Source organism: Hevea brasiliensis, chromosome 9 (assembly GCF_030052815.1).
Source record: "Hevea brasiliensis isolate MT/VB/25A 57/8 chromosome 9, ASM3005281v1, whole genome shotgun sequence".
Taxonomy (NCBI): Eukaryota; Viridiplantae; Streptophyta; class Magnoliopsida; order Malpighiales; family Euphorbiaceae; genus Hevea; species Hevea brasiliensis.
The window spans coordinates 92,377,214-92,449,302 of NC_079501.1; the positions used below are offsets into that span (position 1 = coordinate 92,377,214).

General features: G+C 31.8%; 2 protein-coding genes and 1 non-coding gene across 6 annotated transcripts; 2 read left to right on the plus strand and 1 right to left on the minus strand.

Annotated features, from left to right (window-relative positions):
• The first annotated feature begins 21,903 nt into the window (after window positions 1-21,903).
• On the plus strand, window positions 21,904-22,515 carry LOC131182973 (uncharacterized). The gene is made up of 2 exons (XM_058152531.1): window positions 21,904-22,210; window positions 22,412-22,515. The coding sequence occupies exons 1-2, from the start codon at window positions 21,904-21,906 to the stop codon at window positions 22,513-22,515; spliced, it is 411 nt and encodes a 136-aa protein (XP_058008514.1).
• On the minus strand, window positions 22,258-22,364 carry LOC131183472 (small nucleolar RNA R71). The gene has a single exon (XR_009151529.1). It is a non-coding gene; the product is annotated as a small nucleolar RNA R71 (small nucleolar RNA).
• Window positions 22,516-52,120: 29,605 nt separating the features above from the next.
• On the plus strand, window positions 52,121-62,723 carry LOC110636760 (squamosa promoter-binding-like protein 6). 4 transcript variants are annotated; one of them, XM_058153960.1, is made up of 5 exons: window positions 52,121-52,246; window positions 53,205-53,888; window positions 54,301-54,437; window positions 55,666-56,421; window positions 62,469-62,723. In XM_058153960.1, exons 2-4 carry the CDS (start codon window positions 53,254-53,256, stop codon window positions 56,409-56,411), a joined length of 1,518 nt encoding a protein of 505 aa, XP_058009943.1. In that variant the 5' UTR covers window positions 52,121-52,246; window positions 53,205-53,253; the 3' UTR covers window positions 56,412-56,421; window positions 62,469-62,723. The 4 variants fall into 4 exon arrangements, with proteins under 4 accessions (XP_058009943.1, XP_058009941.1, XP_058009942.1 ...); XM_058153958.1 differs by lacking the exon at window positions 62,469-62,723 and adding an exon at window positions 57,809-58,204; XM_058153959.1 differs by lacking the exon at window positions 62,469-62,723 and adding an exon at window positions 56,717-56,880.
• The last annotated feature ends 9,366 nt before the right edge of the window (window positions 62,724-72,089 follow it).

Sequence of the window (72,089 nt, forward strand, 5' to 3'; positions counted from 1 at the left end):
TAACATAACAAAATAAAAAGTTGAGTGAATTTTTTTTTTAATAATTTAAGCACGTTAAATCTGTGTCACTTTCACAAAACTAAAGATGCAAAGAGCAATAACAGTGAAATAGACGCAAGGAGCCTAATAGCAACAAAAAAGTAAGAAAAGAGGTAGTGGATTTTGAGCCATAAACATCCAAATGATGAAGTCCTTTCTTGTATCATTATCATGAAGTCCTTTCTTATATCATTATCATTTTATAGCTATCAACACATATTTCTCATCAAAGGCTCAAGCTATATATATATATATATAGAGAGAGAGAGAGAGAGAGAGAGAGAGAGAGAGAGAGAGAGAGAAAGGGAGATATGGAGAGACAGATAGGGGTTTCATTTTCCAATTCAATCATGCAATGGTTATCGACCTATTTTGTACTCACCATGAATATTTGCTATCAAGTTGGGCCGCTCAAACTCCCATGGCTATGACTCACACCATATTTAAATCATGCAAAAAAAAAATTATTAATTTCAAAGAAAATAAAAATTATAATTTATTTTATTGTCTCACGTTGATTTGAAATAAGAATTTTGCGCTAAATATAAGACTAAGATAAATCACCTTTCCTAAAGCTAGCTTTTGGGGTAGAGTTAGTCCTAATCTATTTTCTCTATATGATATTAGAGCCTACCTTAATTTAATGCTAGGTTACCCGTAGATATATTTGAAGGAGCGGAAGCATGAAAATTAGTACATTGGAGCATTGAATTTCAAAATTTTTTTCTTGGGTTTCATGCATTATGCCACATCTCTTATGTGTCTAATTAATTTTAATGTTCAATAACATATTAAAACACTTTTAATATGTATTATGATCTATGTTTGCCATTCAAAATTGTGAAGTAACAAATTAATTCATTTAAACCCTAGTTTAAAAGAGGAGTTTGAGCACTAACCTCTTTGATGCACTATGGATGCAATTGGCACCTTTAGGAAGCACCTAGGACCCTAAGTGTTGTCCCTCTAGCTTGTCCACACCAAGATCACCAATGGTCAGCCCCCAACTTTGCTTCTCAAGTGTCATGACCCAACCTATGGGCCGGACCGACACTAGGACCTGGGCCAGTCTAAAGCCCCCGAGACTCGTAGTAAGCATAACTAATCCTTAACCCAACTCTAAGGCCCATTTGGGCCCAATTTTAAGAATTCAACCAAATAGAGTCTAACCATAAAATGGACCATTCAACGAGCAGTTTTTGACTCACCTGACCTGTAAACACAATATATAATAAATTGGGGAGCTCAGCTCACCCTCCACATAATCAAAATGTCATAACTCAAATAGGAGCTCAGCTCCCTCATCCAATCCCATCATGCATACAGTTAATAATTTTACAGGTCCAACATAACTTTTATAATATAGGCCCAAAATAAAAATAAGTGCTTCTAACACATGCGGAGTCTAAAATTTAACTCAATTGTACAAAATACATTAAATACTATTAATGGACCTGCGAAGAAGAAGAGCAGGTTAGCCATAACAAATAATCCTCCTGTAGCCTGGAAAAATAGATAAACAGGAGTGAGCGTTCAACTCAGAGAGTAAAATATCAATTTTAATCATAATCTCTATAATTATCTAAAGCTAATGCACCCTGTTGAGTGAAATGCAACATCGTCATAATTTTCATATCATAACAGCAAAAAGACAATTTGGAGCACTCATACACCCAACACTGTCAAAGAATACATATATGGGAGCTATAGATGAATAGGAGTGAGTGTTCAACTCAGAGAGTAAAATACCAATTTTAATCATAATCTCTATAACTATCTAAAGCTAATGCACCCTGTGGAGTGAAATGCAACATCGTCATAATTTTCATATCATAACAGCAAAAAGGTAATTTGGAGCACTCACACACCCAACACTGTCAAGCAATACATATATGGGAGCTGATCCCCTATACAGCCCTCTTAATCCAACCTTTGCCAGCGAGTGTCTCTCAAGCCGGACTTTCGCTTAATAAACCAAATGCGGGGTCCCAGCGAGTGTCTCTCGAGCCATGTCTACCCCGAAGGACCGGGTACCAGCGAGTGTCTCTCAAGCCGTGTCTACCCGTCCTGTCCATATCCAATACCATACCACATGCACGCCACGCACACACACTGCTCCAAATTACCACAAACAACATCCATGGCACTTCAACAATTATGAATGCAATATAAAATATGCCTAATATTTAACTACATAGATACATATTTATAAATGATGCATGGGCATGCTTGAACATATAATAATATTGAAATTACAATTAAAATTAATATTTTACTTACAAACTTGAACCGAGGTCATTGTGATGGCTGGGGGGAGGAGGAAGGCTGTCCCGGCTCACCTGATAATTTCATTGCAATTATTTAATATATTCGACTCAATACAAGTTTAGAAAAAACCAAAGACACCCTAAATTGTGCTGAAAATCTGGCAGTCTTTCCTATATCTATGACCTACCCAACCTGCAAAATGGTTCAAATAACACTTCTAAACTCAACCCATATCTCATCATCATTATATGGCCCCTCCTGAGCCTTCCAAATCAAGCAATAATCACAACATCAGATAACTCAATTATAAGACTTCAAAACTAATATTTTTCAAAAACTATCCAAACTAACTTTAAAAATTATATAAACCTGTCCCGCGGTCCTTAACAATATTATAAGGCTATTTCAATAGGAATCGTAATTTTCTTATCATCCATGAATATTTTATAAATTTTATTCTAACACAGTACAAGGCAAAAATTGAGTAATGTAGAGTTCGAATTTACCTATGCCAAATCTGACAACTGGAACGCGTCCAGAACGTCTGAAAATGGTGGGGGTAGCCCATAATCATGACCCGGTTTTGAAATGGTTCCAGCAGCTTATCTGCTCGGCCCGAAATTGCAGATCCGGGCGACGATCGAATTTCCACAAAATGAAAGTACATACGCGAAGTCCACAATACCAGGGTTAGAATAATATATATATATATATATATAATAATTATTTAAAAATTAGGGATATTACATCAAGCCTTGCCAACTAATTAAAATTTGGGGTTTTACTTTTAGAAAGGTTATATGTGTGTATAGGGCACTAGCAACAATTTCTAGTAATTTTAATTCAAAGGAAATGAAGTAATTCTCTTTGCATTGATGAGAAAGCAAGAAGAGGATAGGGAGAGACCTTTTTGTCATCCCACATGTGAGAGAAAGGAGAGGTGGCTGATTTTTCTCATAACTTCTCTTTATATAATTAGGTCAAATAATCACTTAAACCCTTTGCCACATGTCACCAACACATTGCATCTTATTTTTAATTGACTTAATCACATTAAGCCAAGTGTCAAAGCTAGACTTAATCTTGACTTTGATCACCTTGCATGATAGGAAGACAAATGGCAAACTTATATAATGCCATGTGTCACCATTTTATGGTGCCACATGTCACGATGAGAAATGACCAAATTACCGTTATGTTGTAATTTTGAGTTCTAAATCCAAAATCATTATTTCTCCTCTTATAATCAATTTATATCAAATATAAATTAATTAATTAATTTCATTAATTAATTTCTCACAATTAAATTCATATTTAAACACTTTAAATATAAATTTAATTTATACTATACATCCAATAACCTAGATTTGATTTTAAGCCATGCTAGGGACTTTGCAATCTTATTGCAAACCAAACCTATTTAATTAATCAATTAAACTCTTTAATTAATCAATTAAATCACTTTTAACTTGGTGATTAACTTATGTATGTGTGTAACTCACTAGGCTCATCACTAATTGGCAATGAGATATGATATCAACTCTTAATATCATCAGAACTCTTTCTTACCATGAATGATTTCTCTAAATCATTTTAGGCATCTCATAGACCATGGTTGACACCTAGCATAGCGTGCCATGGCCACTCAATCAGTAATAAGGAATACCTTAAATGAACCTTTAATCATATGTTACCATGCATTAAAATCTCTCTGTTACAAAATCCCAATTCGAGTTGGAGTCATGGTTAATGTTAAACCCCATTTGCTATGAACATTATGTTCTCTTTTAATTCTAGTTCTTGATTAATTAGTTTTTCTTGTCAGAATCACCTTTTTTACTAAATCTGTCTGTCCTGGCCAGGAACTTGAAACATCAAAAATAATTAAATGAATATAGGATTTTATCCCTATTTACTTAGGGTAACAGATTCCATCTTGATCAACATATATCTCTAGTTTAAAGTTTTGAATTTAGTTAATTGCACAATTTAAGTGAATTAAGGTTTGGAGGCTAGGTTTACGAACCAAAATTTGGAGAAATGCATAAATGGCATGTTTGACCTATTGTGAAATGAATAATGGGTCAATTATGACCAAATAAGTTGTGTGGAATTGTTGGAATGAAAACCAAATTCGTAGGTCCAATGGTCATGTGCCGATAGCATGACCAAACCCACTTTGAAGGACCAAAACTCAAATTTTACAAGTCCAATTGATATGCCACAAATTGGGGATGAAAATAGACATAAAAGAGCACAATTTTCATTTATGAACCATTCACAAAAAATTACCAAAAATGGGTGAAACTATTGAACAAAGTGAAATGAGATCAGTCTGCCACTGAACCAAACTTACCAAATGAACAGTAACTGTTCATTTGGTCATAACTTCGAGTTAGACAGGTCAAATTGACCTGAAATTTGGCCAGGGGTTAGAAGAGATATATAGATCTAAAACTTTATATAACATCACTCCAAATTATGCCATTAACCCATTCAAATTATTGAGCAAAGTTAAGTTACCAAACGCAACTCTCAGATGATTATTTCTCATTTTGTTTGGAATGTTTGGATGGTCTCTACTCGGATTTAGGGGTGAATTCTTGAACCGATGGAAACCTAGAACATAGTAGTACATTCTCTACATTGAAGATGAAGAGACCAAATTATGAACTTAACTTGACTTGACCAAACCAAAGTTGGATCAAAATCTGCTGCAACTCAAGATACCACCGATTATGAGCGATTATTGTGAAAACTTGACTTATTTTGACCACTTGAGCTGAGCTACAAACTGATGATTGAGGTGAATGAAAATGAGAATACACAATATGGGAAATGAACATTTCTATGAAGGAAGTTTTGTCAAATTCCAACACGATCGATGAATGGAGCAGCAAATTGACTGAGCAAACAAAAAAAAAATTAATTATCAAAAAAGAATGACCCACGCTTTGAAAACAAACCAAACCACAAAGTTTGGTGACCAAAATGTGTGGTGTGGTGAAAGTGAGTATACCTTCCTATTAAATTAAAAAAGTCAACAATTTGACTTAGTGAGTGATAGAATATATCTAAACACAAAAACTTTGAGATTTAACGTAATAGAAAAATAATTAAAGTAAGTTAAGTTAAATTTTTTTTATTTTGGACTATGTTATGGTTGTGAAACACTGAAGAATTATGTGTGTGTTGTTGAAAAAAAGAACTGAGGCTCGAGAGAGATCGAGTCAAGGAGGAGGCGACTCTAGTCGGGTTTGCACAATAAATTTATGTAATTGTTTTCCAATTGAAAATTTGAGTTGCTATACTTTATGAAATGTTATTTATGTGTGTACTTTGTGAACTTGAAAATTTCTAGCAATTTTAATTCAAAGGGAATGAAGTGATTCTCTTTGAATTGATGAGAAAGCAAGAAGAGGAGAGGGAGAGACCTTTGTGTCGTCCCACATGTGAGAGAAAGGAGAGGTGGCTGATTTTTCTTATAACTTCTCTTTATATACTTAGGTCAAATAATCACTTAAACCCTTTGCCACATGTCACCACCACATTGCATCTTATTTTTAATTGACTTAATCACATTAAGCTAAGTGTCAAAGCTAGACTTAATCTTGACTTTGATCACCTTGCATGATAGGAAGATAAATGGCAAACTTATATGATGCCATGTGTCACCATCTCATGGTGCCACATGTCACGATGTGAAATGACCAAATTACCGTTATGTTGTAATTTTGAGTTCTCAATCCAAAATCATTATTTCTCCTCTTCTAATCAATTTATATCAAATATAAATTAATTAATTAATTTTCATTAATTAATTTCTCACAATTAAATTCATAAATTCATAATGAAACACTTTAAATATAAATTTAACTTATACTATACATCCAATAACCTAGATTTGATTTCAAGCCATGCTAGGGACTTTGCAATCTTATTGCAAACAAAACCTATTTAATTAATCAATTAAACTCTTTAATTAATCAATTAAATCACTTTTAACTTGGTGATTAACTTGTGTATGTGTGTAACTCACTAGGCTCATCACTAATTGGCAATGAGATATGATATCAACTCTTAATATCATCAGAACTCTTTCTTACCATGAATGATTTCTCTAAATCATTTTAGGCATCTCATAGACCATGGTTGACACTTAGCATAGCGTGCCATGGCCACCCAATCAGTAATAAGGAATACCTCAAATGAACCTTTAATCATATGTTACCATGCACTAGAATCTCTCTGTTACAAAATTCCAATTCGAGTTGGAGTCAAGGTTAATGTCAAACCCCATTTGCTATGAACATTATGTTCTCTTTTAATTCCAGTTCTTGATTAATTAGTTTTTCTTGTCAGAAATACTTTTCTGACTAAATCTGTCTGTCCTGGCCAAGAACTTGAAACATCAAGAATAATTAAATGAATATAGGATTTTATCTCTATTTACTTAGGATAAGAAATTCCATCTTGATCAACATCTATCTCCATATATAACTAGTAGAAGCCAACACATGCCCATATACCCAGATACAGTACAAGTATGAAAGCAGTATCAAACTCAAACTACCTATGTACAAGATAATTGTGTTATCTTAGGTCTAAAGATTATATGCACTGATATGATATATGACAATACATTGACAAGAGTAAACTCCATGTGCTTGTCATATGCGTCACTGGTTCGGCCTACTTATCATGTATAAGTGCCTATCATGTTTATTATATGGTATAAGACTCACCATTCCATCTTATTTATATCTCATATAAATACCTTGTGAACAAACATGAATAAAATTTTTCTAGATAAGTCATGTCCTATATGAAATATCATCGATTGTGAACCAATTTATGATGCTTTGTGCTAGAAATACTGTCACTCATATTCTTAACAACTTAAGAATAGAATTTCTAAATATCAATGGACCTTTTCTAGTACACATAAATATATCATGTAAACGAAAAAGTGAAATTGCCTTTTATTAATAAAATATGTACTAGATACATACTAAATGATATGTTCTAGGACATACTACTAACAATCTTCCACTAGCACTAGAGCCATTCATTACAATATCTTAGACCCATCTTCTCAAGATGTTGGTCTAACTGAGCATGTGACATAGGCTTAGTGAATGGATCAGTTGAATTTTTAGCTGATGCTATTTTCTGTATGGCTACATTGCCTCGCCCAACTATCTTTCTGATAATGAGGATGCGCCTTTCTATTTGTTTGGATTTTGGTGAGATCGGGGTTCCTTATATCCAAACAGCCTCTTTTGCAGCATCTGATGCAGCAATGTACTCAGCCTCTGTAGTGGAATCAGCAGTCGTACTCTGTTTGGAACTCTTCCAGCTGACTGCACCTCCATTACAAATGAACACAAACCTAGAGGAAGAATTTCTATTATCGATATCTGATTGGAAATTAGAATCAGTATAACCATCCAATTGCAAGTCACCACCTCCATAAATCAAGAATAAATCCTTTATTCTTCTCATGTACTTAAGGATATTCTTGACAGCTATCCAATGTTCCAAACCTGGATTGGATTGAAACCTGCTAGTCAAACTAACAGCATATGCGATATCTGGCCTAGTACACATCATTGCATACATCAAACTTCGAATAGCCGAAGCATATAGAATCCTGGTTATTTTATCTCTTTCTTCAGGTGTCTTTGGAGACATCTCTTTAGAAAGGTGGATACTATGTCTCACTAGTAACAATCCTTTTTTGGAATCAAGCATGTTAAACCTCTTTAACACCTTTTCCAAGTATAGACTTTGGGATAAACCAATTATTCTTTTCGCTCTATCTCTATAGATGCGAATTTCAAGAATATAGGTTGTCTCCCCTAAGTCTTTCATGGAGAATGTATTTGACAACCATACCTTGACAGTTGTCAACATACCTATGTCATTACCTATTAACAGAATGTTATCCACATATAAGACAAGAAAAGTGATAGCACTATCACTAACCTTCTTATATACACATGATTCAACCACATTTTTTATAAAACCAAATAACTTAATGGCTTCATCAAAATGGATGTTCCAACTCCTCGAAGCTTATTTTAACCCATAAATGGACTCTTTAGCTTGCATACCTTGGAACTATCTTGAGATTCAAAACTCCTAGGTTATTCCATGAAAATGTTTTCTTCAATGTATCTATTGAGAAAAGCTATTTTGACATCCATCTGCCAAATCTCATAATCATAGTATGCAACTATTGCTAATAGAATTCTAATTGATTTAGGCATGGTAACAGGGGAGAAAGTCTCCTCATAGTCGATTCCTTGACTTTGGCGAAACTCTTTCACTACTAGCCTTGCCTTATTGGTCTCTACCTTTCCATCAGAACCAATTTTCTTCTTGAAAACCCATTTATTCCCTATGGGTACAATACCTTTAGGTGAGTCAACAAGGTCCCAAACTTGATTCTTATACATGGAATCAATTTCGGATTTCATACCTTCAATCCATTTTGAAGAGTCTATATCTGATATAGCTTCTTCATAGGTAAGTGGATCATCTCCATGATCTACTTCTTCATGAGTAAACAACTCTTGTTCATCTTCATGAAGAAAATCATATCTCACTGGTGGATGAGATATCCTGGTTGATCTGCGAGGAATTACTGTAGATGTTTCATTAATAAGTGTAGGTTGACTAGATGGATCTATATCCATTTGATCTGTTGGCTAGTCAAAATTCTCCAATTCTAACTCTATTTGCATTCCTTTGCCACCTTTTTAAATAAACTGTTGTTCAAGAAATATGACATCTCTGCTTACCACAACCTTTTGTGATGTAGGCAAATAAAAATAATATCTAAAACTTTCTTTTGGATATCCAACAAATCGACCTTTTTCTGATATTGTTTCCAATTTATCAGTATTCAGCTTTTTGATATAAGCTAGACAACCCCAAATAACATGCTTAAGACTTAGTCTTCTTCCATGCCATATCTCATAAGGTGTGGAAAAAACTAATTTTGATGGAATTCTATTCAAAATATGCAAAGCTGATTCTAATGCAAATCCCCAAAAGGAGATTGGCATGTTAGTATAGCTCATCATATTACGTACCATATCTAATACGGTACGATTTCTGCTTTCAGATGCACCATTCAACTGTGGCATTCCTGGAGGAGTCAGCTGGGAAACAATGCCATGCTCTTTCAAGTATTCATCAAATTCAGTACTTAAATATTCACCTCCACGATCTGATCGAAGAGTTTTAATACTTTTTTCTGTTTGATTTTCTACTTCAAATTTAAATTCTTTGCACTTTTCAAAGGATTCATATTTTTATTTCATCAAATACAAATACCCAAACCTTGATTTATTATCAGTAAAGGTAATAAAGTAATGAAAACTGCCTCTAGCCATTTCCTTAAATGGACCACATACATCACTATGTATTAGCTCCAAAATATTTTCAGCTCTTAGTCCTTGTCCAATAAAGGGTGATCTAGTCATTTTGTCTTGAGGGCAGGATTCACAAGTTGGAGTAGGTTCAGAACCCAATGAGGATAAAATTCTCATTTTCTCCAGTTTTGCAATCCTATCTTATGCAACATGACCTAATCTTAAGTGCCAAAGATGTTTTGAACTAGATTTGATTTTCATAATGGCATTACATTCATTTAGATTGCTTGCATTCAATTTGTGTTTATCATTATTATCCAAATAATAAAGACCATCATGCATATAACCTGAGCCAACATATTTATTTCCAAAATAAATATTGCAAACATCATTTGTGAACTGGAATTCATAACCGTTTCTAGTCAAACTAGATATAGAATAATGTTCTTAAAAGCATCAGATACATACAAAATATTATTTAAATACAAAACATGTCCACACATGTAAAAAGATTTAGATCCTATGGCTAAAGCTTCAACAGTAGAGCCATCGCTAATTCAAAGTCTAACATCTCGAGCATGCAAGCTGCTACTGTTTGCTAGTTCTTGCATATCATAAGAAATATGAGAACTGGCACTAGTATCTAAAACCCAAGCTATAGATGAACTATAAGTATCATCAGAATCTAAATAATAAGACACAGACATACCTTCTGAAGGTCTATCCTTCTAGTCCTTCAGAAAAGCAAGATACTCTGGGCAATTCCTTTTCCAGTATCCATCTTTCTGGCAATGGAAACACTTTCCCTTGCCTGCATCAGCTTTGGTATTCCCTTTCTATTTGGCAATCTTCTTGAAAGGTCTTGGAACTTGAGGTTTCATATTCTTATTGCCCTTATTCTTTTTGGACTTTCCAACATAAGAAGAAGATGCAATCAAATCCACCTCTTTTCCTTTATTGCCCAACATATTCTTTTGGGCAATAACCAGCATGTTAAGTAAATCAGCAAAGGTGTATTCCTGCTTAGTCATATGAAAATTTATCACAAAATTCCCAAATGACTCAGGTAGGGACTGAAGGATCAAATCCGTCTGCAGTTGGAAATCCATGTGAAAGTCAAGATGCTCCAGCTGCTCAATAAGCTGAATCATCTTGTGGACATGATCTCCTACATTTTGTCCCTCAGACATCCTCATGCGGAATAGCTGTCTAGATATCTCATACATAGCATTCCTGCTGTGCTCACCATACAACTCTTGTAGGTGAAGAAGGATCTCACTTGCACTCTATATGTTCTCATGCTGCTTCTGTAACTCATTACTCATAGAAGCAAGCATGTAACATTTGGCTCTCATATCATGCTCCTTCCACTTGTCCAAAGTGTCATGTTCTTCTTGAGTAGCCTCTGGAGGTAAGGGACCAGGAACCTTTAAGTCTAGAACATATCCAATACGTTCTAGATTGAGGACAAGTTTTATATTTCTTAGCCAATCAGAAAGATTAGGTCCCGTCAACCTATTGTGATTAAGTATGCTTGAAAGGATATTGGATGGTGGTGGTTGTTGTGTGCTCATTATTATCAAAAAATTAACTGCAGAAAATAACTAGATTAATTAGTAAATGTATCAAGTAATTAACCAAAATGATTATGGTCTTTTAATCAAATTGGTCCTCCCACTAACTTGGCGAATCCTACACTTCCAAAGTAGGAAACAAAAATCCTAGTTGGATGGATTTCTAGTGGGTGATTGAATTCTTATAGTCTTATTGATCATCCTCAGGCACATCCATTATTGGAATTACAATAAACTATAAGAGAGCAACTCCTTGCCCATCACATCTCATATGAGATTCAATCATTTATCTAGCCCCTAATGCTCAAAATCTTAGGTACATCCATTATTGATTTATCTTGCATTAGTTAAGTTGATCCCATTGAGCCAGTAAACATGCAAATAAATTTAATGTCCTCAGGCACATCCATTATTGGACACCAACTATTTACATATTTACAACATCTCATGCTTAACAATTATTCTTAAGAAAATTTCTTAAATTAAATGCATTACATGCAAGTATTTAAAATTTCTTAAAATATGGAGGGCCCATGATATAATTACTTTAATTATACCATTTTCAACTTAATCATTTGTTTGGAAGATTTAGTGGTCAGCTTAATTACTATTATGGTCTCACTTTGCACATTATCCAATTAGCATGCATATATCATATACTTGCATACATTCCCATACATCTCATGCATATATGGATAAACAAATAATATGGTATGATCATGAACTTTCTAAGGAATTTAATTCTGAGCCACCAAGAATTGAATCAAGACATTCCTAGGTGTATTTCATTCATTCATTTTACAAGAGTTGCTAAAGGAGTACATAATCAACACTTGATCTTGATTTCTTCCCACTGGTCCCACCAATGCTCTTGACTTCCTTGATCTTCTTGCAATCCAATTACATTGTAATTCTTGGAAAATTTACAAGATCATGGACTTTAAAGTCCTCAAATAAATGAAATTACAACCCAAATTATTACAACACTTATAGTACATGCCACTAAAATAAAATTAGTTATTTTACAACCCAAAGAAAAAATAAAAGAAATAAATCAAATCACATTGGTCTTTTATTGTCCATGATTATCCATCATGCATATTAAAATTTAACAATTAAATAAAATATACATACTAAAAAATTAAATTGAATATCACATATTCAACAAAAAAAATTCAGATTTGAATCTCATTCAAACAAATTAAATTTATAAACCTTTTTCCAAATTTAACTCTATGAAAACAATTTTCATAAATTAATTGTATGATTAATATTCCTAATTAAACAATTTAATTAGGTATGGGCCTAATTATGAGCCTAGAATATACAACAATTGCATCATTAGTCCATAAACCATGCGCATAGATGAAACACACCCTTAGGTTGTGAATCACTTTCAAGCCGCCACACATGAGGAGCATCACCTTGATGCCGCCACCTTTGGAATAACCAACCAGCTTTGAATCAATCAACATTTAATCCAATCACACAATTAAATCTCATAAACAATCTTAATGGCAAATATAGTGGCTCTGATACCAATTGAAGGAGCGGAAGCATGGAAATTGGTGCATTGGAGCATTTAATTTTAAAAATTTTCTTCTAGGGTTTCATGCATCATGCCACATCTCTTATGTGCCTAATTAATTTTAATGCTTAATTGCATATTAAAACATTTTTAATATGTATTAGGATCTATGTTTGTCATTCAAGATTGTGAATTAACAAATTAATTCATTTAAACCCTAGTTTAAAGGAGGAGTTTGAGCACTAACCTCTTTGATGCATTATGGATGCAATTGGCACCTTTAGGAAGCACTTAGGACCCCAAGTGTTGTCTCTCTAGCTTCTCCACACCAAGATCACCAATGGGCAGCCCCCAACTTTGCTTCTCAAGCCTTGCCAACCAATTATAATTTGGGGTTTTGCTTTTGGAAAAGTTATATGTGTGTATAGGACACTAGAAATAATTTCTAACAATTTTAATTCAAAGGGAATGAAGTGATTCTCTTTGAATTGATGAGAAAGCAAGAAGAGGAGAGGGAGAGACCTTTGTGCCGTCCCATATGTGAGAGAAAGGAGAGGTGGCTGATTTTTCTTATAACTTCTCTTTATATACTTAAGTCAAATAATCACTTATACCCTTTGGCACATGTCACCACCACATTGCATCTTATTTTTAATTGACTTAATCACATTGAGCCAAGTGTTAAAGCTAGACTTAATCTTGACTTTGATCACCTTGCATTATAGGAAGACAAATGGCAAACTTATATGATGCCATGTGTCACCATCTCATGGTACCACATGTCACGATGTGAAATGACCAAATTACCGTTATGTTGTAATTTTGAGTTCTCAATCCAAAATCATTATTTCTCCTCTTCTAATCAATTTATATCAAATATAAATTAATTAATTAATTTCTCACAATTAAATTCATATTTAAACACTTTAAATATAAATTTAACTTATACTATACATCCAATAACCTAGATTTGGTTTCAAGCCATGCTAGAAACTTTGCAATCTTATTGCAAACCAAATCTATTTAATTAATCAATTAAACTCTTTAATTAATCAATTAAATCACTTTTAATTTGGTGATTAACTTGTGTATGTGTGTGACTCACTAGGCTCATCACTAATTGGCAATGAGATATGATATCAACTCTTAATATCATTAGAACTCTTTCTTACCATGAATGATTTCTCTAAATCATTTTAGGCATCTCATAGACCATGGTTGACACCTAGTATAGCGTGCTATGGCCACCCAATCAGTAATAAAGAATACCTTAAATGAACCTTTAATAATATATTACCATGCACTAAAATCTCTCTGTTACAAAATCCCAATTCGAGCTGGAGTCATGGTTAATGTCAAACCCCATTTGCTATGAACATTATGTTCTCTTTTAATTCTAGTTTTTTATTAATTAGATTTTCTTGTCAGAAACTCTTTTCTGACTAAATCTGTCTGTCCTGGCCAGGAACTTGAAATATCAAGAACAATTAAATGAACATAGGATTTTATCCCTATTTACTTAGGGTAACAGATTCCATCTTGATCAACACCTATCTCCATATATAACTAGTAGGAGCCAACACATGCCCATATACCCATACACAGCACAAGTATGAAAGCAGTATCAAACTCAAACCACCTATATATAAGATAACTGTGTTATCTCAGGTTTAAATATTATATGCAATGATATGATATATGACAATACATTAACAAGAGTAAACTTCATATGCTTGTCATATGCGTCACTGGTTCGGCCTACTTATCATATATAAGTGTTTATCATGTTTATTATATGGCATGAGAATCACCATTCCATCTTATTTATATCTTATATAAATACCTTGGGAATAAACATGAATACAATCTTTCTGGATAAGTCATGTTCGGTGCGAAGTATCATCGATTGTGAACCAATTTATGATACTTTGTGCTAGAAATACTGAAACTCATATTGTTAACAATTTAAGAATAAAATTTCTAACAAAATATCAATGGACATTTTCTATTACACATAAATATATTATGTAAACGGAAAAGTGAAATTATCTTTTATTAATAAAACATGCACTAGATACATACTAAATGATATGCTCTAGGGCATACTACTAACAATATTTGACTACAAATTTCATGCTCTACATTTTCATGTGAAGCCATGAGGGAGTGTGTTGTCCCATATTGATTTAAAATAAGAACTTTGTACTAAATATAAGATTAAGATAAATATTTTTCCTTTGAACTATCTTTTGAGATAGAGTTAGGTCTGATCTATTTTCTTTATATATTTTATTAGGTGGCTTAATTATTGTTGTAGTAATTTTAAGTGTTAATTTAATTAATTAGAAAGTGAATATATCCTTACCTTGTTTATGAAGATTCAATTTCTAGAATCATCTTATTTAAAAAAAAAAGAATATAATTTTTTTAATTTCAACTTGAATATTTTATTTTTAATAAGATTGAACCAAATGCGATGTATAAAAAGTAACTCATGATATCCAATCCTAATTTTTGGCATATTGACTAAAATCTTGATTTTCTAGTTTAAAACAATGATAAACATATAATTTCCATTTCAAAATTAGCTATGTGCACTATATATCAAGGTTTTTAAACCTGGTTAATTGAATTGGTAAAGGCAATGGTTAAGAGTTTAAAATTTAACTGGGGTTGAATTGAAATTTAGCTGATATATTATTAAATAAATATTAGTTATATATTATAAAATTAATATAAAAAATAAATTTTAATAATCAAGACATTTTACAATTATCTTAGTATATTAAATATTAAAATAATGGTTGCACATTAAGTGTAGTTCTCTCCTTATTTATGCTATCAAATATAATTTAAATATAAAATATTTTTACGTATATATCAAATCTTTATATATCATTTAAAAGATTAAAAGTAAAATTTTGTAAATAAATTATATAGTAATCTAAACTTTTTTATATATATTAATTCAAAATACAAAACTGACCTTAATTTATATTTTTCAATAATTTCAATGATATATATATAAATTTTTATAAATTTGAGTGGGTTAATTGACTCATTTAACTATGGTTATCAATTTTATTATTACCATCACAAATGATATAAAAATTAAAATAAAAATTATCACTATCTTAGTATTTTTATTTTATAATTTTTTTAGTAGAAAAATTAAGAAATGAAGATTTAAACCAGAAACTATTTAATATGTATTTAACAATTAAATCAAGTCAGACTAAGTTGTTTTTATTATTTATATAGATATAGAAATAAAATAATAATTATGTTGCATTATATTATGTAATAGATAATGTTATAATACATTACATCCAATTAAATATAGTATGAGCATGAGGCACTAAGCATGACATGGATTAAAGTGGATTTGTTAGGGGCAAACGCAGATAGTTTTGTTCAATGGCTGTGGTAACTGCTAGACGAGTGGTGGTAGACTGGCAGTGGCGGGCCGTTTTCTATAAAGCGAAATAGTGGCGATAATGACACCATGTTCTTTTTTTTTTTTTTTTTGAAAAGCAAATCTTTGCATTCTCTAATTGTTCTTACTTATTGGCGGGTGAATGAAAGAATTGGCCCTTATTTTAACATTGGTAAAAGCAATGTATGGCGCCCATGTCCATCTTCTCCTTAATTTCTTTCTCTAGTTTTGCCCCTTGTTTTTTAATAGAAAAATACTTTTTAATCTTTATATTTTAATAAAATTAATTATTTACTATTTCATTACTATTTTTTACTTCCGTTAAATTATTTAATTTTACAGTTAAATTTTTTATTAGTCAATGCATATTAAACTATTATATAGTTTCTTTATTTTAGTGAAATTAATTAATTGGCCTTAGTATTTTAAAAAATACTATTATTTTAATTCATCTATTTTAGTAAAACTAATTAATTAATCCATGTATTGTAAAAAATAAAAATAATACTTTGAAAAGCACATTTTTGGATAAAAATAAAAATTTTACCGTGGGAAGACTAAATATAATTTATATATTTTTTAAAATTATTCAAACATCTTCATTTAATTTGCTGGGTATCTTCTTTTTTCTCTATTGAAAAATAATTTTCTTAGATTAACGTCTTGATTACTTGGAGATCTAGGGAAGTTAGTTGACCTGTTTACGCATGCAACTCGAACCAATTTCTATCAAAAGATGAAAAATAGAGAGAGAATAAAGAGGCAAAAGATATGTGTATAGAGGGAAAAAAATTATGGGGAGAAAGAAATAAGGGAGAAAGGGTCAGGACAGTTAGATATAAAAAAATAACAAGAGGAACTAAAAAGTTAACAGAATCAAATCATATAAACTAATTAATTTGTTTTTCAAAATACAAAAATTAACTAATTACTTTTTCTAAAATAGAGGGACTAAATAGTAGTTTAACTAGAATTAAAATCTTTAACTAACTAAAAATTTGATGGAGGGCAAAATATAAGGTCTAAACAGTATATTTTTCAAAATACAAGTATTGAGTAGTTAGTTTTGATAAAAAAGCATAGACTAAATAGTAATTTTTCTTTTTTTTAAAAAAAATTAAGAATTGAGAGAGTAAACTTGAATATGACTATGCTAAATTGAATAATATACCACAAACTATAGGGTTATGCACGATTCTTAGCATCCTCAACTAAAATGAAGAACCATAATGAACCAATAAGAACTATACAGAACTGAACTTGTTTTGATGTTTTGATTCAATTATGGTTTAATAAAACTAATTAATTAGTTCATATATTTTGAAAAACACAATATTTTGAAAAATATTTTTTTTGGATAAAAACAAAAATTTTTCTATGTGTAGATTAAATCTGAATTTACATTTTTTAAAATTGTTAAAGTATTTTTATCAAATTCACTAGACATAATTTTTATATTTTCTTTATTGGAAAACAATTTTTTGTAATTACATAAAAATCTACGGAAACTAATTAACTTTTTGTGTAGATAACTTGTACCATTTTTATTAAAAGATGAAAACGGAGAAAGGATAAGGGGGAGAAGGGTGTGAATATAGAAGAGAAAAAATATGAAGAAAGAAAAATAAAGGAAGGTACATAAGAGAGAAATAAGAAGGAGAGGATTATGATAGTTAAGATATAAAAAATAATTATAAAACTAAATAGTTAACAGAATAAAGTTATAGAGACTAACTAATGTATTTTTTTAAAATATATAAACTAATCAATTAGTTTTCCTAAAATAAAGAGATCAAATAATAGACTAAATAGTTTAACAGAAATAAAATATATGAACTAAATTGTGTATTTTTTAAAATATAATAAATCAAATAATTAATTTTATGAAAATATAAGGACTAAATAATAATTTAATTTTAAAAATAACTTTGCATTTTAGCATTGGTGTAAAACTACAATTCCTCCCCGTATTAGCTTTTTATTATAAAGATGAATTACTATTTAATCTCTATATTCTAATAAAATTAATTATTTAATTTTCATTTTTAAAAATATATTTATTTCCCTTATTTTTAGTTTGTGAATTATTTAGTCCATTCTGTTAACTACTTTGTTAGTCACGCTAGTTAAAGAAGAGAGACCAATTATAGACAGAGATTAAATAATTGATAAAATTACAAAACTAAATAGTTGTATTATTTAAATTATAGAGATTGAATAATTGAGTTGAAAAAAAAAATCCTTTAAAATAACGGAAGGAATTAAATAGCTCACATATTTAAAAATAAAGGAATTAAATAATATATTTTTTTAAAATAAAAGAATTAAGTAGTTAATTTTGTTAAAATATAAATACTAAATAGTAATTTTCCATTGCTAATACACACATAGTTAGGATTGCAAACAGACTGGTTGGGTTGAAACTGGTGGTTTTAATTTTAGTTTGTTTCAATTTTGATTTTGATGGAATTTAATAATTAATTTTCTATTTTAAAAAAATAACTTTTAACTTTTAAGATTAATTTTAATTAATCTAATTTTTATTTTATTTTATTTTACTAATTTTTTTGAGTGTGCTATATATGTTATTTATATCCCTTACTCATTATTTAATTTATTTTCATATAATTTTTTTGTTAATTTTTAATATATAATCATAAAATCAAATATTATTACTTCAATCTAAACAGTAATAAAATCAAACAAATAAAATAGAAATAAGTAATAATTAAATTTAAAAAATAAAATAAAAATATTAAAATAATAATTACTTTTTTGATAATAATTATAATATCTTTTTTACTTCCGCTTTTAGTTTTATATGTTAATTTGACATGAATAACTATACCAAAAAAATCTATTTAAAAAATTCTTAAATCAATATAATAGAAGCTAATTTTATAATGTAAAAAGAAACAAAAAACTATAATTTTATTTTAATTAGCATAATCGTTTACATTATCAAAAAATTTTGAAATTGCATATTAATATTTCTTAAAAAATTAGTATAATATGTTTTTTGACCACAGTAAATTGTGTATAGTTTAAACTTTTCATGAACATTAATAAGTTTTCCCTCTTTCAAGAGAATCTTTAAAAATATCAACCATATTATTAAATATAACAATTCTAATTTTAAATCCCTTTAAAAAAATAAATTAGTTATATGGATTAAAAGTGAAAAATCAAATATAAAATATAAAAAAAATAAAGTTTATAATAAAAGATAATATTTACCTTAAAATAATCTAGTTTATATAAAATTTATTTGTAAAATTAGAAATTAGAGATAACTATTAAAATATACCCAATAATTTTAATTTTTCATGCTTATAATTTCTTATTTGATTGATATTGCAACACCCATTATTTCTTGACGTCGGAGTTTCTGTCGTAGATGAAATATTCTGGCAAATTCAAATATTCTACTGATAAGGGAATGGGGTTATATATATATGTGTGTGTGTGTGTTCAAAATATATTTAAGAATGAAAATGTTTGAATGGTTTTGACGAAAGAAAAGTTTTTAAGTGAGTTTTGGGTAGAAGAAACTTCAGCAGCCGTAGTTCTTTTTACTATTTAAATCCCTTTTGGACAGAATGAACTCTAGTAGCCAGAACTATGGCATTCGACAGCCGAAAGTCCCTCGACAATGAGGACTATAAAAAGGGACCAAGGTTTGTTTTTTGTCCAAAGAAAATTGTTCCTTCCTCTCTCATTTTTCTCTCAATTGTTAGGGCATGCAAGGAGGCTTTTTGATAAACCCATTTTATATAGGTATTTTATGGTAGTTTTGTATTCATTTTGCCCTTTTTAGTTTAGTAATTTTATGCTTTTAATGCTTATTTTAGTTAATTTGTTAATTTTAGTTTCATTATATTTGATTTTTGGAATTTTAATATTTTTGATAGGTTTTAATAAGGTTTAAAGGTAAAAAGGTCTATATAGAAGAAATTTAAAGTGATTTGGAAGCTTAAAATAATGTGAAAAATGAAGAAAATTTGCCTAAAGAAGAAGACCAGCCGAGATTTTCAAGGGCTTCAACATGCCCCGTGTTGAAGGTCGTGTGAAGAAAAGAGTCAGCCAGCAGGAATCCACATGAGGCATGTAAATTCAACACTGGGTCGTGTAGACAGAGATTTTGGAACAAAACACGCCGAAAGTTTCAGGGACTTCAACATGCCCCGTGTAGCTGGTCGTGCAAAATCTAAAGGCTCCTCCTCCGAATCAATATGAGGCATGTGGAAAATAACTTAAATCCACATGAGGCATGTAGGATGGCGCTGGCAGATTTGCTGACATGGAAAAATTTTCTCTTTTCACACCTTTTACACCTTTTGTCTTTATCCCTTTAGAGACTATTGTTAGGGTAAACCTTGAGGGGATATATAAGCATCATATTCTCATTTTTACTATAAGGAGAAAGAGAGAGAAAAATCAAGAGAGGAAGGAAAGAAGGAATCACGCCATTTTTTGGAGGAAGAACACCTGCAGAGTGACATTTCCAGCTTCCATTTTCAGAGATTTAGATTCTCTTCTTCTGGGTTCTTTTATTTTTAGTCTTATTTTCATGTTTTCTTGCTCTATTTCATATTTACTACTTGTAAATACAAGCATGAGTGAGTAGATACTTAAGATTTCAGAGTTGGGTGTAATGATTTAAGTTTTATTTGTGGATTTGGACTGGTTTTAACCAGATTTTAGTATATATAAGTTTTGATTCTTATCTTGTGTGCTTATTTACATACCCATTGTTGGTACCCTTTGGGTTTTGTTCTTAATCTTAGATTGAAGGACCGAGAGGTGAAAATCTATGATAGATAATCAAGATAATAAACTTAATCACCTAGTGTTAGAAATAAACTAGTGGGTTAAGAGGAATTTCAAGTTGATTAAAGTGCTTAAAGGGTTTTGGGTAATTAAACATTGTATGAGAATGGGGTTTAGTTTCCTTAAAACACTCTTTAGTTTGCTTGAAAGAGAAATTAAAGGAAATCAGAATCAACTTCCTTCAAACTTGTATTTCCTTAATCTTGGTTTTGCCTATCCAAATCCCAATGAAATTTACTTCATGAACCTCAACTCTGGAATCAATTTTTACCATTAATTAATTAAATCTTTAATTACTTACTGAAATTTTAGTAAATTAGTATAGTGCTTAGAAATTTAATTGCTTATTTCATTATAATTTCCTTATTTTCTCAATTTAATTTGCTGCATCTCTTACTCTATTTTTGGCACAAATTATTGATAGCCCGAATAATCGTGACTTTTATAGTTTGGTACTCAAACAACAAATCTCTGTGGGACGATATCTTTTCTTTACTACTTGAACGACCCGTATACTTGTGGAGTACGCATCAAGTTTTTGGCGCCGTTACCGGGGATTTATTTTTGTTTGATATTAGACGATTGATTGTTTAGTTAATTTGGGCACTTTATTTTTTATTTTAATTTCTTTTCTTTTTCATTTTACTTTGAGATTTTCTTGTTTTGATTTTTCAGGTACATATCTTTTATATGAGAAGGACAAAAAGTGCAGAAATTGATTTAATTTTTGATCCTGAGATTGAAAAGACAGCTAAAGCTTTAAGAGCAGAGTCTAAAAGAAGAAAAGCTAAACTCAAAATTCAAACACAGCAAGAGCAACAACAAGAGCAACAAGTGATAGAAGCTATGGCAAACAACAACAACAGATCAATTAAGGATCATGCTTTCCCTAGTTTTGAAGATTTTAGACCAAGTATTACAAGGCCTAGAGTGGAAGCGAATAATTTTGAGTTGAAGCCCTCATTTTGTCAAATGGTTCAACAATCACAGTTTGGGGAGGGTCCTACTGAGAGTTCACATGTACACCTCACACATTTTCTTGAGATTAGTGACATGCCGAAGATAAATGGAGTAGATGATGCCATCCGGTTAAGATTATTTCCTTTTTCTTTGAAGGATCGTGCCAGGGAGTGGTTGCATTCATTACCTCCGGGTTCAATAACTAATTGGGTTTAATACTTTCCTCCTAGCAAGACTGCAAAATTGAGAAATGAATTAACTTCTTTCAAACCAAGGGATAATGAGAGTCTCTTTGAAGCTTGGGAGAGATACAAGGATCTTTAAAGGAGATGTCCACATCATGGAATCCCTAAATCGATGCTAGTTCAACATTTCTACAATGGTGTTTCTTCAGCAATTAGAAGTATAATCTATGCATCTTCAGGAGGTGATCTTATGGAGAAGTCAGAAGATGAAGCTTATTCAGTATTAGATAGAATTGCTTACAACAATTATTAATGGAGCTGTGAAAGAAATGAAATGAAGAAGCCATCAGCTGGTGTGTCACACCCTATCCCTTATAAGGCACGACATGTTCCCGTAGCATACCTAATGAATTACCGAACTCCACCTATAGATAACCCATTAGTTATGCTACAAAGGATTTTAAAACAAACCATAACTTTTTATCTTATCAATTCTTTTGCGGAAAACTGCATGAGAATAGTTAAAATTCCATGTAAACATTCATTGGAAATAATGATAGACTAAATATTGCAAAAGTTACATTTTCATAAGTTTCAAAGTAAAATACAAAATAGTTACAGACTCAAAATGTGATAGCAATGCAATGCTTTTAAATAAAAACTGCTCAATGTCCGTACATCCATACATATAGGTGCAAAATACATCAAAAGGAAATTACAGGGGTATACCTACAATATATACCCACAAACAATACCGAAATGCTGCTTTCAAGTCTCTCACTCGGTAGCCTTCTCCTTTCCCTTACCTGCGATAGCATAAAGAAGCTATCGTGAGTATATCACTCAGTGGTGCACAACTAATGACTTTAAAACTTAAGGTAAAACACAATTTGTCAAAGCATAATAAATCACATTTTTCTTAAGCATGAAAACTTCACAATAGTTCTAAGTTCATAAGAGCCATTTATTGGAATAACATTTCAAATGAGAAATCATATTTCATAAATCACAATTCACAAAGCATTAGTGTTGCCAACATCAACACACAGTTTAGGCCATGACACAAAATTTCATGATCAGTGCCGTGTTGTACACCACGATAAAGCAATCTCAACCTCACTAACCGTTATTAATGAGAGAAGGCTAGCTAGCTAATGAGTACTCATGTAGTCTTACCCCACTAACCGTTATTAATGGGAGACATAATCAATATCAATTATCAACTCCAAGTAGCCATTACTACTGGGGAGTTCCGAAAGGGACTGTCATGCTAACTGTGGTTTCAAAACAGTTTCCAAAAATTTCGCACTCAACAATCACATTTATAAACCAATAAACACATTTAAATTCATCATAATATCCATATAAAGGTGGCAACACCCAAATTTCTTAAATGCAAGAGAAAAACCATATTTCAATCAAAGTAAACTTGTTCAAAGCAAACTCATTCAATTTAACACATTCCAAGCAATTTACAATTTTAAAAACGAAGAAGAGGTTAGTTGTGCACAAACCTTCAATAATTATCCTTCCTTGTTACCTACTTCTCCTTGTCCATTCCAACTTCTTTTTCTACTGAAAATACACAAATAGAATACCTCAATATCAATCTCAATTACTGCCAAGAACTCATTACATGCATGTCTAATGCATCCCAAGTTAGCTTTGCAAATTTTAAAAAATTTTGGTTTTGGGACAGCTTGGTGCCCTAATATTTGAACCCAATTTTTACCTAGTTTCAATCATAATTTGATAAGGTGTTCTTCATGAAAATTGTTTATCTAGGTCTTAACTTTATTTTTCTTTTTGAATTTCCTAATTCAGAGCTATGTAGCTCAAGTTATGCCCAAAACACAATTACTGTTCACGTTACTATTCATGCTGCAGATTCAGTTGTGGCAGATTTATCAATCCAACTTCGTTCGGCAATTTAATCAAGTTAAGTCCATAATTTGGTCTGTTCTTCATATGAAATGTTCTAATATGTCTTAGGTTTCCATCGGTTCAAGAATCGCCTAAATCAGAGGTTTCTAGAGAGAGTTATGGCCATGCAAAGTTTACTGTTCATATGATAAATCTGCAATTTTGCAGATTCGGTGATTCAACTTTGCTCAGAAATTTGATTGGGTTAAGTCTATAATTTGGCCTCAAGTTCTTCATATGAAATGTTTCACTATGTCTTAGGTTTCCATCAGATTAAGAATCTCCTAAATTGGAGTTTTCTAGAGAGAGTTATGGCCATGCAAATTTTACTGTTCATATAGTCAAATTCTGCAGGTTTCAGAATTGTGTCTCTAAGTTCAAGCCAAGGTTTAGGCAATTTCTGGGCAGTTTCTGGGGTGGGTCTCTTCATGAAAATTCTAGCCCTATGTCTTAGGTTTTATTTCCAATTAGTTTCACACCAATTGGAGTTGTGTAGCTCAATATATGGGCTGTCAAACACACTGAACTCAGTGTGCAAATTCTACCCTAGGTTTAAAATTTTCATTTCTTCAATTATTCCCTCTAACCAACCTCAATTCACATTTAATTCACTCAAAATGACTATAATTTAGCATTGACACATTAATGGAACTTCCTAGCACAAAACCCACAATTTTCAAACACCAAAGTTTGCAATTTTTCCTAATCCTACCATTTCGTTACTTCCATTCATCAACCCAATGTCAATTCAAACTAAATAAACCTCTAGTGATCATAATTTAACACTACACACACCAATTTCACTCTCTAGCACCAAAACCCAATTTTCCCATGAACCCTAATCTCCCATAATTAAATTTATACACATTTCATGCAATTTCTTTGCTCTAATCATGCATACTACTTCAACTAAGCTTGATTTCATCATCATTTTTATTGAAATATATCAAACCTTAATTTTTCTCTAATTTGACCCAAATCCTATTTTAGGTTCCATGCATGTCTCCTTTCATTTTCTTATGAAATTTCATCATAATCTAACTTAATTTAAGGTTTGTATAACAAAATGAGCATTAAAGAACTTACCTCTTAATGACTTCTTTCCAACTCCCTAAATCTTCAATTTTCTTCTAATATCTTGTTTCCCCTTGCTTTTAATCTCTAAATCAAATATTAATTTGATGCTCTCTACCAATTAGATGCAAAAACCCATAGAGGAGAAGCAAGGAATTGAGTTTTGAGAATGGGTGTCAATGGAGAAAGAAGGAAGAAGAAGAAAGAAAAAAAGAGATAAGAAGAGATAGTGGGTGGTAACTAAATGGAAAAGAAATGGAGGGTTTTGTCTTCTTTTATACTTATTTATTCCTTTTTAATTCATTTAATGAGTTATCCAAAGCCCATTGACCCCTTAAATTTTAATTAGGTCAAAAATGAAATTTAAATTCTAGATTTTTGCCTCTTTTATTTTCTTTTCACTTTTACTCTAATTTTTTCCTCAATATTTCTTCATAATTCAATATTTTATTTTATTTAATTTAATTTATATTTTGGTCAAAAATCAACTCTTGAAGTGAATTGACCAAAATGCCCCTCATCGGGTCATAATCCTTTTTTTTTTTTTATACCCATTAAATCCTTAGGTCTTTGGTTCACTTGAATTTTTATTGTGTCTATCTCAATTAATTTTCTATTTATTTTTGGTCCTCAAGGTGTCTTTGAATAGTACTAGTCACGGACCAAAAATGGTACTATTCATAACTCAGAGTTTCGGGATGTTACATGGTGTATATGAGTTAGATGCCATGAGTATGTTCAATGCCAAATTTGATGCTTTAACGAGAAAAATGGATTAGTTAAGCATGAAGGTTGATTCTTCAATCGGAGGATCTAGTCATGTAAAAGATGTTGGTACAGGAAATATGCATTGTATTAAAGATTTTCCTTCTTATGGGCAAGAATTTGGAAATGAGCAAGTTGATTTCATTGGGAATTACAATCAGAAACCAATTGATAATCCTTTTTTGGCTACATATAATCCAGCATGGAGGAATCACCCTGACTTTTCTTGGGGAGGTCGATACGTATAGCAATAGCAGAATTATCAATAACCTCCTAATTTTCGGCAACAATGGCAAAATTTTTAGCAAAACAGAGTTCCACCTAGATTTCCACCACAAAGGAATCAAAATGCTCCTGTTCCACAACCACTAGTTCAGTCTTCAGACCAAGATTCAATTTTGAAGTCTATGATGGAGAATTTCTTAGCTGCTCAATAAAAATAAGGAGAAATGATTCAACAATTAACTTTAAGAATAGACTAGCTTGCCACTCATAACAGGATGTTGGAAAACCAAATAGCTCAACAAGCAAGTTCTTCTAGCAAAGCACAGGGAAAACTTCCAAGTCAGCCAGAGAATCCTAGAGAATATTGCAAGGCAGTGATCCTAAGGAGTGGAAAATTTGTGGGAGATGAAAAAAAAAGATGAGGCAGAAGAGGAAAAGAAGAAAGAAGATGAAAACAAGAATGAATCTACTTCAAATAATGATGAAGTTAATGAGGAAGCAAACAAGAATAAGGAAGTTGAAAAAGAAGAAAAGGAAAAGCATGTGCCTCTACCACCATACAAGCCACCATTGCCATATCCTTAAAGGTTTTAGAAAGCAAAGCTAGATAAGTAGTTCGGGAAATTTTTGAAAGTTTTGAAGAAATTATACATCATTATTCCATTTACAGATGAAATTTCTCAAATGCCCTCATATGCTAAGTTCCTGAAAGAAATTTTATCAAATAAGAGGAGACTAGAAGATTATGAAATTGTGACATTAACAGAGGAGTGTAGTGCTCTCTTGCAGAATAAGCTCCCACCAAAATTGAAGGATCCAAGAAATTTCTCTATTCCTTGTCATATTGGGGATACTGGTATTGATAAAGCATTATGTGATCTTGGAGCTAGTGTAAGTTGATGCCACTCTCTATTTGTGAAAAGTTTAATGTTGGAGAATTGAAGCCAACAACCATTTTTTTACAACTAGCTGATAAATCTATCGAATATCTAGTAGGAATTTTGGAGAATGTACACTTAAAAGTTGGGAAATTTTTCATTCCTGTGGATTTTGTGGTTCTTGAAATGGAAGAAGATATTCATATACCTATCATTTTAGGAAGGCCATTTTTAGCCACAGCAGGGCCTATAATTGATGTGAAGAATGGTAGATTGACATTAAAAGTTGGAGAAGAGGAGGTGGAATTTAATTTGAATCAAGTTTGAAGAAACATCATGAAGTTGACCCTTGTTTAAGGGTGGATGTTATTGATGAAATTGTGGAAGAAGAATTTAGGAAAAGATATCCTGAGAACCCTTTAGAGAATTGTTTAGTACATAGTAGAACAACAAAAGATGAAAATCCTGAAGTTGTAGCTTTTGCTCAAATTTTGGAAGCTACTCAAGAAGTTGTAGGAGATCAAGTTTTGCAAGTTGAAGAGTTGAAACATGAAGTTGCACAACCACCTTTGCTAGATGAGAAGGAAGCACCACAGGTAGACCTCAAACCACTTCCATCTACATTAAGGTATGCTTTTCTTGGACCTAATTCAACTTATCCTATCATTATTAGTGCAAGTTTGAGTGATGTACAAGTTGAAAAATTATTGAGAGAGTTAAGAGCACATAGGAAAGTCATTGGTTACACCATTGATGATATCAAGGGTATAAGCCCTACCTTGTGCATGCATAGGATTCTTTTAGAGGATAATTTTAAAGCCACCATAGAACATCAAAGAAGGTTGAATCCTAATATGAAAGAGGTGGTGAAGAAAGAAGTCTTGAAACTGCTTGAAGCTGGGATCATTTATCCTATTTCTGATAGTAGTTGGGTTAGCCCAGTTCATGTAGTACCTAAGAAAGGAGGTGTGACCGTTGTGAAAAATGAAAATAATGAGTTGATACCTACTAGAATTGTCACAGGATGGAGGATGTGCATAGATTACAGGAAGCTTAATAGTGCCACTAAGAAAGACCATTTTCCCTTGCCTTTTATTGATCAAATGTTAGAGAGGTTAGCAAAACATTCATACTTTTGTTATTTGGATGGGTATTCTGGTTTTTTCCAAATCCCAATACATCCTAGTGATCAAGAGAAAACCACATTCACATGTCTATATGGCACGTTTGCATATAGAAGAATGCCTTTTGGCTTATGTAATGCACCAGCTACTTTTCAGCGCTGTATGATGGCCATTTTCTCTGATTTTATTGAGGAAATTATGGAAGTTCTTATGGATGATTTTTCTGGATATGGTTTTTCTTTTGATAATTGTCTAACCTCTCTAAAGTGCTTAAAAGATGTGAAGAAATAGATTTGGTGCTAAATTGGGAGAAATGTCATTTTATGGTGCAAGAAGGCATTGTTCTTGGACATTTGGTATCACATAGAGGAATTGAAGTGGACAAGGCCAAAGTAGAAGTGACTAAGAAGATGCCTCCACCAACTTCAGTGAAGGGAATTAGAAGTTTTCTTGGGCATGTTGGTTTCTACAGGTGATTTATAAAGGATTTTTCAAAAATTACTAAACCTCTTACAAATTTATTAAATAATGATGTTCCTTTTAATTTTAACCAAGGCTTTTTTTATTCTTTTAACAGGTTGAAGGAAGCTCTAACAACAGCCCTATTATGCAACCTTCAGATTGGTCATTGCCATTTGAGATTATGTGTGATGCTAGTGACTTCGCTGTGGGAGTTGTACTTGCTCAGAAAAAAGAGAAGAGGTCTTATGCAATCTATTATGCCAGCAAAACTTTAAATGATGCTCAAGTAAATTATGCCACCACTGAGAAGGAATTTTTAGCTGTGGTATTTGCTATGAAAAAGTTTAGATCATATCTGGTTGGATCAAAAGTGATTGTCTATATAGACCATGCCACCATAAGATATTTGATGAATAAAAAAGAAGCAAAGATAAGACTGATAAGATGGGTTCTATTGATACAGGAGTTTGATTTATAAATTAAAGATAAAAAGAGAGCTGAAAATGTTGTAGCAGATCATCTATCAAGGATTAAGTATGAGAGTAAAGATGGAAATGAGGAGGAATTGCCAATTAATGAGTTTTTCTCAAATGAGCAATTGCTAGTTGTTGTTGCTGCATTGTCATGGTTTGCAGATTTTGTCAATTACCTATCATGTAGAGTTTCCCAACTAGATTTGAGCTATCAACAAAAAAGAAATTTTTACATAATGTAAAATTTTATACATGGGAGGACCCATTATTAGTTAAGAGATGTAATGATGGCCTGGTTAGAAGGTGCGTGCCTGAAGAGGAAATAGGAAACATTTTAGAGCATTGTCATTCTTCTAACTATGGAGGTCATTTCAGTGTAGATAAAATAGTGGCTAAAGTACTTCAAGGTGGATTTTATTGGCCACACATGTTCAAAATTGTGAGAGAATTTATTTTGAGATGTGATAGATGTAACACCCTATTTGTATAACCTAGTATATTTCACTATTTCGGTGATCGGTGTCGGTCTGGACAACTGAGGGGATTAGAACCATACTTAAGACAACTAGATAAGCCCTGAATACAAATAATTAGTAATTGCCAATTAGTTAAGTATAAATAAGAAAAACATAACATAAGAAGTTAAATGAGCCAAGAGTCATAGCGATGGGTGACCTTTTCGGGAAGGATTGCGAAGTTAATTTAAACTCAAATTTCGAACCGTAAAATGTGATGCCGCAGTCCTTAGGACTATTACGAACATAGTGGAAAAGAGAAAATCACGAAAAAGAGTTGTTAAGCCAGTCAAATAATTAGGTCAGGGAGCCAAAAGAAATATTGAATTATTTACAAACAGGGTAGAACCGAAGAGGGGCAATTTGGTCAATTGACCCCTAGAGCTGACTCCTGACCTAACTGTCAAATAAAATCAGAGAAAAGAAAATTTCAGAATCGGAAATTAAATTAAAGAACTAATGAAAAAATAAATAAAAAAAAGAGAGGAAAAAGGAAAAGTAAAAAGTGATGACATCATGCATGACCTCATGCATGATGCAATAAATATATAATTAATAAATTTAATTAATTTGATTTTATGGTCTTCCATAAGACTAAAAACATAAAGAAAAGAAAAAAAAAAAAAGAGAGAAAACTTATCTTCTTCAAGCCGTCACTCACCTCTCTCTCCCTCACCCTCACTTTCCTCCATTAACAAGCTTTTAAAGCTTGAAAAACTTAGTTCTTCCCCACAAATTTCAACCCTAAATCCTAAAAAGCTTCTAAGTTACCCTAGAAAAGAAGATTGAAGAAGAATAGGAAGGAAGAAAGTGAAGGAATTGAGAAGTTGAAATTCAAAGTAAAGGTTAGTGCTCTAACTTTTCACTTCTTAGGTTTGATTCATGTGTATGTAATGAAATAGTTTGGAAATTATGAGAAAATGAAAACAAATCAAAAGAAAACATAGTTGAGGGACCAAATGTAAATTTCGGCCAGCCATGGTACCTTGAAGTTTTGATATGTTCAATTTAATTTAGACATGAATTTGACATTGATTAAGGTTGAATATGTTATTAGTGTAGTAAATTGGGTATGAATTAATCAATTGCATGAATTAGGGTTTGGGCACCTAGGGTTTGGAAGACAAAAATGTGAAAAATTGTTAAATGATGTGTTTGACCTAGTTTGAGGTGAGAAATAGTCATTTGTGACCAATTGGAGTATGTTAGAAGTGTTGGAATCAAATGCAAATTCGGATTGCTTAGGGTCATACTGTAGGCAGCAGGACCAAGGTCCCTTTGAGGGACCAAAACTGAAAATTTACAAGTCTAATTGGTGTTAGGCCAATTACAAATGAAAATAGACACAAAATGAAACATTTCTCATTTAGGAATCATGCCCAAAAAGTGACCATAGCCTAGTGAACAAGTTGACCAAATCTGGACTTAGGCAATGCCATAACTTGGGCTAGGCAGGTCTAAACGTCCTGAAATTTTACTAATGGAAAGCTGAGATATAGACCTAAAACTTTCATGAAGACACAAACCCAAATTATGCCCTTAACCAAGTCATTTGGCCACCCAAAATTGGTGACCTAAAGCGCGAGAACGGTTTGGTGCCCGAAATCTGGTTAAGTCCAATCCGCAACCATGATTCAAATGGCTATAACTTGAGCTACAAAACTCCAAATGGAGTGATTCAAAAAGGAGAATAAATTTAAGACAATAGGAAACATTTTCTATAAAGAAAGTTTTGCCAAATTCTAGCAGACAAATGACCAATGGAACAGTGTAACATAAGACACCAAAATTGAAAATTTGCAAATTTGCTTAAAAGACTTAGAATTTGAGTAAACAACCAAAACCAACAAATTTAGTAACCACAATGTGGTGTGTGGGTGAAGTTAGAATTCCCATACCTATTAAGCCTTAGAAAGTCAACAAATTGACTTGAATAGTATCGTGAATAGTAACCCCAAAACATAAATTTTAAAGAACATCAAGTTTAGCACATTAGAGTTAGGTAAAAGTGAATTTAAATTTTTTTTTGGATTATGCTAAGTTATGATACTGAAACACTATAAAACTGTATGTTTCAGTGAAAAAGAACACCGGGAAAGAACCCGAGGTGTCGAGTCAAGGCCAAAAGGCGACTCATATAAGGTTTGTGCACAACGTAGAATTTCTGTAAATTTTCTTTTGCATATTGTTTTGAATAAATTGAATTGTGACATCATTGTGATGAAATATTTATTATGCTTTTGATGTAAATTGTTGAAATTTATTTGTGTATATTTGAGATGGCATAAATGTTTAGTAAATTGTTAAGATAAGTTTTGAAACCACAGTGTCATGACCATATATTTGAACACCTCACTAGCATGACTAGTGGAGGTAATCAGTTTCGAATTTTGATTCCTTCTCTGGTTGAAGTGTTGAGGTGTGTGCCAGTATAAGAAGAAATTGAATGGATATCCATATATTTGAGCTAGCTAGCCTTGTGATGTGACTTCTTCTTAACCTCTGGCTATTGAGATTATATTTGTTTCGAATGGCATGATATAACTGTGAGTTTTATGAAATTGGTTTTGACACTTCGAAATGAAATTGTTTGGATTAAAATCTCATAATTCATGTTTTGTATTTAACTCTCATGTTCAGTCTAATTTTTGAATAAATATGATTTGAATTCTTCATAAAGATTATTTTAGTATGTTGTGCACCACTGAGTCCTAGTACTCAGCGATGGCTATTATTGCTGTCGCAGATATAGAGACTAGAAGCAAAGAGTGAGTCGAGACAGAGGAGCTACCTACTCTGAAGTCTATCAGGTATATTTTATACCCTGACTGTAAAAATTTATTTTGATGTATGTAATGTATGTAAAGGTATGGACATGTAAAACTGATTTTGAGCAGTTTGTATAAAGTTTGTAATGAATTTTAGTTTGGATTTTTCCTAATGTAAATTTTTAGTATGATGTATATAAGTTGTTTTACATTTAATTACATATGAATGGAAGTATTTTATTTTAATTTGAATGAAAGTAATTAGTAATATTTTGGATGGTATTTGAATTGGAAATTATGGATTTTAATTTTTGGAAATTGATAAATAATATTGAAATTGATTGGGATGATTGTGAATTTGAAGAAGTTGTTGAGACAAATTATTGGAAGTATTTTTTTACAGGTATTTGAAGAATTGTTTTATCAAAATACAAACGGCACTCTGCCAAAATCTTTATAAAATTTGAGGAAAAAAAATAGGTAAAAAATTTTAACTAGTTTTCAACTTTAATTAAATGTTTTAATATCTATTTAGAAATGCTCACCACTTATAAAAGTAAGAAAATTGTTTTAAAATCCCTTGTAGGGTACTTAATGAGTTATCGGTAGATGAAGTTCGGTAGTTCATTAGTTATTCTGCGGGATCATGTTATGCCTGACAGAGGGGTAAGGTGTGACATGTTTTACAATTGGTATCAGAGCAGCTCACGTGTCATCTTGTGTGATGGTAGGGCAAACCTCAGCGAAGACGTTAAGTCCCGAAAGGGGGGGAGAAAGGTCCTTTAGCCTGGAGAGTTGGAAGAACTCCAAGGTTAAGCGTGCTCGCTTGAGAGAAATCCTAGGATGGGTGACCTCCTAGGAAGTTCTTCATTCCACCTATGGGACAAAACCGTGAGGCTTATTGTCACACCTTACCCCTCCGTAAGGCATAACATGATCCCGTAGAATACTTAATGAACTACCGAACTTCACCTACCGATAACTCATTAAGTATCCTACAAGGGATTTTAAAACAATTTTCTTACATTTTGGAAGTGGTGAGCATTTTAGTAGAAATTAAAAACCATTTATTCAAAGTTTAAATACTAGTAAAAATTTTAGTCCATTTTAATTTTGCCGCAAATTTTATAAAAATTTTGACAGAGTTCCGTTTGTAATTAGAGAAAACAATTCTTCAAATATCTGCGAAAAACACTTCCAAAAATTTTTCACAACTCCTAACCTTCAATAAATCTCAATCAACTCAATTCAATTCACTTCAAAGTAATTCCACAATACAAATCAAAATTCATCATTTCAAAATATTTAATACTTCATTCACAAGAATAAAAACATGAAATTCATATGTACAAATATTAAATTTATGGAAGGAAATCCAAAATAATATTATTACAATTTATTTACAACTGCTCAACTTACATTGATACATACAACATTTCTATATTTACATCAAAATTATCTACAAGGATATAAAATAATACCCGTACAAAATGATCGATGCGGTCCATAATTCGATAGCAGCTCACTCTGTTGCTTTCTCCTTGCTCTTATCTGCGACAGCAAAATAAGCTATCGCTGAGTATAAAAATACTCAGTGGTGCACAATAAAAATTTAAAATATAGTAAATAAATCATTCATTGGTGAAACACAATTTAAATATTTCTCAAATTAACAAAGCTCATAATAACACAATTTAGTCAAACAATTTCATAAACACAGTGTTGCCAAAGTCATACACAACTTAAGCCATGACACAAAATTTCCGATTAATGCCGTGTTGTACACAACGACAAAGCAATCTCAACCCCATTAATCGAAAATCAATGAGGGAGGTGGCTAGCTAGCTAATGAGTACTCATCCAATCTCAACCTCAACTGGCAAGCCAGAGAGGGAGGAAAATAAACGATCTCAACCCCATAAATGGAGGAGGAATAATGTGATACTATCATGCTAAGTGTGAACATAAAATCAATTCAAAACAATTTATTCAACAATTTATGAGAAATCTGATCAATTTCCAAAGTCACATTTACGATTATAAAATGGCAACACAGTACATAATTAATCAAAGAAGTCAAATTTTTGAGATTAAAATATTTAAACAATTATTATTGTGCACAAACCTGACGTGAGTCGCCTTTAGGCCTTGACTCAGTCTCTTCGAGTTTCCAAGTCTTTTTCAACTGAAACACACAATTTCACAGTGTTTCAGTACCATAACTTAGCATAATTCCAAAAATAAATTTCACTTTATTTTTACTTAGCTTTAATGTACTAATTTCGACGTTCTCGAAGTTTTTGTGTTTTGGGTTACTATTCACTACACTATAGTCAAATTATTGACTTTTTAAGGTTTAATAGGTATGGGAACTCCAACTTCACCCACATACCACATTTTGGTCATTAAATTTGTTGGTTTTGGTTATTTTCTCAAAGCTTAAGTCCTTTTGGCCAAATTGTCAAATTTTTAGTTTTGGTGCTCCAAGTTGCACTGTTCCATTGGTCAATCTACTGTTGGAATTTGGCAAACTTTTCTTCATAGAAAATGTTCCTTATTGTCTTAAGTTTATTCTCATTTTTGGATCACCTCAATTGGAGTTTTGTAGCTTAAGTTATGGCCATTTGAACTAGGGCTGCCGGATTGGACACAACCCAGATTTTCTGGGCAATTCTGGTGCTGGCATATTTGAGTCACCAATTTGGGATGGCCAAATGGCTTGGTTGCTGGCAGAATTTGGACTTGTATTCTTCATGAAAATTTTAGGTCTATATCTCATCTAACCTCTGGTAAAATTTCAGGTCATTTTGACCAGCCTAACTCGAGTTATGACCAAATGAACAAATATTGTTCATTTGGTCGGTTTATCTGATGTGCATCGCTCTTATTCAACTTTGGTCAATTGGTTCACTAAGTTTTGGTCACTTTTTGGGCATGGTTCCTAAATGAAAATTGTGTCATTTTATGTCTATTTTCATCCCCAATTGGTACCATATCAATTGGACTTGTAAAATTTCAGTTTTTGTCCTTCAAAGTTCACTTGGTCATGCTGCCAGCAGCATGACCATTCACCCTCTGAATTTGGCTTCACTTCCAACAATTCAAACACAACTCATTTGGTCACAATTGACCATTTTTCACTTCAAAATAGATCAAACATGCCATTTACTCATTTCTTGCATTTTTGGTTCACAAACCCTAAGTCCCAAAACCCTAATTCACTTAATTGTTGCAATTAACTAAATTCAAAGCTCACAACCATAATCAATCAACTAAATAAGGTTTTTAAACTCATTCAAACCCATTAAATTCATGCAAATCATGGTCCCCTTCAAGCTGGCCGAAAATTCAATAATGGTCCTTCCCCCATATTTTCATTTCATTTAATTAATTCTAAGCTCATTTCAACAACTAATTAGGCATTTAAAATGGAAAAATAACAAGTTAACATACTAACCTCAACTTAAACACCAAATCTTCAATTGTTCTCCTTCTTTCTTCTTCCCTTTTTGTTCTTAGGTTGAGATTACAAGTTTTAGTGAGGTTTTTAGGGGAGTTATGTAGATTGAGTGAAGGAATTTAAGCTTAGATATAAGCTTAGATGAAGGATTTTCATGGAGGAAATTGGGAGGATGTGGGGCGGCATAAGGGAGGAAGAAGATAACTATTTAATTTTTTTTCTTTTCTTTATGCATTTTGGCTTATGGAAGACCACAAAATCCAAATTAATTAATCAAATTAATTAATTTAGTTATGGCATCATGCATGAGGTCATGCATGATGTCATCACCTTTTTACTTTTTGATTTTCCTCCTTTTTTTATAAATTTTTCTATTAGTTCTTTAATTTAATTCTCGATCCTGAAATTTTCTTTTCTCCGATTTTATTTGACAGTTAGGTCAGGAGTCAGCTCTCGGGGTCAATTGACCAAATTGCCCCTTGCCGGTTCATCCCGGTTTACAAATAATTCCATATTTCTTCCGGCTCCTTGACCTAATTATTTGACTGGCTTAACAGTTCTTTTCGTGATTTTCTCTTTTCCACTGTGTTCATAAGGGTCCTAAGGACCGCAGCGTCACATTTTACGGTTTAAAATTTGAGTTTAAAACGACTTCGCAATCGTTCCCGAGGAGGTCACCCATCGCTGTGACTCTCGACTCGTTTAACCTCTTATGTTCTGTTTTTCTTATTTATACTTAACTAATTGAACATTACTAATTATTTGTGTTTATGGTTTCTCTAGTTGTCTTAAGTATGGTTCTAATCCCCTTAATTGTCCGGACCGACACCGGTCACCGGAACAATGAAATATACCAGGCTATACAAATAGGGGTGTTAAACTTATGGCTAAAGTGGACAATTCCTCTAGTGGTTGGAGCCCGATCGTTACAATTTGATAGATGTCAAAGAGTGGGAAACATTTCAAGAAAAAATGAAATGCCACAATAAGAAATTTTGGAGATTGAGTTATTTAATGTTTGGGGCATAGATTTCATGGGACCATTCCCATCATCTTTTGGGAATAAATATATTTTGGTAGGTGTGGATTATGTGTCAAAATGGGTTGATGCCATTGCTTCCCCTACAAATGATGCAAGGGTAGTAGTGAAATTTTTGAAAAATTTATTTTCACTAGATTTGGAACTCTAAGAGCTATAATCAGTGATGGTGGATCTAATTTTTGCAATAAACAGTTTGAAAATCTTTTGAAGAAATACGGGGTTACTCATAAGGTAGCTACACCTTACCACCCTCAAACCAGTGGGCAAGTTGAAGTATCTAATAGGGAGCTTAAGAGAATTTTGAAAAAAATTGTTAATCATTCAAGGAAGGATTGGTCATTAAGGCTAGATGATGCATTATGGGTGTATAGGAAAACTTACAGGAAACCCATTGGAACTACACCTTTTAAGCTAATCTATGGGAAATCATGTCATTTGCCAGTTGAGTTGGAACACAAAGCATATTGGGCAATCCAAACTTTGACTTTTGATTTAAGAAGTGCTGGAGAGAAAAGATTGCTTCAATTAAATGAACTTGAAGAGATAAGGTTGGATGCCTATGAGAATGCTAGGATTTTTAAGGAAAGGACTTGGCATGATAAGTATATTAAAAAAAAGGAGTTTAGAGAGGGTGACCTGGTTTTATTGTATAATTCTAGACTTAGACTCTTTCTTAGAAAGTTGAAATCAAGATGGTCTGGTCCTTTCAAGGTTGTCAAAGTTTATCCACATGGAGCTGTGGATATTTGGAGTGAAAATTCTGGGCTTTTTAAGGTTAATGATCAAAGGCTCAAGACTTATATCACAGGCCAACCAATTGAGAAGGGAACAAGTTGTTTCCTTGATGATCCACCAATTCACTGAATTAAGGAGGGTCAAGCTAATGACCTAAAATTAGCGCTCTTTGGGAGGCACCTCAAAATTTTTCCTTATACTTAATTTTTCTTTTATTTTGCTTCATTTTATACCCCATTGAACTCAAATTTGACATTAAAATTTCTTTCTGCAGGTTAATGGAAATTTTAAGCAAATGTGTATGCTGAATTAAGGGAATAAGTGTTTGGAAAGTTGCTGAACCTCATATTTGTTTTCTATAGTGCATGCTGTTCTTAAGAAAGTCAAATCTAAACTAATTTGAGCTTTATGTCTGATTGCAGCAACATGGTAGAGTGGAAGGCCATTTTGTTTCAAACTTTTGAGGAAATTGGTGAGATTTATAGTTTTGGGTAATTAATTTTGATGTAGTGCACTGAGATTGACTTATTTGCCATTGGATATTTTGTGAAATTTCATCATACAATTCTGCAGAAAGTTAGTCATGTGAACAGTGTCTGCAGCAGAATTTTGTTCCTTGTCCATGAATTTTTAATGTTGAGTTTAGGGGTTGAATTTGGATGTTATTCCTTGTGGTGTGACTATTAATGTGAATATTACTTGAATAATGTTTTAGTTTGTGTTTGGTGGATTGATAGATTTTAATTGTTCTTAGTGATTCATTGGGTCTCAATTGGATTTTGCGTGAAATTTTTGTGCAAATTATGTTTTAGGTTTGGTTTTAGTGTGTTTAGGATCACATGTTTGGGTTGTATATCAGGTCATTTAGCACTAGGTTCAACATGATGTATGATGGGGGTAGTGTCACCATCAAAACTTGTTCTTAGCACTCTAAATTGCTAAAAATGTAAAATCTGCCGAGAGTTTCAAGGGGTCTCACATGCCTCATGTAGCACCTAATATACAATCATACGGGGCATGTCACAAAGCTCTTTTCTACCAACATGCCTCAAGCTCTTCATCTTACACCACAACACACTGGGCATATGACCCCAAAAAAAAAAAAAAACTATTCTCACATGCCTCATGTCAGGCCCTAGGTATATCACCACTTAAACCTTTACCCTAGCCATCTCATTCTATTTCATCTCATCAGCCGCACAACTCAAAACCTTCACTGTTCCTTCCATGGTGCACACCAAACAACCTTCAACCCACATACCCAAGTTATGAGCCGTAAAAATGGCTAGTAACAGCAACTCTTCAACCCCAACACTAAACCCTACACCACCCAATGCTACGTCCGAAATTCCCATTTAGGCCCCAAATTCCCAAATTCCTGATACGAACCCTAATTCTCCACTTCGCCGATCCTCTCATTCTACCCCTAATCCCGCCAATGCAACCCAAGACGCCACACCTTCCTCTCAACCACACACAAAATCTGCCCCTTCATCTGTGTATGAGACGCGAAAAAGAAAAAAAATCAGTTCTTAGCTCCTTTACTCCATCGAAACAACTTAGGGTTGTTTCTCCAAAACTAGTCAGTACCAGGACCCGCTCTGCTACCCAAAGTCCTATTTCACCGCAGGTTTCTTCTGCTCCAACTAGGGTTCAATCACCTCTGCATCTCTTCTACTCCAACTAGGGTTCGATCACCTCTGCATCATTTCCCAACTGTGTCTCAAACTACTCCAGTTATCCCTCAATCCGGTGAGAAGGTAAATTCATTTTACCCATGGACTTTTAGAGATTTTGAAATGAGGAAAAATTATGAAGCACTTGCTAAAAAGAAAATTTTAGCCACAAGTACATTGATGAACACAGTCTCAGGGAGATAGGGCTTTATGACTCTGTTAGTGAATATTTAGAGAATTGTAGGTTGGAGTGATTTTGCTAAAATTCAAGAACCTGCTTCGAAGGAATTGACATTTGAATTTTTAAGCTCATTGCAATTGGATTTCCAGCCCACAAACAATAACCATAGGAACACCATTTCCTTTAGGTGTTTGGGTCAGGATAGAGAATTTAACACTGCTCAAGTGAATGCTTTATTTGGTTTTTGTAATGATGATGCAAAAGTGATTGAGTGGCGAAGGGCTATTTATGACCCTCCCTTCATTTTGGACGTTAATTGCACCATATGGAAAATATTAAAACCCTAGTTCTGCTAAGGCCTCAGCTATCCAAGACCCTGCTCTGAGATACTTGTAAAGGTTCATGTCTTACACTATACTAGGCAGAGGGCACAATAATGGAGTTGTAGGAAAGAATGATTTATTCTTTTTATGGTACATGAAAGAGAAGAAAAAGATAAATGGTGCTTATTTTCTTTGCTCTCATATGGAAAACATGGTATCTAAGAATTCAGCTAGTAGTATAGTTGTTGGAGGGATGGTGACTGTAATTGCCAAATCATTTGGTTTTAACCCTGACCAGTATGCTATGGTGTCTATGGTTAGCCAGTCCTTTCTGGACAGGATTATCATGACTCAAATGAAAATTTGTGTAAAAAGGGGTGATGTTTATGTTCTGGTAAATGGGGGACATGAGGGTGAAGAGCAGCAGCAATCACAGGGTATAGGATAGCAAACTGATGCTGGTCCTTCTAACTCTCACCTACCTACTATTGGACAATCAGAATTATTTGCTTTTCTTAAAAATTTGGAAGCCAAAATTAACAGAATGAGTGATGTACGGCCACCTGTTTCTGATGATAGCAGCAGCAAATGAGCCAGTGCAATCCACAAATGAAGAAGACCAACCAGCTGTTTAGTTTTAGAACTTTGTTTTTGTTAGTTTCAGTTACCTTATGAAACTTTAGTTTTTTAATTGTGTAATTTGGTCAGTCTGTTTATGTTTGAACTGTTAATTTCTTGATTGTTGGAGCCTCTACATATTTTATCTATTTTTATAATTTTTTTTTCTTTATTTCTGTTTGTTTCATGCATCTTCAGTTGACTTGTTCATTGTTGCTGGCTGCATTGGTTTCTTTTGCTATGCTATATGCATTGTCTTTGTAATCCAGATTTTTATTGCATTGATCATTTTCTTTAATCTCAGTCTCTATGGGCTATTGTAATAGCATTACTGATATTGTTCTTTGATAGTCATATAACTGGATTATTGAAAATACAGCAGCTGCTCTTCTGTTAGCTATTACAATTCAGCATCTAAGGTAACTTCTGGACATTCACATGCCACATGCCACATGCTGACACTACTTTCCTTTACCATGCCTCATGCTAAGGGTTATGCTATCATATGAGCTATTTGAATTGCTCCAAATTTGCCAAATTTTTGAAACACACCAAAATTTTCATGAAGCATGACATGTCCCAAGTTGCTACCCAGTGTCAGTTGCTTAGCATTCAGCACAGGGCATGTCAATTTGCCTTTACTTCAATATGCCTCATGCTTTTTTATTAACATATCTCATGCTCCAAATACTTATAACTAACATGCCTCATGTACATATTATGGTCATTCAACACTAGGCATGTATATTCTACATGGTAACTCTTTTTCACTCTTTCTTGGTTTATATCTTTCGAGCTATCATTTATTGATTTAATTTATGTTTTTGCCACTTCGATTAAACCAATGAGGACATTGTCTCATTTGAGTTTGGGGGAGGGCAAAATTTTGGCAAAATTTTTAATTCTTTTTTATTTGTATTACTTAAATTCCATTTCATTTATACTTAGTTACTTAGTTCACATACACCATACACCTACACCATGTAAATATATACACTTGCATATAGATATCATATAGATTATATATAGTTTTCATTTCATTTTTTTTTTTATTACTTAAGTTTTGCATTCATTTTAGGAATCATGTATACATAAAAAAATAAATTTCTACCTAATTCTTAGAAGATTGAGAATCATTTTGAAAAGCAATTGAGCTTGCCTCTAGATGGGTTTGATGGATAGAAAGTTCCAGATTGGTATAAGGCTATAAGATTCTTATCTAGGTTTATATCTTCTTAGCCAAGGGCCACCCAATTAATTACATTGAGTTTTGGGTGTTTAAAGAAAACTCTAGAGTAAGAAATAACTAATTGTTTCTCACCAATCCTAGAACAAGCCTTTTAGACCTTTCGAGGCGAAATCTTAGTATTCACTTGAAAGAGAAATGATTAAGGCATTCTTTAAATTTTACATCCACATTTTATTTTTTAGCCTTAACCAACCCCACTTTAAAATTTCCCCTTTGAAACCAATTTGAACCTTCATTTATACCCCTTATTTCTTTGGTACCCATAATCTACCTAGCCATAAACTTAAACACTTACCTACCCTTTTATGAGAATAATTTGATTAAGTGATAGATATCTTAAAAAAAAAAATAATAATAATAAATAAATAATAAAAAAAATTAATAATAATTAAATGGGAGAAGTACTAATGTAAAATTGGCTAGCAATCATATCATGTTATAAAAATTATTTACCACCCAAGTACATAAAGAAATGAGTTTGGGGGTGGATTAAAAAGGGACAATTGCAATGCAAAATTCAATGTTATTTATGTAGTTCCTAAAAGAGTTCAAAAAAAAATTTATATGCTAGCATTGGTGATTTATTGTAAAGTTCTTCATCCCATTTAATTCAATAAATAAATAAATAAAATAAAAATAAAAATAAAAGAAAAGTGTATCTTGATCTTTTTAACAATTTAATTATTCTCATGTTTTGCCTTCCTTTTACCTTTTCTTTGTTAGCCACATTATTATCCTTTAGCTCCATTACAATAATTAAAAGTTGTTTTGATCTCTTGATTGTATTTTGCTACATTAGTGGAGATTGGATTAGTTGGTTTGCCTATGGGATTGGCACATTATTCATCCATTAACTATTTCCATCATCATTTGAGATACTTTAGTTTATGGATTGTTTTAGAGCCTATTTGAGCATGATTTCTCTATGTAATTGATTGGTTTGGGTTTGATGGAATGAATAATTGACCTGAGGCTAAGCGGTGATAGTTTTGGTAAGAATTGAATTCCTTATACCTTAAAGTTGGGTATATGGTTTGTTGGTGGCTAGAGGTAAGTTTGAGAGTTTGGATGAGTGATTTTCATGAATTTAAGAAAAAGAGGTACCCCAGTTGCATATAATTGTTTTTAATTTGCTTGAAGACAAGCAAAGGTTTGAGTTTGGGGGAATTTAATAAACCCATTTTATATAGGTATTTTTAGGTAGTTTTGCATCCATTTTGCCCTTTTTAGTTTAGTAATTTTATGCCTTTAATGTTTATTTTAGTTAATTTGTTAATTTTAATTTCATTATATTTGATTTTTGGAATTTTAATGTTTTTGATAGGTTTTAATAAGGTTTAAAAGCAAAAAGGTCCATATAGAAGAAATTCAAAGTGATTTGGAAGCTTAAAGTAGTGTGAAAAAATAAAGAAAATTTGCCTAAAGAAGAAGACCAGCCGAGATTTTCAAGGGCTTCAACATGCCCCCTGTTGAAGGTCATGTGAAGAAAAGAGTCAGCCAGTAGGAATCCACATGAGGCATGTAAATTCAACACTGGGTCGTGTAGACAGAGATTTTGGAACAAAACACGCCGAAAGTTTCAGGGACTTCAACATGCCCCGTGTAGCTGGTCGTGCAGAATCTAAAGGCTCCTCCTCTGAATCAATATGAGGCATGTGGAAAATAACTTAAATCCACATGAGGCATGCAAAATGGCACTGGCAAATTTGCTGACATGGAAAAATTTTCTCTTTTCACACCTTTTGCACCTTTTGTCTTTATCCCTTTAGAGACTATTGTTAGGGGAAACCTTGAGGGGATATATAAGCATCATATTCTCATTTTTACTATAAGGAGAAAGAGAGAGAGAAATCAAAAGAGGAATGAAAGAAGGAATCACGCCATTTTTTGGAGGAAGAACACCTGTAGAATGACGTTTCCAGCTTCCATTTTTAAAGATTTAGATTCTCTTCTTCTGAGTTCTTTTATTTTTAGTTTTATTTTCAAGTTTTCTTGCTCTATTTCATATTTACTACTTGTAAATACAAGTATGAGTGAGTAGATACTTAAGATTACAGAGTTGGGTGTAAGATTTAAGTTTTATTTGTGGATTTTAAACGGTTTTAACAAGACTTTAGTATATATAAGTTTTGATTCTGATCTTGTGTGCTTATTTACATACCCATTGTTGATACCCTTTGGGTTTTATTCTTAATCTTAGATTGAAGGACTGAGAGGTGAAAATCTATGATAGATAATCAAGATAATGAACTTAATCACTTAGTGTTAGAAATAAACTAGTGGGTTAAGAGGAATTTCAAGTTGATTAAAGTGCTTAAAGGGTTTTGGGTAATTAAACATTGCATGAGAATGGAGTTTAGTTCCCTTTAAAATACTCTTTAGTTTGCTTGAAAGAGAAATTAAAGGAAATCAGAATCAACTTCCTTCAAACTTGTATTTCCCTTAATCTTGGTTTTGCCTATCCAAATCCCAATGAAATTTACTTCATGAACCTCAACTCTGGAATCAATTTTTACCATTAATTAATTAAATCTTTAATTACTTACTGAAATTTTAGTAAATTAGTATAGTGCTTAGAAATTTAATTGCTTATTTCATTATAATTTCCTTATTTTTCCACTTTAATTTGCTGCATCTCTTACTCTATTTTTGGCACAAATTATTGATAGCCCGAATAATAATGACTTTTATAGTTTGGTACTCAAATAACAAATCTCTGTGAGATGATATCTTTTCTTTACTACTTGAATGACCCGTATACTTGCGGAGTACACATCACTTTTGAGAAGATTTGCTTGACATTTTCTAGATTTGAAGGTGGATTCTTCCATTTAAAAGCTTGGGGGAGCGAATTCAAGTTTTGGATCTTTGGTTTTCTCACTTCTAAGCTCCAAGAAAAGAGTTAACTTTTTTTTGTATTTAAGATGAGATTTGGGAAGTTTATGCATGTTAGGGCTAGGTTTTTTTTTTTTTTTATGTTGAAACTTCATATTTTATTGTTAGTTTAATCATCTTTAATTATTATGGGCCTTAAATGGCTAGTTTCCTTTAATGAATTTGAGGGAATCCTTATTTATGTTATGTTAGTTTTGGGGAAAACCTAGATTTTGTGTTCTTGAATGATGTATGTTGATATTTAGTGTAATTTCAAGTTGTTTTAGGCCTTAGAGACATGTTTATGTATTTGGTTTGAATTTTGAAACCTTGAAGTGAGTTTAGGTGTTGATGCGGGGAGGATTCTACAGGTTTTCGACTTGGGAATTTTGGAAATTCCTAAGTTTGGTTATCGAAAGCCATAATTTTAGTAGTAAAAGCATGCAGTTTCTCGAAAAAATCTAGAAAATTTTCAAGTTTGGCAGCTGAAGTCAGTCGCAGTTGGTACTGAACTTAAAGGCCATCCGAAGCCTGAGATAAGACTTCGGCATCCGAAGTCTAAGACTTCAACAGTCGAAGTGGGTTCTGCCAGGCCTATTCTCCCTTCTCTTCCAAAGTTCCAAAATATGATTTTATGGTTCATAAAGGGCCTAGAATAAGATGTTTGATGTGTGTATGGAGTTCTAGAGCTTCGAATAACTCCTTAGGTTCTGATGTTTATAGGATCAAACTTAAGAGATTTGGGAAGCTAAGAATCCGAGGCTAGTTATCATTCGTATTAGGTGGTTGATAAGTTACAAGAGGTAAGTAACTCTAAACCTGATTAATGTAAATTTATTTAAATATGATTGTGATCATCCACATGCATTATTTTATTTTTTACTAGGTATATGTATCTAAAACATGAACATGTTGCATTTTTGCATAATTGTTATTGATGCATGATGGAATTTGGATGACCCACTAATTCGAGATATATATATATATATATATATATATATATATATCTTTATGATGTGATCATACATGATCTGTGATGGTAAGACCAGATGAGACCTAATAAACTCCTGGAGCACTATTTTAGGTAAAAGTCCTGAGAAGCTTCTGAATGAGCTGGGTATATTGAATATTTTAAGCGAAAATCCTGATGAGCCTCTATATGAGTCGAGCAAATTGGATCTGGTGAATCACTGGTGACACGTCCATCTTATGTGGAATGTTTATGATGTGAAAACTTATTTGGATAATGCATTATATATGTATGAAATGAATGTTATAATTAATTAATATTGGTTAATTTACTCACTGAGTTTATGTAAGCTCACCTTTTTCCCCTAACCCCAGGTGCAAGAGTGCAGAAGTAGAAGAGTTCCTTGAAGCTTGACCAGCTGGAGTAGCTATAAAGTGTTTATATAAATGTTGTATGCTAATGGACATGTAACATGTGAAGGAATAGTTACTGTGTTGGTATTCAAGTTTTTTTATAGATGTTTTAAGTATTAGTGATGTAATTATGGATATTTGTAATCTAAGCTAACTCTTTATTTTATGTTGAACTAATTACACTTTAGTGATTTTATGTATGTAAAGGTTTAAATTATGAGTCAATTTCATATTAATTATGAATGAGAAAACTAAAATGTAATAGTTTAGAATATGCTTGGATTGTGAGATATAGTAATATGTTATTGTTTAATAAGTTTTAGGCTTATTATGGGTTCTAACATCATTAAGCTAAACCAATCCTTAGCGCTAGTAACAACCCTTAGGTTGAGTCGTTATAGATATATGCATACTTTAATTAGTTTACATTTATAATAATATATTCTTAATCATCTCTCTATATATAATGATTTTTAGAAATAATTTCAAGAATTTTAGCATGTGATTTAATATATTATTAATAAAAGGATAAAATTTTTATTTTTATCAAATTAATATTATAAAATTTTAAGATATTACATTTTATCTGTATCCATTTATATAATGCTTAGATGGTTTTTTTTTTTTTAAATTTCAATTAGTGTCAATATTAAGTTAATATTTCATTAAAAATTATTACAAGAATATATTTTTATATATTTTTCTTATAAATTAAGAACATATATATATATATATATATATATATATATATATATATATATATATATATATATATATATATATATATATTCACAGTTCATGTATTTTCTTATATATTTTATATTATTTTAACAATTCATTTTGTTTACCTTATTTACAATCCATTTTTTTCTAATTTTATTTAAATATATTTATTTAATTATTTTTTAACATTAAAAGTTTCAATATTATAAATAATATAAAAATTAAGAATTCACAATTTCACTTATTTATTTGCCCTTTAATTAATTAAGTTTATGGCCTTTTTAAAACAACTTACAGTTAGAACCTTCGATTTTTTTTTTTTAAACTAAAATTGCATATTTTGTTTATTTCAATTTAAATAATTAATATTTTATAAATAGCAACTTTATAATTATCTTAAAATTATATAGATAGATAGATTATAGATTATTTTTTTTATTTTTTACTTATTAAATTCTTATTTTAGTTAAGTACTTTTTATAAAATTTTATATTTTATTGAAATTAAATATAAGTAGGACTAAAAATTTTAAATTCATATAAATTCTAAAATTAAGAAATTTAAATTTATATAAATGTTAACATTAATTTAAATAGTAAAAATATAATTATAATTAATTTGAAAAATGAATGGTATTTTTGAAAAGCCAATATTCCCCGTCCCTTCTCACATTTATATATAATATAGATTCTAATTTTAAATTGGATGAATTTGATTATAAATATAGCTCTATGCATAGTAATGCACTTATGTGCGGAGATGATTACAAGTTAGATTTTTACGGGTATTCGATCTGATCGAATCCTAATAGGACGGGTTTGGATAGTATATAATTGAGTTTTGAATAGGTTCAAATTTAAAATTTAATACCCATAACATGTTTAGATCAAATTCGGATTTTACTTATTGAGTATACTTACCCAAACTCGTTTATATACATATTTAATTAAATATAAAATATATATTTTTTTATAGTAATATTTAATATTTTTATATATTTTATTTTATATAGAATAAAATTAAAATATTTTATGGAATTATTAAAATTTTAAAATATATATTATTAATAAAAATAATTTTTATATAAATTTTTAATTAAAATATATAAAATTAAACAAATTTGAGTATTTTCTTGATAATAATAATTGAGTTTGAGATGTGTTTGAATAGTTGAAAATAAATTTTAATTACATTTGAAACGGGTTTAAGTTTTGAGAATATTAATTATATTTAAATTAGAGTAAGGTAATTTTCACGGTTATTAACCCTAATTGTTTGATATCTTATAAATTAGGCTTGTTCCCACCACTTTGTTATTAAAAATTAGATGCTTGACTTTGGAAGAGTTAAATCAAAACTGAAGAGTTAAATCAAAACTCATTTATAGCAATAAATGATGATAGATTTAAAAAAAAAAATGTATTTATCAATTTTTAATTTATTAATTACTTAATATATTTGAAATAAAAATACTTTCAATATTCTAATTTACTTCATTTATTTGTCAATTAAATTTTTAATTTTTGTTTAGAATATATACAATGTAAATTAATCATAAAATTAAAAATAACCTAAATTAAAACATCAAAATTGATTATAATTTATTAAATATTTTACATAACAATTTTAATTTAATTTATTAAAAATTGATTATAGTATATTTGTCAATGTAATTTGTTTTTTATAAAATTTAATATATTAAAATAAATAAAATCAAGAAATTAATAATAAATATATAAATTGATTGTGTAAAGTATAAGTTAAAAATATTGAACTTGAAAATTTTTTGAGCTAAATATATAGAATTCAGGACTTTAAAAATATATATTTCTCATAATTTTTCCTGATTTAGTACAGTAACTGAAAGATACAGTACATTACTTTTTTTTGGTAAATTTATATTTGAATTTCTATTCTTTTAATCTCTTATTAAAAAAATTTACAAAATTAATATAAAAAAATATTGAAATAAATAAATAAATAAATGAAATTCAAAAGTCAAAACACTGCATAGTGTTGTTTTCTTTCCCCATGAAAGTGACTCTAATAAATGGACATGGGAGAATTAAGTTTATAGTTAGGTTATAATCACATCTTAAAAGAAATAAAATCAACAAATTATCCAAAATGACATAATTATTGACTGTCTTATCTATTTTGACATTTCTAATTTTATTGACAAAGAAAAATAGATGACATGAGAGGGGCCATAAGAGACTTTGTCTAGGATCTTGTTACTAATGTTCAATTTTACCCATTTTTAAGTTTTGTCAAATTTATGTTAACTTTATAAACATGAAAAAAAGAAGTTGACAAAATGACTATTTATCATACATATAAATTTAATATTTAAAGGGTATTTGGTTTATTTTATAAATTAGTTAAACTTACTTATAAGTAGAAAGTTATAACTAAATTAGTATTTAATTTACCTTAATAAATTAAAAAATTACTTAAAATAAGTTAAAAATCATAAATAAATATATATTACTTGTGATTTATTTATTTATTTTAAAATTATTTTTTAACAAAATAAAATGACTATATTATTTTAATATTTTTTTAAAATATCAATATTATCATTATTTTAACGGCTAGAATACTTAATTATTTATTATTTTAATGATTATAATTAACCAAATTACTTTTAAATATTTTTTACCAAAGACTTATTTAAAAGTTATTTTTAAGTAATTTTACTGAACAATTAATTACGTATTTTTAATTTGACTCATAAATTAAAAAATATATTTTAAGTCACAAATTAAAAGTAAATAGTTAATTCAAACACTCTCTTATTTAATATTTTTTTAAAAAAATATTTATTCAATAAATTAATTGATTAAATGATGATTAAATTTTCACATAACTAATTAAATTTAAATCTCTTATTTTAAATCATGACATCCAAATATATATATATAAAAAAAAAAACAAATAAAAAGGCAGCAGCAATTTTTAATATGGAGGCAAACATATGAGAGATCTTCATGCAATTACCATCATCAATCACCATCTCAAGATTGTGCAATTGTTCTCCTATGTGTTACTTGTTTCATAAGGGGAAGAAAAGAAAGGTAAAGGAGCTTCAGCAATGGCCAATTGAAATATCCAATTGCAACTTTTATATCTTTGAAAAATAAAAAGAAAGAGCACAAGGTCGAAAAAGCATAGAGAGATAAGGGCTTTTTGCATTGCTATTGGAGACTGCAAATGAAAAAATAAATTATTATTTAACTTATTTATTAAAAATGCATTACAATATATTATAACATATCATTATATTATTCTATTTTTCATTATCACAAAATTTTAATTTAAGACTCTATTTATTTTATAGAAAATATATTTTTTTTAAATATTTCTTACATTTTCTTGCTTGTAAAGCATTCAGAAAAATAAATTATTGAGAAATATTTTTCTAATTAAAAAAAATAAAATTATTTTTAAAGAAATAACTTGCTTTTTTAAATAGAAGAAATTATTTTTTATTTTATAAATTTTAATAATTTTATTAAAATGTGAAAATATATATATATATATATCATTAGAACCCTTGCTAAACCTTCTTTGATATGGGATATCAAAATTCAGAAACACATTTTGATCAATTCCTATTCCTATTCCATAACTTTTTATTTTGGCCCTTCGCTCACTCCAAGTTGATGTTAAAAAAAAATATTCTTTTAAATTTAAAAGTAATAAAATAATAATTATTAAATATATATTCTTTATTGGGAGGACTTTATTAAATATCTTTTTCAGTCTAAATTTTGGGAATATCACATACTTAAATAAAAAAAATAAAATAAATAATATTTTTATTTTATATATTTATATTTTAAAATTAATTTATAAAATTTTATTAATTAAATTTTGATATAAACTTATAATCTTTTTTTTAATAAACAAATTTATATAATAATAAATTAAAATAAAAATTAAAACAAGTGAAAAATCCCTGCTTAAACTCTTGTGGGTAGGGGTGGCCACGGTTTGGTTTTGAATCGAAACCGAATCGGAATCGATTCGGTCAAAATCGATCAAAATCGGAACCGACTTCGATCCGGACCGAAACCATCCTTTTGCGGTTTGGTTCAGGTTCATATTTTTTAAGAACCGTGAACCGGCGGTTCCGAACCGGATTGAATCGACGATTTCAAATCGGATTAAATCGGTGATTTAAATATAAAAAAATTCAATAAATATATTATGTCACTCCTAATTCATTTATATATATCATTAATTCTCTACACAATTATTCTCTGTATTTTCTTCAATTCTTAATATTTTTTCAATTTTTCTCAAATTCTCTAAATAATTATTTTCTACACTCATTTTAATTTCCAATACTCTCTCAATTTTTCTACTTTATTATTTTATATGCTTAATGAAATTTTTAATACTATCTCATTTACTTTATTATTACTTTAAATCCTCAATAAAATTTCCAATACCCTCTATTTTAATTTTTTTTTCTCTTTTATAATTTTTAATTATCAATTATTATATAATTTAAAAAAAAGGGCAAGTAATAGAACTATAAATTTTTATTCCTCTAAATCCTAAAGAGGCATATTGGCAAAATTAAGTTCATACACTTTTTGCTAATTTCTTTAAAAAAAATTAATTTCATCTTTAGTTTTTTAATCAGGGTCAAGTATTTATTTATTAAATTTTTCTTAAAGATAAATTATTTTCTTTTTTTTTTCTTATTTTATTTTGATTGAAAGATTTCTAAGAAAAATTAAACTATTTTTACAAATATAACTTAAATTTTGAATCAATAAAATTTTTCTCTAATTTTTTTTTATCTAAACTACCCTTAAACCATCCATAAACCACTTCCAAACCGTCCTCCAAATTATTTTGAACCGTTCTTTTTTCGAATCGCCCTTCAAACCGTTTTAAACCGAGGCTCAAGCCGGAACCGGTGGTTCAGAAACCGTCTTCCAAATCGTCTTCTGATGGTTTGGTTCAAGTTCATGATTTTATTAAACCTAAACCGACGGTTCAGAAACCATAACCGGCGATTCCTGAACCGTGGCCACCTCTACTTGTGGGAGAGAGTTTATTACTGTCCCTAAATTTTTATAACCGAATATGATTTTAATTAATTATTTTAATATTTAAATTGATTTAAAACTCAACTAAAGATCATCTTAAATGATTTTATTTTGTTTAAATTTAATTATTATTATTATTTAAATAATATTTTATTTAAATATATATTTTAATTAAGATAATAATAATAATAATAATAATAATAATAATAATAATAATAATAATAATAATAATAATAATATTGGGAGGCTGGGAGCTTGGTTTGGGTTGTGAGGGAATGGAGGAATAAAATGAAAGGGGAATGGACAAAATGGGAAACACAGACCCTCTCTCAAAAGCTACAAAAGACCTGGACTTGCTTTTGAGTGTTGGGAGACTATCATTTCTAGTAGAAATCATGTTGACTCTCGCCACTGTCTCTATTCCTGCTGCTTCCACCTCCTCTCAGTCTCCACTCACCTAAACAAATTTTACCCTTCTTTCTTTTTCTTTCTGTTTTTCCTTCTCTGGTAAGGATAAGAACATCTACTGTGTACTCTTCTTTTTCTTGTTTTCTGGCTGCTGCTTCTTATTCTTCTTTGTTTTGCTCTTTGTGCGTGTTTCCGAGGAACTGTTAGAAACTCGGAACTTGTCGTGCAGTTTCTCAGCATCCAATCTTGATGACTTCTATGTTGAGCCCTTGAATTGGGGATTTTTTTTTTGTTTATTTGATTCTTTGTTTTTACTTGTCTTTTGAAGGCATAAGGGGAACTCTTATGGGCCTTTTCTAGTCTCTTTTTTTGGGACATGAATTGTGCTTTTGTTATCTGGGTTTGTTTTAGAGTGAGGATTAGAGATTTATTCAGAGTCTTTTGGATTTTAACCCTTCTTCATGTTGTCTCCTGTTTGGTTGCTGAGAAAAGTAGAGGAAAGCGAAATGGGTAGAAATTTGAAGTTCTATATTTTCTATTCCTTAATTTATTGTAATACGACAGGGGAGAAAAAAGAAAAGAAAAGAAAACAAACCCACAATGCAAAGTTGATTGAGATGATAGTTTTTACAAAAGAATAAAAGAAATAAGCATTCAACTTCTTCCTTAAAATTTCTCTGCCAACAAAGAGAGTTTTTTTCTATTTGCTATTCTTTTCATCATCATCATTGTCATCATTGTTTGTGGTGTTGTTTGTTATCAGTCTCATTATTACTGTAATATACTTAAAAGGGATGTTGGGTCTAAAGGGGTATCTTCAGTTTTTGTCTATCCAGGAGCAGAATAGTGGGTTGTCTCTTGAATCTATTTGGGTTACTATCAACTGTTTGAACCCATATTATTATCTTGTAATTCTTGATGTTACTACCTACATGTTTGTTTGTGCTATTCCCTTTTTCACAACATTTGCTGTTTCTTTCACTTTCGCAAAATTATAAGTGAAGTTGGCTTTTTGGCTACAAATGCTAATAAGCTTCCTATTTGTGAATTGTGTTAGGCATTTGCACTTTCTGCTTACTGTCTGCAATTTTTGTTATTCTCTGCTGATGGAGTCTTGGCGCTACATTGCTGAAGAGAAAGGCCTTCCTTTCTCAGATGAAATAGACTTATCTATCGATTCATTTGGGAGAAGTAAAAAGGCATACACAGGGTGGGATGGGGAATCTGTTGAGAGCTTGGAGTTTATAGATTTGGGTTTCTCTGACATGCCCAGAAAGCCATTTCATGGTAGTAACACAGGTGTGGAGATTCTTGGTGGTAGTGAAGCTGGTATCCACTCTAGTAAAATAGAATTAACTTCTCCCGGTTATATGATTGCTTCAAATTTACAGTTGGAGTCTGTGTCGAATCATTCAAATTCTCTCATGGAATCTAATAGTCAGGATTCATCACTAATTGATTTAAAGCTAGGGAGGTTAGCTGATGGCAAAGATGCACAGAAGAACAAATTTTTGAAAGATAGATCGGTGGTATCTTCAGCAAGCCCAACTTTTCAGGCAAAGGAAGCTCGAAGAATGAGTTCATGCTCTCACACTCCCTATTGCCAGGTGTATGGTTGTCACAAGGATCTCAGCTCCTTAAAGGATTACCACAAGAGACATAAAGTTTGTGAGGTTCACTCAAAGACTCCTAAAGTTATAGTTAATGGGGTTGAGCAAAGGTTTTGTCAGCAATGTAGCAGGTTGGCTTTTTTATTTTTGTGCCCCCAATCATGATGCTTATCTCAATGTTTAGTTTTTGAAAACTATAATTATCCGTAAATTGCATGCTAGATGCTTATAATGGTGATGCTATACTTTGAAGATTCTATATGAATACATGTCTGTTGGTTTTTTTCTGATTTATTTGGGAAAGATTATTGAAGCAAAATGGAATAAAAGTGAATGTTGAATGGGAATTTATGTTTAGTCATACAGAACTACAGACCTTTAGATTTTCTGCTGATGTAGGCAGGTTTAATTTGTCAGGAAAGTTTGTGTCAAGTATATGGCCAGTTTTGTAATAGTTTTGCTTAATGAATCATGTATCTAATTGGTATTCTCCTACACCTTGTATTCTTTTTAATAAGTTCTTTCTTCACCTCAATTGATCAGGTTTCATTTACTGGTTGAATTTGATGATGGTAAACGTAGTTGTCGTAAACGCCTAGCAGGCCACAATGAACGCAGAAGGAAACCTCAGTTTCGTGCTCTCCCTGGCAGATCCCTTAAGTTGCTGCAGCCATACCAAGGTATGAACAGTTCATACTCTTGTTCTGCATGGATAATGTGACTCAATTTTATATAGCAGCTGGATGAATAGGTACAAGTTCCCTGCTTCTCAGGAAAAAGAAGAACAAGAAAGGATTAAAAAACCCAGTTTTTAGTGGTCTTTTTGTAAATCCATTTTAAGGAATATAGTATCAACTTTCCACACGAGGTATTATTAATTTTTGCTTCTTAAAGGGCTATGATCTCATTGCTAGATAAATCTTTATGTTGACAGTGCTGCTATTTTTGATTGACTGACGTCTTTTTTTATTTCTTCTATAGTCATTAATAAATGATCTAATCTAATGCATTTCAATCTTGTAATTATTTCTTCATATGAAAAAAATTTAAGAGTTAGAAATTCTTTGGTACCTGTAAGTTTTTTGCTCTATAGACATGTTTCAAACTTGTGCTTTCTTTTCTGCATTTATCTTAGGGTGCATTACTGTTGGAGTAGCTATTGAGAAAAGCAAGTCCTTAAATATGTTATTAGAGGGTATTAAAAATTGGTGTAAAATTAAATTTGATATGTTTCTGTCCTAAGAGCTCCCAAACAAGTAAACAACTTTTTTCAAACTGTTTTTTTAACATTTAAAATTGCGTGTTTCCAGAAAGTAATTTTTTGGTCTCCCAACCACAATCCCAAGCAGAGACTCAGGCTTGCAATAAGTGACAATGGTAGACCTGGATGAAAACTTTGTATTATCCAAATCTTCCTTTCTTTTCACTGGTGTATTTTTGTTGTGACTGCCATTGTGTGAACCTGTAATCTGAGACATGCTGTTCTTAGGTTCGCATCTTTATTCCTGTTTGGGTTTCTGTCTGGCATCCAACTTCAACAACTGGTCAGCTAGTAACTTGTTGACAATTAAGTGACTAGTAATTTGTGTTAACAATTCAACAAATGTTTACGAGTTAAAATTTAATGCAAAACAATTTGAAATTAGAAAGAAAATATAGGGCTGAAGCTGCATTTGCCTTTCTCCTCAATCTTGTATAGGCTAATAGAATTGTTTTTCTGGGTATTGGAATTTATTGAATTTTGATTGTATCATGCACCCCTACTAGAGTCCTGCTTATGCATCTAGGGGACTTTATGGAGTTGAGTGATCCTATTCTAAAAACAACCGTCATTATGTTCGCATGACTTTCAACTTGCATTGTTGAACATATTTTCACTATATTACCTAAGAAGTATGAATTTGGCAGGCACCAAATTTTTGGGCACTTCCTTGCCAAAGAAAGCATCTTTTCTTTTCCCAAACATACTTCCTGGTGGTATTCTTTGTCCAGAGAGATATGAACAGACCAACTCCTACAAGCCTGTTAAATTGGAAGAGAAATTAATCTACGGTACAAATGGGCAGTCACTTTCAAAACCTTTTCTCCATATACATGCTAATGGGATCCAAAACACTTCTGGAATTTCACCATCAGCAGCTGAAGATTTAACTATTTTTAATACTGCATCAACTATTCATGAGTTAGCTGGGGTGTGTCATTCCAGTCGTGCTCTCTCTCTTCTGTCAGCCGAATCACAGGACTTGGGCCATTCAGCAGGAATTATAATGGCTAGGCCCTTCATCAGTCAAGCCAATCGTTCCCATCACAGTGTGGATATTTCTGACAAACCTTTCGGGGTAGAATCTTCAGAGAAGAATATGCCAAATGTATTTCATTCATATGGAATGAATTCCATTAAAGCTAATCATATGGGATCCTTCATGGTTTCTTGTGCTGGTTATGCTGCTGACCTTCAAGTTGAACCAGATGGTTTTCTTCAAGAATCGGACCTTTTGAATGCCAAATATTGTGTTTCTGCTGAAAATGGATCTACTGTGGATTTGCTTCAGTTGTCATCACATCTTCAGAGGGTGGAGCAACAGAGGAATTCTGTGCAAGTGAAGCCTGAAATTGAGGATTTTTCCACTTTCCTTAGCACATATGGGGCATGAAAGGAACAAGGTGTGTAAATAACCAGCTTAAATCTCTTGCTTATTCTTTTATGCTGGAAATTGTCCATTTTTCTTCAGGTGACCAAATGTGGAATCCTTTTCTTTAGAAACTTATTGAAAAATAAATGCTTATTCATGGTTGGTACTCCAAATTTCTAGCTGAAGTTACTTGATGGTAACATAGGATAAACCGCATACAATATGGGAAATAACTATGACTTGCCTGGATCTTTGTTAATTTTTATTTGTTGATCTATGCAAATCTTTCTCGAGTAATAATAAATTCAATGATGTTGCTGGGTCAGAGGAGCCAGTTGAAGGTAAGCTGCGTCCAATGTGTAAACTGACTTCACTGGTGCAATGGACAAAAGCCCAGACTTCAGATAAGTTGAAACTTAAGATACAATTTCTAGTACATTTCTTCACTGATAAGTATATAACAGAAATTAACGAGTTTAACTACTGTTAAGTTCGTGTAAGTTCGATACTGTTTTTTTCTGTAGAGATCTCCATTTTGCCCATACTTGCTATTGCAAATCTGGTTCCTGGATTACTGAGTTATACAACTCAGCAAACCATCAAGAACCTTAATTTTTGTTTATCTAAAGCAGTTTGTGAAGGGGCAATTTTGAAGAGACAAACTAAGGGGCAAAATGAGAAGGAGCATTACTTCTTATGATGTACATTTCTTTAAAGGGCTGTCAATTCTTTATTCAGAAGAGCTAATGCTTGATCAACTAGATGACCTTTCATATCTTTAGTCTTTATAGGTTAAATATTCTGCTTCCTTTGTGTGGTGAATGGAATATTAGTCCTGCTACATAATGACTTTTCTCTTCTGCAGTTACAGCCATATAATATATAAATTAACCCAAAAATCTGGGAACTTTGACCCCATTGTAGCTCCATGAATGTTTGGAAAAGAGAGTTTTTCCATCTTCGGTATCAGTGTAGCCCTGAAATTCTTTTTCCAACTGAGGCAAAAGGGGATTGGCCACTTCACCCACTCATCAAAAGTTCCTCCTTTTCCTTCCTTTTCTTTGTTCTTTTCTTATTCTCTGTGGATGGTGAGTTGTAAAAGGCAACACAAATTCAAAAGTTGGGAAGAATTCAGCCATCAATCCCCACTTAGAAATTCTGTTTATGCAACTTGGCATAAACTAAGAAAAACCTTATGCATAAGTTATGTTTTAGGGCAATTAATTACATGTTTAAAGGCTTGTAATATATGTATATGTGCATAGGGCTGAGCAGAATATGTTAAAAAAATTTGAAAAACTGAATTGAATCAATGCAATTTTGTTTTTCAATTCAATTGATTTATTTTTCAGTTCAATTAAAAAAAAAAAAACTAATATGAAATTTTAGTACCTATAACAAGTGTCGTCGTTTTTAAGGTTATTGGGTATCGTTTCATGCCGCTTACTCTATTTACAACTTGCCCCCTCGTGCTTGAGAGTCTGGCGTGCAGAGAAGTCCTTTCAAGAATGTTCTGATTGAGGGGGACTCCCAATCTGTTAATAATGCCCTTTAGAATGGGGCAATCCCCATTTCCATCCAGAGCATTATTGCAGATACCAAGTCTTTAGCGGACCTCTTCGACACCATTTCTTTCATCTTCGTTAGAAGGAATTGCAATCAAGCGGCTCATGCTTTGGCATCTGAAGTTCTTCGTGAACCATCTTTCCTGCATTATCATTTAGAGCAAATACTTTTTGTTTCAACTTCACCATTCTAGTGATATTTCTCTTTTAATCGTCGATAAAAAATAAGTGGAAGAAAAAAAGGGTTGAGAAGCCCGGCCGGGGGGGGTTTTTGGTGGGGGGGGATGAGGTGTGGGGGTTGGTGGTGTAAGGGGGACAGCCCGTTATCAATCGAGGATTGGCCAACTCAGCCAAGCCGTAGGCCTATGAGATGGTGCAAGGGCATGATTGATGAGAATGAGAAGTTTGACGAACACTTTTATAAATATGGAAAAGTTCAGGGGGGTGTGATGGGTGAGACATACTGATGTCTCCTCCTGCCAGAGGTCACTATGTTTCTAATGCTCTTTAGGGGGGTGTGACTAGTTGGCCACTGGTGAGCACGGTCGGGCCCAGCTAGTCTCCAAATTTGGTGTCAAGCTCTCCACCATCCCCGGGGTTACTGGTGCAAGGGCGTGACTCTAAGTGAGCTCCCTACATACTCATTGTACTAGGCGGCGGGCATCGGGCTCTCGAGAGGTAGGAGCTCGGTGTCTCCATGAAGAAGGAGCTTCATGGACACTACAAGGCCGAAGGGCTTGTAGTGCGCGTCTCTCCTAGGCCCGAGGTTTCTATATAAGGCCGACGATGCTGCTCGGTATATGGGCCAGTTATACTACTCGGTATAGGGGAACAAATATTCTATATTGGCTTTGGGTTCAGCCATACGGTCAGATGTTGCTTATTGCTTTGCTGTTGGACGATGCTTGTACTAGGCTTTCGGTGGATGCTTGAGGATGTACACGATGAGGGACGACATCGTGCTATAAGGAATATCAATGCTCGATGATCGGGCTAGATACGTGGAAGACCCTCGATAAGGATATTGGAATTCCTCTTTAAGGGGGAAAGACCCTTGAATACAAGTAGGCTGGCCTAGATTGGGTGGAAGTCTAGGCGCCGCACGGGACTACTGTCCGAGCTAGGAAGTGGCCCCGTGACAGGTGGTGGTTGTGGGGGTGTGGTGGGGTCTATGGGGTGCATACATGGATGGCAAATTAATTATAGAGTAACAAATATATAATGGTGTATCCTATAAAATACGGTCTTGTCCACGTGTTTATAACAATATTTTCCTTTCAAATTATAATTATCTTTTTTTATTTATTAGTTATCTTATGATTTGTTTATCATTTCATGTATTAATCTTATATAAAATAAATCGGGTATTATTGGAGAGGGAGAGTTTTAAGTCTTTCAAGTTTAATATGCCTGCAACTAACACTGGGTTATATTTATTGTTGCCTATGGGTTTTTCTTTAATAAGAGATTGAGAGGGTGTAAACTCGAACTTGACTCAAGAATTAATAAATCGTAAATTTTTGTGCATGTTACGTAAGTGTTTACGAATTAAAATATATTCTTCTTCTTATTGTTATTGTTATTATTATTATTATTATTAAAAATAGATTAAAACATCTCTAAACTTTGGTTCCATTTATAAATGGTTTTCCCATCTATTTTTTTCAACATATTTCATTGGACAAATAAATTAAATGAAATTAAAGAGAAAATTTTCCTGTTCTTATAATACATTTGCCTTTCTCTCTTTCCCCTTGTAAACTTGAACCCAACAAAACTCAAAAGCTTCAGTTTCTCACACACAATGGCAATTCTTTGGTCTTCCAAAAGAAAACCACAAGAAACTAACCACTACAATCTTCTAATAACAATTGTAGCACCAATTCCTCCATTGTTGAAGAGAAAAGTAGTAAAGTTGTGGGGGAAGATAATTAGGGAGAGTCAGAAAATATTCATTGGGCCAATTAAAGGTGTACATTTGATTAGTCAAACTAAATAGAACTAAATTTTTTTTACTAATTGATTTTTTTTTTACTGATTCAAAAATACGAATCAAATCAAATCAAAAATGACAGAAAATTGAACTTAATCAAAATATAAAATATTTGATTGGCTATCAATTTAAACCAAACTAATAAAAAAATGTAATATATATTTTTATTATTAATTAATTAATAATAAAAATATAGTTATACTCATTTTATTTATAACAAATAAAAAAATATTTATTATTAAAATAGAATACTTATAAATTAAAAATTATTAACAAAATTATAAAAAAAATCAGTTTACATAAAAGTATTTCATAAAATCCTTGTATAAAATTCATAATGAATCTTAGACTTTATGGCATAATAATATAAGATAAAAAATAATAATCACTAAAATTAAAGAGATAAAAATTAAAGATTAATAAAAGAACAAAGTAAGCGTAACAGGAAAAAACAAATGTATATTTAAATTAATCAATTCAAAATTTATATGAGAATCACTAGTTTTGTCTAGTTTTACATATATAAAAATATAAAAATATAATAATTTTTGAATTTAATGACATAAAGGATAGAAAGTTAGATAAGTGGAAGGACAAAGAAAAAAAAAATATATTGTATCCATAGGAGGAGAGGAAAAATAAAATTATAAATTGAAAAAAATTTCATATGATTTGAGATTATATAATAGAAAATTATTAAATTAATTTATCTTTAATTTTCAAATAATAACTATCAATGAAATTTTATTTTGTGGTGTGAATAATTACTTTTTTATTAAAATTTTATACTCATTTATAATAACCAAGTAATTTTGATGCTTTAATTTAAATAAAAAATAATAAATTATATATTATTAGGTACCAATAAAAAATATTTGAGGAAAAAAAACCCTAGTCACCTTCTCTAAACTCTCTCCTTTCTTCCTTTCTTTCTATGAGCTTTTTGGGATGGCCACCGATGTGTATTTTCTTTGGTCGTTACCTCTCTCCCTTTTCATTTTTTTTTGTATTTTTCCTAATAATATCTAGATCTTTACCCTTGGAATAGATTTGTGTTTGTTCTCATTCTTGTGATAGATCAGAGCATTGTCGCCTCCTTTGGGGGGATTTGTTTTCTCCTCTTCCTGAGGATTTGGTATTTTCTTCTTATAAGGATTTATTATTTTTTTCATTGGGAGGATCTATTTTTCTTTTTATTATGAAATTATTAAGTAGTTTGCTTTGTTTTGTTATTTGGGTACGAGTGTAATGATAGAAAGTACATATTTCTCTTAATTAAGATATCAACGTTTAATGGTTTTCAGATCGGGTTTATAGAAACACTGTGAAGTCAAATAATGATAGATTTGCGTGTTTCCCATTGAATGAGCAAATCAAATGCTCCATCAATACGATTAGGTCATTCATATCAAAATAATTGAATTGCTATTATATTTTGTATAAATGGTATATCTTAAATTTTCTTATACAAAATTGTAGTTATATAAAATTTTTGTGCTTTGAATTTGTATTCTATCTCCATTTAATGAAAATACAATCTTTTTTTTTTTTAAATATTTGAGGGGCCAATTAAAAAAATAAAAAAATTATTACCCTTATTTAAATTTATATATATTTGGCAAGGCTATTATAAAATCTACGAGAATTAATTAAAAAAAACTAAATTTTAACATATGTAATAAAGTGTTTATAAAAGTTTGGGGGCTAAGGCTCCTCTAGCCCTCCTTAGTTTCGCCTCTAAAAATAACAATTAGAAAAATAGGTAAAAGAACACATGGAAATTAGAGGCATCCATCCAAGGATTGAGAAATGTGAGAAAAAAATTGAAGGTTTTAGATACCAAAATTGACAATTTTGACAAGAAATTCAAGATCTTTATTTGCAGTAAAACTAAGAGCAACAACTGCGCTGATGATTTTGTGGATGCAAAGAATCAACCTTAGTTGTGGACAATGCGAAGGAAATAAGGAATCTAAGGCCAAGAAGAGCAATGACGACTAAGGCTCCCAATGGCCATGGATGGTTACTAATGTTCTACTACAAGCGGCAGGTGTGGGGTTGTTTTTGGGGAATATTTTACTAAGTTAGCTTTAATTGAAGCATTCATGTGTGATTGGTGATCTATCATCTTGTCCTGTATCTCAAATTCAAGAATTTATATATTTCAATTTTAATAGTACATTATTAATTAATCACTTGAATGATTAACTTAGGTTCGCACCATGTCCCCAATAATTGCATTTAATGGTACTAATTTGTTTGAACCTGCATGGTCATTGAATTCAACATTTGTAGTCTAACCAAGAGCAATGAACACGATCTTCATTCTTGTTTACTCCACTACTGGTATCTCACGAATTATATTCTTCTCCAAAAATGCAACTGTTCTAGCTACTTGATGAAGACGTTTGCTACATTTAACCCCCATGAAATTGGCTTACAAAAAAAAAAAAAAAAAAAAAAAAAAAAAAAAAATATATATATATATATATATATATATATATATATATTTCTTTTCAGTGGATTTTCTGGGTTGGACCTTTCATTGCTGCTATGATTGCTGCATTTTACCACTGGTATATCTTGCGAGCAGCTGCTGCTAAAGCTCGTGGGTCATTCAGGAGCACTTCCAATATATAATTCAGGGGGAAAAGTCCTTTATGCTTTCGATTTGTGTCATTTGATGGAACTATTTAGTTTTATTTGATTTATGGTGTTCGTAATTTGTTTTATCTTCTTTTTAACTTAATTGTAAAATGTTGTAAACTGATTTTTTTTTCCCATGTTATTTTGTATTTTAATTACTGAAAAAATCATATGATAATGTGAATCTTTTTATTTGTTATTTGGAAATTTATTTTTTTAATAATTTTTTAAATTAGCAATAAAAAATTAGTTGCTAAACCGGTTATAAATAGCTATTGATTTACAAAATGATTGTAAAATTACAAAATTAAAGACATCAAATTTTTACAACTATTTATGTATCGGTTGCTACTAATAGTGAATTTTCGTCACTGAATCAGTTGTTACTAGCAACCGATATATTTTTTAGCAAATTTTTTTTTAAATTAATTAATTTAGCAATTGTGGAAACCCATATACATTTATTATTTATTATTATTTTATTTTAATTACCTAACAATAATTTAATATATTTATAAAATATATATATATTTTATTGGATGGTCTGCTTATTTATTTTTAGATATATATATTATTTTTGAAATTAAATATATATCTGCAATATGAACAACTCAGTTCAATAATAACTCTTATCCCATTCTACACATAATAGAACTCTTGAAATATATATATACACCCTAATCATCTCTTCTGCTAAACTTTGCTCTCAAAACCTATTTGTTTGTCACCTCCTTTTTCTATCAAATACTCTCAACAGAGAATCCCTAAATTTTTACTTCTCTATTCGTCACATTCGATTATGTTTTCAAGGTAAAAATTCTCATTCTTTATTCAATAATGGGTGAATTTGATTTTATTTTCTTTCATTGATTTGTTACAACTACCCTAGAAATTTATTTATTTTTTTTCTTTGATCATTAGTATTGAATTGGGTTGATCATAATTGCTGTTGGACAATAATTGATTATATATATATATATATATATATATATATATATAAGTTATTATATTTTATTATTATTTGATATTTTTCTTTAATATTTTGGGTGTGCAGGAGATTTGAATATTCAATCAGTCAGTTGAAATTGTTTCTCTTCCATTGAAATAACTATTGTCTTGGAGATTCCAAGTGAATGGTAATTATAGTACATGGCACCGTTTTAGTCCCTTTTAAAATTTCTTGGCATTAAGTTTGTTATTAAATGAAATTTTAAATCAATATTTTAATAATTATTTTATTTGTAATTTTCTAGAGTTTTATTTTATTATTGAATTTTATTTCGATTTTGAATAAATAATTGATTTTGTCAACTATCTCTGCATTAGACCCATTAGGATTCCGGGAACAGGCCTTTAATGTATTTATATTGATTGATATTTGACTATAAAATTTATCGATGGGTTATACTGAATTGATTTGAGATTGATTTGATTTTATTGACTCTCTGAAACTATTGAAATACACTATTGGAATTGCACTATCAGTTATTATTTACTATCTGAAATTTTTTATTGATTTTGATTGATTTGTACAAATTGATTTTCTATTTTGAATTGGTACCTGTGCCCAGTATCTGTTTCTGTTATCTGGCCCTACCGTGTGGACTATCACGGTATTAGGTTGCATTGTCGAGTCATACATCATTGCAGTTTATGGTTTGCATTAGTATCATATGCATTGATATCTGTGAAGGAGGAGGGAGGTATCTAATATCTGGTAGCGCGCTTACCATCTGACCTTTGGTGATGTGGGGTATCATCACCCTGGTGCATCGTACTACAAAAATTTTTATTGAATGAATTTCTTTTATATATATGTTTTATGAAGTTATTTTATTAATGATTTTGACAGCATGAGCATGATGTTATTGAATAGAAAATTTATTGTGAAAGTAATCAAGCGTCTGCCTATTCCTATTCCGTTGTATGCTATAATTATCATTCACTGAGCATTTAGCTCAAACCACATTTTCTTTGTCTGTTATCTGTTTCAGATCAGTAGAATTCTGCAGCTGATCCAAATATTCAGTCCATTTTCTGGAGATGGACAACTTTGATTTGTTCTCATGGTATGCCTGAATTCATGTTTTTTCGGGCTAATAATTAGTTTAGTTTATTGAACAGTTTAAGTTTTTATTTGAAATCTGTAGAAACTCCGCAGTTTACTTATGGGATATTTATGATGTTTATTTAGCATTTTGTTTATTTGGATTTTGTCTATTTTTTTGGGATTAGTCATTCAAGATACTCTGATAAGGCTTGCATGATTTAAGAATACTTAAATTATACGCCGGTCACGGTTCAGAATTTTGGGTCATGACAAAGTTGGTATCAGAGCTCGGTTGAGGTCTAGTAAACTTGCGGAGCATAGGATCTTTAACGTCTTTTCAGTTTATCATTGCTTTAGATGTCTGCGTCCTTCGTACCTTCTCACCTGTCTTAATTTGGCTCACATTTTCAAATTTAATGCTTGTTTATTAAAATGAATAGGTGCCTGGATCTGTTAGACGTAAGAGGAGAACTAGGGCCAAGGGTCTTAATGGTGCAAACCTTGATCCAACAGGGGAGGCACCACCTCAAACTATTAATTAGACATCTGAACAGATGCCTATGGCTAAGACTGGGACACAACCATTCCAATTAGCTACTGCAGCTCAAACACCTAGGGCTGGTCAAGTTACTGTGGCAGATCTGGCAGCGGGATTGCATGCAGTGAATCGTGCTGTTAATACTACAGCTGAGTACCTTACAACTCAACCACAACAACTAGTGGTTGGCTCTACTTCAGCACCAGCTCAGGATAGGGCTCGATTCCTTGACTCTACAGACTTTCTCAAGCTAAAACCAAAGGAGTTCACTGCAGAGGATGCATTAGCTGATCCCTTAGATTTTCTAGATGACATGGAGAGGTGTTATGACACTATGGGTTGCAGTAGTGCTAGGATGGTGATGTTGGCGGGAAATCAGCTTAAGGGAGTTGCTCGTGAGTGGTATATCTCTAAGAAGAATGGGCGACCTGAAGGTTCTATCCTCTGGCCTGAGTTTCACTCTCTCTTCTTGGAGCGATTTCTCCCTCCTAGTATTCAAGAGGCTAAGGCTTTGGAGTTTGAAACCTTAAAGCAAGGTAAAATGACAGTTACAAAGTATGAGATGAAGTTTACCAAACTATCCCGCTTTGGTAAACACTTGATTCCAAATGAGGAGAAGAAGGCTCGTAGGTTTGAAAGGGGCTTACGAGACAGGCTAATTGATCATGTAGCTCCTTTACGACTACCTAAATATGAGGAGGTGTTTGATCGGGCTAGATAGATGGAGATGTATGATGATGAACGTTGGGCTCATGAGCAGTGCAAGCGATTTAAGAAAGATAGTCAAGGTAATCAATTTAACAGAGGACAGAGTCATCAGGGTTCTTATCAGGATAATAAGGTGGTTCTCGCCACTGATTGGCAATAGGGCACATCAATCTGGAGTTGGTCAGGGACGTGAGCAGAGTACACATGCAGGGAATGCTCGGTATAACCAAATTAGCACTGAGCCTATTACCACTCCTTGTCAGCATTGTGCTAAGCCACATAAGGGCACTTGTCATTGGGTCACTGGAGCATGCTTTGGTTGTGGACAGCTGGGACACCGTAAACAGGACTAGTGAGACAACTCAGGGTGCTGGTCAAGCAACACATTCTGCTTCCTCTCAGGCTCAACCAGTTTCATAGTATAGTGGTAGAAGTCAGGATTTTGGTGGTCGCGGTCAGGGTGGTAGAGGTTCTGGTGGTAGAGGATTTGCTCAAACTCAGGGACAGGCATCTGGTGGTAGAGGTCAAGCTAAGGTTTTTGCTTTGACTCAACAGGATGCTCAGGCGCCTAATGCAGTAGTGACAGGTACACTTCCTATTTGCTCATTTGATGCCAGAGTACTGTTTGATCCTGGTTCCAATCACTCCTTTGTTTTTTCATACTTTTCCATGAGATTTAGCACACCACCTACTTTATTAGAGTATCCTTTATCTGTATCAACACCTATGGGGGATCCAATAGACACTGATATGGTGTATAGGGGATGTATAGTTCACATTGGAGATAGGGAGTTAGCTGGAGATCTTGTTTTTTTAGATATGTTTGAGTTTGATGTGATTTTAGGCATGGATTGGTTAGCCACTTATCACGTTTCATTGGATTGTCATAATAAAGTTATACTCTTTAAAATTCCTAGGGAGGCAGAATTTCAATTTCAGGGAGATCGCAGTATAGCCTCTAGTGATCTTATCTCCGTAGTGAGTGCTAGACGATTATTGCGAAAGAGGTGTAAAGGGTATCTAGCTTATGTTAGAGATGTTTAGGTAGAAGGTGCAGGTTTGGAGAATGTTACAGTGGTTAAGGAGTTTCCTGATGTGTTTTCAGAAGATTTTTCAGTTTTACCCCCGGAGCGAGAGGTAGAGTTTGGTATAGACTTAGTTCCTGGAACTGAGCCCATATCTATGCCACCTTATCGTATGGCACCCGCAGAACTTAATGAGTTGAAGGAGCAACTACAGGACCTACTAGATAAGGGGTTTATTCGCCCTAGTGTTTCTCTATGGGGTGCTCCTGTGTTATTTGTACGAAAGAAGGATGGGTCTTTGAGAATGTGCATTGATTATAGGCAATTGAATAAGGTAACTGTGCGTAATAAGTATCCTCTTCCACGCATAAATGACTTGTTTGACCAACTTCAAGGTGCAAAGTATTTTTCCAAGATTGATCTTCGATCTGGGTATCATCAATTGAGGGTCAAGAAAGAAGACATACTCAAGACGGCTTTTAGGACTAGGTATGGACACTATGAATTTCTTATAATGTCTTTTGGTCTTACCAATGCTCCGGCCGCTTTTAAGGATCTCATGAATAGAGTTTTCAAGCCTTTCTTAGATCAATTTGTTATAGTGTTCATCGATGACATTCTAGTGTACTCAAAGAGTAAGGAGGAGCATGAGCAACATTTGAGAATTGTCCTTCAGACCTTATGAGAACACAAGCTATATGCCAAGTTCTCAAAATGTGAGTTCTGGTTTGATATTGTAGGTTTCCTAGGCCATACAGTATCGAAGGATGGGGTGTGCATTGATAAGAAGAAAGTTGAGGCAGTGCTTCATTGGCCTAGACCCACAACTGTGTCAGAGATTCGTAGTTTCTTAGGTTTAGCAGGGTATTATAGATGGTTTGTTCAAGACTTCTCTCGTATTGCAGCACCTTTAACTAAGTTGACACAGAAGAATGTGAAATTTCAGTGGTCTGAGGCTTGTGAAAAAAGTTTTCAGGAGCTTAAGACTTGTTTAACTACAACACTAGTGTTAGCCCTTTCATCCGGATCAGGGGGTTATGTAGTCTATTGTGATGCTTCTAGGATTGGTTTAGGATGTGTTTTGATGCAACATGGACGAGTTATTGCATATGCTTCTCGTCAGTTGAAAAAGCACGAGCAGAATTATCCAACTCATGATTTGGAAATGGCTGCAGTAATTTTTGCTTTGAAACTGGAGGCACTATCTGTATGGTGAGACTTGTGAAATCTTCACTGACCATAAAAGTCTCAAATACATTTTTGACCAACGTGATCTCAATCTTAGGCAAAGGAGATGGGTAGAATTGCTGAAGGATTATGATTGCACCATACAGTATCACCCTGGAAAAGCTAATGTAGTGGCTGACGCTCTAAGCAGGAAGTCTTCTGGTAGTTTAGCCCATATATCTACCAAGATGAGGCCTCTGATTGGTGAATTACATGGGTTGCTAGATCAGGGAGTAGAGTTTGAAATTATAGCTAGATCATTCTTAGCACATTTTCGAGTTAGGCCTATCTTGATTGATAGAATTAAGGCTGCTCAAAAGAGGGACTCTCAGCTATGTGTGATTATAGATAGTATTCATCAAGGCCAAGCTCAAGGGTTCATGTTAAATGATGATGGAGTTCTTCGTTATGGCACTAGACTTTGTGTCCCTAATGTTGATGAGTTGAGAAGAGAAATCATGGAGAAGGCACACCATTCTGCTTACACAGTACACCCAGGTTCAACTAAGATGTACAGTGATTTAAGGGAGCATTATTGGTGGGGTGGCATGAAGAGGGATGTTGCAGACTTTATTGCTAAATGTTTGACTTGTCAGCAGGTTAAGGCAGAACATCAGAGACCATCTGGGTTACTTCAGCCATTGCCTATTCCCGAGTGGAAGTGGGAGCATATTGCCATGGACTTTGTTGTGGGTTTACCTAGTACATGAGGTGGTTACAATGCAATCTGGGTGATAGTGGACAGATTGACAAAATCTGCTCATTTCCTTCCTGTGAAGACTACATATGACTTTGCTAAACTTACACAGTTGTATATAAACAAGATTGTTAGTCTTCATGGAGTTCCAGTTTCCATTGTCTCTGATTGTGGTACTCAGTTTACTTCTCGATTTTGGAAGAAATTCCAAGAAGCTTTAGGAACACGAGTAGACTTTAGTACTGCTTTTCACCCTCAGACAGATGGACAGTCAGAAAGGACCATACAGATATTAGAGGACATGCTTCGTGCATGCGTTATGGATTTTGGTGGCTGTTGGGATCATCATTTGCCTTTAGTGGAGTTTGCTTATAATAACAGTTATCAGGCAAGTATAGAGATGGCTCCATATGAGGCATTATAGGGTTGAAAGTGTAGGTCACCGGTTTGTTGGGATGAAGTTGGAGAAAGAAGACTTACTAGACCAGAGTTGATACAATTAACTTTAGAGAAGGTTCGATTAATTCGTGATCAACTTTTGACTGCTCAAAGTCGACAGAGAAGTTATGCTGACCCTAAGCGTAAAGATGTAAAATTTATGATTGGTGATCATGTATTTCTGAGAGTTTCCCCTATGATCTTCTTTTTAACTTAATTGTAAAATGTTGTAAACTGATTTTTTTCCCCATGTTATTTTGTATTTTAATTACTGAAAAAATCATATGATAATGTGAATCTTTTTATTTGTTATTTAGAAATTTATTTTTTAATAATTTTTTAAATTAGCAATAAAAAATCAGTTGCTAAACCGGTTATAAATAGTTATTGATTTACAAAATGATTGTAAAATTACAAAATTAAAGACATCAAATTTTTACAACTATTTATGTATCGGTTGCTACTAATAGTGAATTTTCGTCACTGAATCAGTTGTTACTAGCAACCGATATATTTTTTAGCAAATTTTTTTTAAATTAATTAATTTAGCAATTGTGGAAACCCATATACATTTATTATTTATTATTATTTTATTTTAATTAGCTAACAATAATTTAATATATTTATAAAAAACATATATATTTTATTAGATGATCTGCTTATTTATTTTTAGATATATATATATATATATATATATATATTATTTTTGAAATTAAATATATATCTGCAATCTGAACAACCTAGTTCAATAATAACTCTTATCCCATTCTACACCTAATAGAACTCTTGAAATATATATATACCCTAATCATCTCTTCTGCTAAACTTTGCTCTCAAAACCTGTTTGTCACATCATTTTTCTATCAAATACTCTCAACAGAGAATCCCTAAATTTTTACTTCTCTATTCATCACATTCGATTCTGTTTTCAAGGTAAAAATTCTCATTCTTTATTCAATAATGGGTGAATTTGATTTTATTTTCTTTCATTGATTTATTATAACTACCCTAGAAATTTATTTATTTTTTTTCTTTGATCATTAGTATTGAATTGGGTTGATCATAATTGCTGTTGGACAATAATATATATATATATATATATATATATATATATATAAGTTATTATATTTTATTATTATTTGATATTTTTCTTTAATATTTTGGGTGTGTAGGAGATTTAAATATTCAATCAGTCAGTTGAAATTGTCTCTCTTCCATTGAAATAACTATTGTCTTGGAGGTTCCAGGTGAGTGGTAATTATAGTACATGGCACCGTTTTAGTCCCTTTTAAAATTTCTTAGCATTAAGTTTGTTATTAAATGAAATTTTAAATTAATATTTTAACAATTATTTTATATGTGATTTTCTAGAGTTTTATTTTATTATTGAATTTTATTTCGATTTTGATTAAATAATTGATTTTGTCAAATATCTCTGTATTAGACCCATTAGGATTCAGGGAACAGGCCTTTAATATATTTATATTTATTGATATTTGACTATAAAATTTATTGATGGGTTATACTGAATTGATTTGAGATTGATTTGATTTTATTGACTCTCTGAAACTATTGAAATACACTATTGAAATTGCACTATCAGTTATTATTTGCTATCTGAAATTTTTTATTGATTTTGATTGATTTGTACAAATTGATTTTCTATTTTGAATTGGTACCATGCCCGATCAAAGATTCGTTATCCGCCTCGCCGTGTGGACTATCACGGTATTAGGTTGCATTGTCGAGTCATACATCATTGCAGTTTATGGTTTGCATTAGTATCATATGCATTGATATCTGTGAAGGAGGAGGAAGGTATCTAATATCTGGTAGCGCACTTACCATCTGGCCTTTGGTGATGTGGGGTATCATCACCCTGGTGCACTGTACCATAAAATTTTTATTGAATGAATTTCTTTTATATATATGTTTTATGAAGTTATTTTATTAATGATTTTGACAGCATGAGCATGATGTTATTGAATAGAAAATTTATTGTGAAATTAATCAAGCGTCTGCCTGTTCCTATTCCGTTGTGTGCTATAATTATCATTCACTAAGCATTTAGCTCAAACCACGTTTTCCCTGTTTGTTATCTGTTTCAGATCAGTAGAATTATGCAGCTGATCCAAATATTCAGTCCATTTTCTGGAGAGGGACAACTTTGATTTGTTCTCATGGTATGCCCGAATTCATGTTTTCTCGGGCTAATAATTAGTTTAATTTATTGAACAGTTTATGTTTTTATTTGAAATCTGTAGAGACTCCGCAGTTTACTTATGGGATATTTATGATGTTTATTCAGCATTTTGTTTATTTGGATTTTGTCTATTTTTTTGGGATTAGTAAGTAACAATATATTCATTCAAGATACTCTGATAAGGTTTGCATGATTTAAGAATACTTAAAGTATGAGCCAGTCAAGGTTCAGAATTTTGGGTCGTGACAGCAATCAATTTGATTGTCGATTGCTATTTATAATTAATTTTTGATTTTCAGATCTATTATTAATAATAACCAATTTATTTGTTAATTGCTAATCGATTTAGTAATCAACCTCATAGCAACCGATTAAATTGGTTGCTAAATCGATTAATAATCAATTTGAATGGATTAGCAATCAATTTTTGGCCAGTTGCTAATCTATTTTTTTAGTGTTATTTACACTAAAAATAACTTTTACTTAATTTTAAGATTATAATTAATTAAAATTAATTTTATAAAAATTCATTTAATTAATTTTTCTTTATTAATTTTCTTAGGAGACCAAAAACTAATTATTAATTTATTTTTGGTTGATAAGATGAAA

Coding starts and splice junctions, on each gene's coding strand:
- LOC131182973 (XM_058152531.1), top strand. CDS start 21,904: ATGGCAAACAACAACAACAGATCAATTAAGGATCATGCTTTCCCTAGT. Junction 22,211..22,411: donor GTTGCATTCATTACCTCCGG/GTTCAATAACTA, acceptor GTGTTTCTTCAG/CAATTAGAAGTATAATCTAT.
- LOC110636760 (XM_058153960.1), top strand. CDS start 53,254: ATGGAGTCTTGGCGCTACATTGCTGAAGAGAAAGGCCTTCCTTTCTCA. Junction 53,889..54,300: donor TTTTGTCAGCAATGTAGCAG/GTTGGCTTTTTT, acceptor TCAATTGATCAG/GTTTCATTTACTGGTTGAAT. Junction 54,438..55,665: donor GTTGCTGCAGCCATACCAAG/GTATGAACAGTT, acceptor TGAATTTGGCAG/GCACCAAATTTTTGGGCACT.